Source organism: Salvelinus fontinalis, chromosome 1 (genome assembly GCF_029448725.1).
Source record: "Salvelinus fontinalis isolate EN_2023a chromosome 1, ASM2944872v1, whole genome shotgun sequence".
NCBI classification, from domain to species: domain Eukaryota; kingdom Metazoa; phylum Chordata; class Actinopteri; order Salmoniformes; family Salmonidae; genus Salvelinus; species Salvelinus fontinalis.
Genome location: NC_074665.1, coordinates 19,000,445 through 19,072,533, shown reverse-complemented (window position 1 = coordinate 19,072,533; position 72,089 = coordinate 19,000,445). Strand labels below are relative to the sequence as shown.

Sequence of the window (72,089 nt, the reverse complement as noted above, 5' to 3'; positions counted from 1 at the left end):
CTGTCAAAAAAAGGTGCGATCGCGCACAATGGGTTATGTGCAGTGCACTAACTCACGACCATGGACAATATTTTACTGGATCAGAGTAAGAAAATAACGGAGATTCTTAAACTGAGCCTCTTAAATTGGCCCACGTACTGTTTAATGTAGATATGCTATATATTAAAAAAAACATTAAGCAACTTATGAAATAGCTACCGCATGAGTTCCCAAATCCGCAAGTGGGGTCTCCAAAACGACGTGGAAAGAATAATGTATATAGATAGTGCTGAACGCCAAGTGTAGAAGATGCAAACTTTTATATGTGCAGAAAAGCGGAGAAATTAGTTGTCAATGGAGAAATCTGACAACCAAACCGCAGGTGCTGAAACGGACAGCTCCGGGCGCAGCGTCCGTGCGCTCATCGGCTGCGTCCTGTTCATCCTGATCGTTTCAACGCTTCTTGGGAATACACTCGTTTGCGCCGCGGTGATCAAATTTAGACACCTTCGATCTAAAGTTACCAACTTTTTTGTCATCTCGTTGGCGGTATCAGATCTATTCGTGGCCGTTCTTGTGATGCCGTGGAAGGCTATGTCTGAGGTGGCCGGCTGCTGGATCTTCGGCAGCTTCTGTGATACCTGGATAGCTTTTGACATCATGTGCTCCACCGCGTCAATTCTCAATCTCTGTATAATAAGTATGGACAGATACTGGGCAATTTCGAGCCCTTTTCGATATGAGCGTAAAATGACCCATCGGTTTGCCTTCGTTATGATCGGAGTGGCATGGACCCTCTCTATTCTTATCTCCTTCATTCCAGTTCAGCTCAATTGGCACAAAGCAGAGGAGGAAAATGCAACAGGGAACGACATTAATGAAATCGAGTACTGCAACGCAAGCTTGAATAGCACATATGCCATATCTTCCTCACTGATAAGTTTTTACATTCCAGTTGTTATTATGGTTGGCACTTACACCCGGATCTACCGGATTGCGCAAACCCAGATCCGGAGAATATCATCGCTGGAGAGAGCCGTGGAACACGCGCAGAACAATCAACAAGCAACCGAGCAAACAAACTCCTTAAAAAGAACTTTTAAAAAAGAAACGAAAGTTTTAAAAACACTTTCTATCATTATGGGAGTTTTTGTATTTTGCTGGTTACCTTTTTTTGTGGTCAACTGCATAGTACCTTTTTGTGACATCAATAATGTTGGTGATCACCTGTGCGTAAGTAACACCACTTTTAACATGTTTGTGTGGTTTGGATGGGCCAACTCCTCGTTAAACCCAGTTATATACGCATTTAATGCTGATTTCAGGAAAGCATTCTCCACCATTCTGGGCTGCAATAGATACTGTTCCAGTTCTACTGTAGAAGCTGTCAATTTCAGCAACGAGTTGGTGTCTTACCACCACGACACTACGCTCCAGAGAGACACAAATATCAATGCCTCTGCGCACTGTGCTCAACGCCAGCCCGTGGTCTCACACGGTGAAGACTTGGACGTACCGTTTGACAAAGTCTCCATTATCTCGGATGTTTCACGTAACCCAAGAAACCTTATCCTGCCTGCAACACTGCAGTTTGAATGTGAAGCAGAAATATCCTTAGATATGATGCCTTTCCCCTCAACTGGGCCCAGTGAGTGCTGTGTGATTCCAGGTCAAATTGAGGATATGTGAAACTAGTCTACTTTGTGTCTTTTTTATGTTTGATATACAGTATACTATTATACCTATTTTCTGATCTTCACATGGTGTTATAGTGTACAATATTATGTCTAGCATTGTATATAAAAACATTGGTACAAACCTCAGGTAATTGAGTTGAATATGAAAAAAGAAATAAATAGCATTTTTTTTTTTTTTTTTTTACAATTTATAACAACATATAATTATGTCAGTACCATAAATTGTCTATGTAAAATACCATGCCATTCAAAGGAAATAAAATAGACATCATCTCTGGGTGAGTGAGTCTTTGATATGGTAAGATACAGGAACCAAGTAGTATAATTACAGATCATTGCCTGTTTAATTGCAGTGGCAATTCTGTGGTAGTTATCTTGGGAATGTAGCAGCAGGTTTAACTATGAAAGCATACCCGCCCCGGGTAAGAGGTAGAGAGTAAAGAGCATAGGTTGCAAAACATATGTTGATTAAAAACAATCAGGCTTGAGTAGGTTACTTTCTAAATGTAATCTGAAACAGTTACTAGTTACCTGCTTAAAATGTTTTATCAGCAACATTGCTTTACTGAGTTTGGGTAATCCAAAAGTTATCTGATTACTTTCAGTTACTTTTGGAGTACTTTCCCCTTAAGAGGCATTAAAAGAAGATTAAAATGATCCATCAAAAACATTTGGTGAGTCATTGTAGTGGTCTTTGACTTGTGGTCAGACACCCTCAGGTGGAACAAACTTAAACTTGCGCCTTTTTTCAATACGGAATTGAATGTCATTGAGAAAACAGAAAGGCGTCAATGTATTTTTTTTTCTCGCAAACATCCTTTCTAAATTTAAAAGTAATACAAGATATAATCATTTCGTTTTTCAAAAGTGTCTGTAATCTGATGACAATATTTTTACAGGTAACATAACTGATTAAAGTTACTGTTTTTTGTAATCAGATTACATGGAAGTGATTACATGGAATCAGTTACTCCCCAACCATGAAAACAAACATACAATGGAGCCAAAGTAAATGGGCCAGTTTCCTGGACAATGGAGAGTGTGCTTTTTAATCCAAGACCAGGCTTAATGAGTGTCAGTGGGAGTACAATTTGGCCTGTACTCACAAACCGTATCAGAGTAGGAGTGTTGATTTAGGAACAGCTCTGCCTTTTAAATCATAATGAATAAGAGAGGGCAGGATGTGATCCTAGATCAGCACTCCTTCTCTGAGATGCTTCAGTGAACAAGGGCCCTGGATCCTAGGCCCTACTGCACAGGTCTCATCCAAACTGTGTGAACAGCAAGCAGCAGATGGAAGGTCATTGCTCCTCTGCCAGTGTGCCACTTTGTAATGCCACACGTTTGTACCTCCTCTGCTTACTCCTTACTCCCATGCGGTTGTAAGGACAGGCAGAGTAATCCAAAAGGCCCTCCACCAATCACTTCGGCTGCTTTTCATTTTGCATTGCCCTCACATACATTACCTTTCCAAACTCATTTCCTGAATCTCCAATCAACTGATCGGTATTCCTCAATCTAAGTTTCCATCCCCCAAACTCTCCACTTGTTTTAAAGATGGCCTTCCTGCAGTATCACCTCTCTGGTCAATGCTTGTCAATTTTTGAAGTGTTGGATTCAGTTCTTAGAATAGAAGCACCTTACTGAACGGTATCTGAAAGATCTCAAAGATATAAGATAGATACAAAGTCATCTAAAGGCATGATGACACCCAAGCTATTTCAAAGTGCCACCAGATTTCCACCTACTGTGTGTTGCGACATCATTAAGCTTTTAAGCACACGCCTGGTCTGAGTGCGGATCAAACAGAACTCTAACTGGTGAGATACTAAACTACACTTCAAAGGCTTTTAATATTATTTGATTCATTTTTTTTTCTGTCACTGTTGCTGTAGTTCAGCAAACCTCTGAAGCCTTTTTGGACGTTCAGAAGCACACTTGATTGACAGGGTGTCAGTTGAAGACATAGAACAAACAAAACTGTCCCTGAAAGCTATTTTACTGCTTTCATCTCTATGGAACAAAGCACACACACAGAAGCTGCTTTATTTTTTCCAGAAATGGGGACTGTCTGAAAGCTTCTCTGTCTGTCAGCTGGCAGGACTGAGCTGGGATGAAGTGAGTGAAATTGAAGGGTTGATGTGATGACGCAGATACATTATCACTCTATACAGGAGCTGTGGTGTCAAAGATATGACAACTGTTTGATTCACAACATGCCTTTTCTCATTGCCACCTGTTGCTCAAAGAATAGATTTCACCCCAATCATATGTTTCTGCTTCTTGCTCAAAAATTCACAGAGAAAATGATCATGTGGAAAAATACATAATCAGTCAAGAGGGTGAAGTCAATATATATACATGGACAGTTCTTTTCAGTGAAGTGACTCTTGTAGTTACCATGGTGACTTAGAGAAAATCTAAAGGATATAATGTTGGCAGTAACCCCGGAAAAGAAATTGAATTCCAGTGAGTTTAATTTTTAAACCTTACATTGCAGACAGAACACACACACACACACATACCCTCAAGTATTCACATTTCCCCTTGTAATGGCATTATAGTACAAGAAGAAACCAGATGTGTGTTCTGGAGAAGCACCTACTTAAGCTGACAAATGTTGTAAAGATCTGCTAATATTCACAAGAGAAGTCTATCCGAAGTAATATTCCATTTTCCCATGTCAGCTTGAGTGAACAATTGTGTTAAAAATGGTCACCTAGTTATTCAAGCAAGGGGAATGAAAATTCATAAAACATTGAAATAGTAGCATCTTCAAACACCGGAGTGTTACAGGATTATATTATAAGAAGTATTAAAAGTCCAGTGTGATTCTGGATCCAACACACAGTCCTAAATACTTTGCATCTGCATGTACAGTTCCTTCAGTAAGTATTCATACCTCTTGACTTACTCCACATTTTGTTGTGTTACAGCCTGACTTCAAAATCAATTAATTCAATTTTCTTCCCTCACCCATCTACACACAATACCCCATAATGACAAAGTGAAAACGTGTTTTAAGAAATTTGTGCAAATGTATTGAAAGTTAAATACAGAAATATCTCATTTACATTAGGTATTCACAGCCCTGAGTCAATACATGTTAGAATTACAGTATCAGTCAAAAGTTGACACCTACTCATTCAAGGGTTTTTCTTTATTTTTTAAAAACTATTTTCTACATTTTAGAATAATAGTGAAGACATCAAAACTATGAAATAACACATGGAATCATGTAGTAACCAAAACATTTTACAATCTTCAAAGTAGCCACCCTTTGCTTTGATGACAGCTTTGCACATTCTTGGCATTCTCTCAACCAGCTTCACCTGGAATGCTTTTCCAACAGTCTTGAAGGAGTTTCCACATATGCTGAGGACTTGTTGCCTGCTTTTCCTTCCAACCCATCCCAAACCATCTCAATTGGGTTGAGGTCGGGTGATTGTGGAGGCCAGGTTATCTGATGCAGCACTTCATCACTCTCCTTCTTGGTCAAATAGCCCTTACACAGCCTGGAGATTTTTGGGATCATTGTCCAGTTGAAAAACAAATTATTGTCCCACTAAGGGCAAATCAGATGGGATGGCGTATCGCTGCAGAATGCTGTGGTAGCCATGCTGGTTAAGTGTGCCTTGAATTCTAAATAAATCACAGACACTGTCACCAACAAAGCGCCCCCACACCATCACACCTCATCCTCCATGCTTCACAGTAGGAACCACACACGCAGAGATAATCCGTTCACCTACTCTGCATCTCACAAAGACACGGCGGTTGGAACCAAAAGATCTCAAATTTGGACTCATTAGACCAGGCCTGAGCAATTATTTTCCATGGAGGGGCACATTAGAATATATTTTTGCCATCGCGGGCCAGAATCATATTACAGGATTATACATCATGTGTATGACTGTGTTGACAGATATATCTACTGTAAATCACGTCCAGATCTGCTAATTATTTGACTGTTTTAACATGCACAGAAATAAACCACATCCATGTTCTCCTTTTGGCAGGTATTTTCATGATCAAACATGCAATTAACTACACGGAGGGAAAGTACACTGTGCATTCAGCACAGAACTCTTGTTAACGGGTATGCACAAAAACACAAGAAAGAGAGAGAGCTCAAGAGAGAGCGCTTCCATTTAAACTACTCAATCAGTGTGAGGAGTGAAGTCTCTGATGGGCATTGACTAGAACAGTGAAGTCAGGTATAGTTTCTGACGTCGCTATGCGCAGACTTGCTGAGAGGTGAGAGTCAGTAAGAGATGATCTGTGCCTTGACTTGTTATATTTCATCACTGAAAATGTCTGTTCACATACATAGGTTGACCAAAACAGTACAAACATATTCTGAGCATGACTCCTAATCTTTGGAAAGTTTTGTTCATCGAGAGATGCTTAGAATCTCGTCGGTGACATTGTTTTGAATAGTTCTCCAATCAAAAACTGAAGCTAGCTCCTCTCCTCTCCTCAAAGTCTGGGGTTATGCCACGTAAGAATATCAACAACTGCGCCGTGTCACGTGCATCACTGCTCTCATCCAGGGCCAAGGAGAAATAGGTGAAATCCTTTTGTTACGCCCTGGCCTTAGTATTCTTTGTTTTCTTTATGTTTTTTAGTTAGGTCAGGGTGTGACATGGGGAATGTATGTGTTTTGTAGTGTCTAGGGGTGTTGTATGTGTATGGGGCAGAGAAGAGTGTAGTTGTCTAGTTATGTCTATGGCTGCCTAGATTGGTTCTCAATCAGAGACAGCTGTCATTCATTGTCTCTGATTGGGAGCCATATTTAAGTGGCCTGCTGGAGGTCATTTTGCAGGGCGCTGGCAGTGCACCTCCTTGCACAAAGGCGGAGGTAGCGGTCCTGCTGCTGGGTTGTTGCCCTCCTACGGCCTCCTCCACGTCTCCTGATGTACTGGCCTGTCTCCTGGTAGCGCCTGCATGCTCTGGACACTACGCTGACAGACACAGCAAACCTTTTTGCCACAGTTCGCATTGATGTGCCATCCTGGATGAACTGCACTACCTGAGCCATTTGTGTGGGTTGTAGACTCCGTCTCATGCTACCACTAGAGTGAGAGCACCGCCAGCATTCAAAAGTGACCAAAACATCAGCCAGGAAGCATAGGAACTGAGAAGTGGTCTGTGGTCACCACCTGCAGAATCACTCCTGTTTTGGGGGGTGTCTTGCTAATTGCCTATAATTTCCACCTTTTGTCTATTCCATTTGCACAACAGCATGTGAAATGTATTGTCAATCAGTGTTGCTTCCTAAGTGGACAGTTTGATTTCACAGAAGTGTGATTGACTTGGAGTTACATTGTGTTGTTTAAGTGTTCCCTTTATTTTTTTGAGCAGTGTATATAGATTGCTACATGATTCCATTTATGATAATTCATAGTGTTGATGTCTTCACTATTATTCTACTCTGTTGTTATGGCAATCCTAAATAAGTTCAGGAGTAAAAATGTGCTTATCAAGTCACATAATAAGTTCCATGGACTCATTCTGTGTGAAAACGATTGTGTTTAGTAAAAATAAAGAAAAACCCTGGAATGGGTAGGTGTGTTCAATCTTTTGACTGGTACTGTACCTTTGGCAGTGATTACAGCTGTAAGTCTTTCTGGGTAAGTCTCTAAGAGCTTTCCACACCTGGATTGTACAATATTTGCACATTATTCTTAGAAAGATTCTGTCAAGTTGGTTTTTGATCATTGCAGTTTCAAGTCTTGTCATAGATTTTCAAGACAAGTTTAGTCAAACCTGTTAGGCCACACAGGAACATTCAGTGTCATCTTGGTAAGCAAGTCCAGTGTATATTTGGCCTTGTATGTCTGTTGGAAAGCAGACTGAACCAGATTTTCCTCTATGATTTTGCCTGTGCTTAGCTCTATTCCATTTATTTTTGTCCTAAAACTTCCTAGTCCTTGCCGATGACAAGCATACCCATAACACAATGCAGCCTCCACTATGCTTGAAAATATGAAGAGTACTACTCAGTGATGTGTTGTGTTTGATTTGCACCAAACATAACGCTTTGTATTCAGGACATAAAGTTAATCTAGTTGCCACATTTTCAGTTTAACTTTAGTGCCTTATTGCAAACAAGATGCATGTTTTGGAATATTTTTATTCTGTACATGCTTCCTTCTTTTCACTCTGTCATTTACGTTAGTATTATGGTCGAGTAACTACAATGTTGTTGATCCATCCTCAGTTTTCTCCTATCACAGCCATTCAATTCTGTAATTGTTTTGAAGTCACCATTGGCCTCATAGTGAAATTTCCTTCCTCTCCTGCAACTGTGTTAGAAAGGAAGCCTGTATCTTTGTAGTGACTGGGTGTATTGATACACCATCCAAAGTGTAGTTAATAACTTAACCATGCTCAAATGGATATACAATGTCTGCTTTTTAAATTTACCCATGTACCAATAGTTGCCCTTCTTTGCGAGCCATTGGACAGCCTCCCTGGTCTGTGTGGTTGAATCTGTGTTTCAAACTCCCTGCTCGACTGAGAGAACTTATAGATAATTGTATGTGTGGGGTAGAGATGAGGTAGTCATAAAAAAATCATGGTTAACACAATCATTTTCACACAGAGTGAGTCCATGCAACTTATTATGTGACTTGTTAAGCACATTTTTACTCCTGATCTTATTTAGACTTGCCATAACAAAGGAGTTGAATACTTATTGACTCAAGACATTTCAGCTTTTCATTTTTAATAAAATGTAACAATTTCTAAAAACATAATTCCACTTTGACATTATGGGGTATTGTGTGTAAGCCAGTGACATAAAATCTCATTTGAATCCGTTTAAAATGTAAGCTGTAACACAACAAAATGTAGAAAAAGTAAAGAGGTGTGCATTCCTTCTGAAGGCCCTGTGTTCAGTTTACGACATACTGATCCACTCAAAAATGCATACCAATGGGCAAATTATTTTTCTTCCTATTTTGTCTGATCCGATAAAACGTCTTTAAGGATAAAGTGACTTATTCTATCCATGGTCTAAAATAATTGTATGGCAGAAGTTTACAACTGCCCACACACAGCTAAGGCGACAGTGTCTGCACATTGCTGTTCTAAAGCTTTGAGTCACTCTACGTGACTATGAAAAAGGGACACAAAGCCTAATGATCAATAACTGTGGTGAAATGTATTTTTCTAACCACAGGAATCCAATTACATACAGTATGAAACTCAGTTATTAATCTCAGATATCAAGCATCATTTTTAATTGAAGTATAGACTGCCATAATAGTCAGACTGCCAACCAATAGTTTATTCCTCTCTAAAGGTGGCCATGACATTTTCTCCAGAGGTATTACTGGAACTGAATGGAACCTATTTCAACTGAGTGTTGCTCTTCACACGCAGCTTGTCAGAAAACATTTCTGTTCATGGCTGTGTTGAAAGATATGTTTGAGACCTCTAAAGGGCCCATTTTTGACAATTGCCACATCTGGGATTTTTGTTGTTGTTGTTGTTACAGTATTATAATTTTGATTCTTTCCTTCCTCTCCTCCTTCCATAGTTGGCCTCGTTTGGACTTGATCCGGGCATCAGTTTTACTGGAGCACAGTGTGAACATCATGTCCTGAGTGTCTATTAAATCTGATGTGCATGACAACCCCCCCAGAGTAACTTAGACATGTCTATGTTTAATTTATTCAGCCAGAGGCAATGTACCACAAGTTGAGCTTTAATAGTTTTAAGGGAAAGGTTCAATGGTAAAACAAAGTAGTATTGGGCTCCACAGTGTGCCTACAGTTGAACTATCTTATTCTGGTTGCATGAAAGGGGGAAGTTTCCATGGAAATACGTCACAAATGTGTACTTGAGTGCCTCTTTCTAATAGCCACCAATCAACAGCTTAAATCAGCTGTAAAGTTTGATTGAATGACAGGCCCCCCAGTGTATCACCTCCCGGCTGGCATCACAATCATTTCATCCACTGTAACTACAGTAGCCTTGCATTATCAGAGGGGTTAATCTCTTGGCAGGGGGGAGGAGAGGAGGGAGGGATGGAGGGAGGGAGGGAGGGAGATGAGAGAGAGGAGGAGATGTGATGAGAGGAAAGGAGAGATGGGAGAGGAGAGGAGAGAGACGTGAGAGTGAAAAGGAGAAGGGAAATAAGGAGAGAGACGAGAGAAGAGGAGAGAGACGAGAGAGGGAAGAGCCTTCTCCACAGTAGCAGAGGTCGGAGGAGGAATAGTGATGAAGTTGCTGATGACTGACAGCTCTCCCCCTGTGGGCTCCACCAGTATCTCTATCTCTGAACCTGCTGCTACACTTGCCAATTATATCCCACAGACATACTGCAGAGAAGATAACAATGAGGCACCCTACCCTGAAAAACAAATTACACCATGAATATATAAATAATAAGGAAATATTACAAAATCCTAGATGGAAGAATTTGGGGAAACTGAAACACAGACAGAATGCAAGAGAATATATGAAGATGAAATTTGATTTGGGGCCATTTTTACATACATTTTTTTTTTACTTGGGGTAGGGCTTAATACAATAAACTCAGGTACATAGACTATAAACAAGCCTGGGGCAACAACATCAAGCCAGAATTTTTTATATTATTTTAAAGTTTTCATTTATTAATAAAAGTAGAGGCAAAACAACGTATTTTGTGAAATACTTTGTACAGTTGCACGGTAATATATTTGCGCCATTGCAGGTTTAAAAAAGAATTAACAATTTTTCCAAAAAGAAGTTCAAATTGAAAAAAAATGTGGTCTTCACATGTGAATTTGTGTGATTTACAACTGCACAGGACCAAGAAAAATGATCATGTATATTCTGCTAATGACCATACAAAACAGAGAACATGTACAATATGGCAAATTTAGCAAAAAGAAGAATTTGTTGTAAGTGCACAGGGCCGCCATTTTTATATACCTCCTTTATTGCTTAATCGTTGAGGATTGCATAAAAAGGTTACCATGCCAATACACAATATAAATGGGTTGAAAATGTAATTTAGTTGTTGGAGACTTTACCTGTAATATTTCACATTCGGATGAGAGATTTCAAAGTTAGCTATTCTGATCTCACAGACAGATTGTCTGTGAGATCAGAATAGCTAACTTTGAAATCTCTCTCAATAATGTATGGTAACAGAGTAGAGGACTTCGACTAGAGACTAGAGACATTTTGATTGACAGCAATTACACAGGGCTAAAACAATAAGCTGCTCAAAACATTTAACCGAGAGAGAGAGAGCGAGCGAGGAGAGAGACAGAGAGAGACAGAAAGAGAGGAGAGAGAGAGAGAGAGAGAGACAGAGAGAAACGTGAGACGATGAAAAACTAAAGATGAAATACGAGAGAGGGAAGACAATAAGATGCTCAAAACATTTAACTGAGAGAGAGAGCGAGGAGAGAGACAGACAGACACAGACAGTTGTGTAGGTCTGAGGAGGAATTTAAGAGAGGTATGAAACAGACACCTCTTTTTAATCCAGCATCTAAACAAGGTCACTCAATAACAAACGTTAGAGTAAAAGAAACCACAATAACAACCGGGGTTTGAACAAATATTGCATTTGGGTATTCAAAAGACCTTGGGAAGTTTCTCAAAAGACATCAAGAGAAAAAGCACAGATACGTTTTTGTTCAAAGCTGCGCCATTGCCAGTCTCCGACAAGACTTATGACGAGAGCGATGAATCCAGGAGTTGAAAGTAGCGGAGAACGGGATGTGAGAGGAGACATCTGTGTTTCCATCAGATGAATGGGACGAGAGACACTGATTAGATGAGAAATTGTTGCTATGAAACTAGACCAGCTAAAGTAACACCTGCATTGGACGAATGCCACATTTTTAAAATCAAAATCTTATCTTCGTTACACACAGTAAAGCTTGCAGAGTACGCAAACACACACACACACACACACACACACACACACACACACACACACACACACACACACACACACACACACACACACACACACACACACACACACACACACACACACACACACACACACTTCTTTAAGGTCAGAACTGAAAAGGGCAGGCGTCTTTCTGGGGAAAGTACCAGTGCTCCATCTCTGTCTAATCATGATGAATGGGGCCTGATGGAGCTCGTTGATTGCAGAAGCACCAAGCGCTCTGTGGTTATTCCTCTTCAAGGTTTGATGGTTCAGAAAGACTCCAACAGTCACGTTCATTCATATCAGCACCCTGCTGCCTGCATAAACACTCCCCTCCCATAGTTTTTAGACGGTCAAGCTATTTTTGTTGTTTTTATTTGGCTTTATACTCCAGCATTTTGGATTTGAGGTCAAATGTTTCATATGAGGCGACAGTACGGAATGTCACCTTTTATTTGAGGGTGTCACGCCCTGGCCATAGAGAGGGTTTTAGTCTCTATTTTGGTTAGGCCAGGGTGTGATTAGGGTGGGCATTCTATGTGTTATATTTCTTTGTTTTTGGCCGAGTGTGGTTCTCAATCAGAGGCAGCTGTCTATCATTGTCTCTGATTGGGAATCATACTTAGGCAGCCTTTTCCCACCTGTGTTTTGTGGGTAGTTATTTTCTGTTTTAGTGTCTGCACCAGACAGAACTGTTTCGTTTCTCACTTTGTTATTTTGCTTGAGTGTTTTTGGTGAATAAATTATCATGAACACGTACAACGCTGCGCTTTGGTCCACTTCTTCAGACGAGCGTTACAGAACTACCAACCACCAAAGGACCAAGCAGCGTGGCCAGGAGGAGCAGGGATCCTGGGCCCGGGAGAGGAGAGAGTGGAGAACCCCGAAGCACAGTCACACTGAAGAGACGTGAGGAGTAGGTGAACACCCCAACACTGTGACTAAGAGAAATGCTACAATACACAGTCTGACTTCACCTCCTCTTCCAGTACTGAAAAGCAACATTTGGATGGCAGACAGTCGCACAGCCACTTTCTGGAGCAAGCTGTGTGTGATTAGCTGCAGTACACCTCTGTGTTGTATGGGATGTTTTATTCTTATGATGTCCTCTTTTTTTAATCTTGTTTTTAAGGGGTGGATCAGCTTTAATATTGTGAATAGATTGTTGCTTCCATCAATGTAATTGTCTGCATCATTTCCAATCCCCCATATATTTTGGGGGTAAATACACTGCTCAAAAAAATAAAGGGAACACTTAAACAACACAATGTAACTCCAAGTCAATCACAGGCCACAAATGTGCATGTGTCTGCTCAAACGGTCAGAAACAGACTCCATGAGGGTGGTATGAGGGCCCGACGTCCACAGGTGGGGGTTGTGCTTACAGCCCAACACCGTGCAGGACGTTTGGCATTTGCCAGAGAACACCAAGATTGGCAAATTCGCCACTGGTGCCCTGTGCTCTTCACAGATGAAAGCAGGTTCACACTGAGCACATGAGCACATGTGACAGACGTGACAGAGTCTGGAGACGCCGTGGAGAACGTTCTGCTGCCTGCAACATCCTCCAGCATGACCGGTTTGGCGATGGGTCAGTCATGGTGTGGGGTGGCATTTCTTTGTGGGGCCGCACAGCCCTCCATGTGCTCGCCAGAGGTAGCCTGACTGCCATTAGGTACCGAGATGAGATCCTCAGACCCCTTGTGAGACCATATGCTGACACATGCACATTTGTGGCCTGCTGGAGGTCATTTTGCAGGGCTCTGGCAGTGCACCTCCTTGCACTAAAGCGGAGGACCCGGTCCTGCTGCTGGGTTGTTGCCCTCCTACGGCCTCCTCCACGTCTCCTGATGTACTGGCCTGTCTCCTGGTAGGGCCTCCATGCTCTGGACAATACGCTGACAGACACAGCAAACCTTTTTGCCACAGTTCGCATTGATGTGCCATGCTGGATGAACTGCAGTACCTGAGCCACTTGTGTGGGTTGTAGACTCCGTCTCATGCTACCACTAGAGTGAGAGCACCGCCAGCATTCAAAAGTGACCAAAACATCAGCCAGGAAGCATAGGAACTGAGAAGTGGTCTGTGGTCACCACCTGCAGAATCACTCCTTTTTTGGGGGTGTCTCGCTAATTGCCTATAATTTCCACCTTATGTCTATTCCATTTGCATAACAGCATGTGAAATGTATTGTCAATCAGTGTTGCTTCCTAAGTGGACAGTTTGATTTCACAGAAGTGTGATTGACTTGGAGTTACATTGTGTTGTTTAAGTGTTCCCTTTATTTTTTTGAGCAGTGTATATACATACATATATACATACATACAGTATACACACTTTTTTTTAGAATATACCTTTATTATTTCCCGCAAACCCTACCACCCTTCCCCCAATTGGAGTAAACTAATAAACAATAACACTTAGGCTTCTACATTCAGTTTACACATATTATAGACATTTTACATACACAATCTATTTTACCATAGTTGTATTTTGTTTGTTTTTAGTTCTTTCTCTATTTCTAATGTCCATACATTTTGATTTCTATTTGTAACTGTGCTATTTCACCAAATTTCTGAACCTATATACATTTTTACAGACCCCGTATGTTTTACATTGGTTATCTTGTTACTAGTCCCAACCTTCAGCTCCATTCAACCCCTCCCATCTATCTCTTAACACCATTCATTTTCGATTTCTATTTGCCATATATTTTTCAACTGTGCTGTGATTCTTCACAAAAGTACTGAACCTTTCTATTCTCATAGCTTCTACAGATTGTAAATTAAAGATTAATATTTTTGCTAAAATATTTATTATATTATTGATGGATTGACTATGACTTTTCAAATCACCCAGTATTGCTATCTGCAGCTTTAATTCTAGACAAATGTTGCAATTCTTCAGCCATTCCTGAACCTGTGACCAAAAATGAGCTACATATGGACAGTACCAAAATAAATGATCGAATGACTCTGCCTCCTCGCAGAAAAATCTGCAGAGCTGGGAAGATTGTATCCCCCATTATTAAACATTAAATTGCTTGCAAGAATTCTGTCTAATAATTTAAATTGAAAAATTCAAAGTTTTGAATCCGGTGTTGTTTTGCATGTCAATTCATAAACCATGTGCCATGGAATCGGTACATCGAAGATCTCTTCCCAACTATTTTGCAATTTATATGGCACAGTTGTCAATTTTTTGGTCCTTAATTAAAATTGTTATATGCTTATCACAATTTTCTTTAATCATTTACGGTCTTTAATGCAGGGCCGACAGACAAGTCGCTTACCCTTCTACTTGCCTCTTCCATTTTGTGGTAATGCTGCAATTAGTTGGTTGTAATTTTGGGTAGAGCAGACATTTCCATATGTCTGTGTTAGCTACATGTGTGACACAACTCCACCAGTCTTATTTATGATATAATTCACAAAAATTATACATTTTTTTAACATTTTATTGAAAATCTGTTTTTTAAATCAATAGTATATTTGAGTTTAACCTCGGTATTTGTTGTATCATTTGTTCTGTCTTTTCAGGTGGATTAAACTGAAATTGCAACTAACTTTCCAAGGCTTGTTTAAAAAATAAAGATATTTTGGAGATGATTTCATTTTCAAATAACCGAAAGTGAGCAGGTGTAATTTGAATAAAGGGAAAAGGGCCCTTCTTGAACATAGGATGAGACATTCTTACTAATTTACTAGAGAAGCATTTTGGATTTAAGTATAACTTAAGATGTCCTCTTTGTGCAGGAGGTGTAATTGTTCATTGTAAACAAGGTGGAATAGTTAGAGGGAGATGTTGGCATTTTATCATATACCTGTATCACATATGTCACCAACGCAACATCTTCCTCCAACACACAACATACGTTCTTTATCATTGGACAATACGTCTATCTTCAGGGTCCAGCCAGTGATGGATACTCTGTAAAGTATGCATCATATAATGAATACAGGACCTACACCAGAATCAGGGCCCAGATAAGCAAAGCTGACATACAATCAATTCCAATAGGACAATAGGTTCTACTACATAAAACTTCAACAAGCCCATCCCTATGCCTCAAATGTATTTTCTTGCATGTCAAAACGTCTTGAACGGAAGAGTGATACAGTGCAATCTATTGGATACTCAACAACTTTAAAAGAAAACACTGGAAGGTAAGCATTAGGTATGATGGAAGTAACGCCCTTTGGAAGCATCACACTGACCAGCGAAAAGTTATTAGTCAATAATGACAGTTATTCCACCACCTACAAAAACCTTTGGATATCAGACAGAGCATAGTTTGGTGCAGAATTTATTACATGTAACTAAACAACAAATTATTTACAGTACATCAAACAACTTACATCCAAGGATTCACAAGTAGCTCATTTATTTTTGACGAGGCTGTTTGAGTTGAAATGATACCCCACCCAGATCCAAGAAGCACTAAGCCAACTGTTCAGACCTGAGATCTCTGTAATGAACATTAACCTGACAGGAATACAATGCAGAATGAACAACTTGCTGCCAGAACATTTCACAACCACAGCATATAAGTGTCAATTAACTTCACATTATTTCAAATAACTGACAGGGCTCAAACAAAAAAATCTAACGACAGGGAAACAGTTAAATAAACTCCATGTGTTGTTTTCGTCTCGTGTCATCCGTGTGTCGTATAAAACAAACAGCATTCAAAGCAACAAACTTTGATTATCCTTCACTGTAGAGAGGCTTGAGATGATGACAATTTGAATGAAGTCCTTTGTAGGCAGTGACAAAGAGAAATTGAGAATCGCTGCGGCCACCATTACTGAATGAAAGGACACTGATCCTAATGTTTTAACTGTCTCTATGGAGACCAAACAACTCAACCTCTAACTGGATAATAATCTAAACTGTGTCCAGCTGCTGATTACAATACTGAATAAATAAGCCAGGGTTGTGTTCATTAGGAATAGTCACCAAAAGGAAGAAAAACTGACTGAAACCACCTAGGCTTGTCCACTAAGAAACATTCATTTTTAACTGCACAACTTTACGATGTGCCCTAAAGAATACGATCCAGACATTCCCACAAGGCAGACCTTGAGATCACAGATTTTGACAGGAATACATATTCTATAGGTCATTCATTTATAATAACTCAGACCTAGGACACTTTGGCATAGACATGTTAATAAATGAACAAGCTAGTACAAGAAAAATAAATACTTCAACTTTTTGCAATGTGCTCTATTGTAACACATACTTTTCTTTAATTACAGTGATAGACTTGAACTAGTTGTATTTGACCTACATAGTCTTTGTTAGCATGGATACAGTCTTTGTTAGCATGGATACAGTCTTTGTTAGAACGGATACAGTCTTTGTTAGCACGGATACAGTCTTTGTTAGAACGGACATAGTCTTTGTTAGCACGGACACAGTCTTTGTTAGCACGGATACAGTCTTTGTTAGAATGGATACAGTCTTTGTTAGCATGGATACAGTCTTTGTTAGCACGGATACAGTCTTTGTTAGCACGGATACAGTCTTTGTTAGAATGGATACAGTCTTTGTTAGAACGGATGCAGTCTTTGTTAGAACGGATACAGTCTTTGTTAGCACGGATACAGTCTTTGTTAGAACGGATACAGTCTTTGTTAGCACGGATACAGTCTTTGTTAGCACGGATACAGTCTTTGTTAGAACGGATACCGTCTTTGTTAGCACGGATACCGTCTTTGTTAGCACGGATACATTCTTTGTAAGAATGGATACAGTCTTTGTTAGAACGGACACAGTCTTTGTTAGCACGGATACAGTCTTTGTTAGAACGGATACAGTCTTTGTTAGCACGGATACATTCTTTGTTAGAACGGATACAGTTTTGTTAGAACGGATACAGTCTTCGTTAGAACGGATACAATCTTTGTTAGAACGGATACAGTCTTTGTTAGCATGGATACAGTCTTTGTTAGAACGGATACAGTCTTTGTTAGCACGGATACAGTCTTTGTTAGAACGGATACAGTCTTTGTTAGCACGGATACAGTCTTTGTTAGCACGGATATAGACTTTGTTAGAACGGATACAGTCTTTGTAAGAATGGATACAGTCTTTGTTAGAACGGATACAGTCTTTGTTAGAACGGATACAGTCTTATTTTTTTTTTTATTTTTTTTTTTTTATCCCATTTTCTCCCCAATTTTTCGTGGTATCCAATCGCTAGTAATTACTACCTTGTCTCATCGCTACAACTCCCGTACGGGCTCGGGAGAGACGAAGGTCGAAAGCCATGCGTCCTCCGAAGCACAACCCAACCAGCCGTACTGCTTCTTAACACAGCGCGCCTCCAACCCGGAAGCCAGCCGCACCAATGTGTCGGAGGAAACACCGTGTACCTGGCCCCCCTTGGTTGGCGCGCACTGCGCCCGGCCCGCCACAGGAGTCGCTGGAGCGCGATGAGACAAGGATATCCCTACCGGCCAAACCCTCCCTACCCCGGACGACGCTATGCCAATTGTGCGTCGCCCCACGGACCTCCCGGTCGCGGCCGGCTGCGACAGAGCCTGGGCGCGAACCCAGAGACTCTGGTGGCGCAGTTAGCACTGTGATGCAGTGCCCTAGACCACTGCGCCACCCGGGAGGCCCTGATACAGTCTTTGTTAGCACGGATAAAGTCTTTGTTAGCACGGATACAGTCTTTGTTAGAATGGATACAGTCTTTGTTAGCACGGATACTTTCTTTGTTAGAACGGATACAGTCTTTGTTACCACGGATACAGTCTTTGTTAGAACGGATACAGTCTTTGTTAGAACGGATACAGTCTTTGTTAGCACGGATACTTTCTTTGTTAGAACGGATACAGTCTTTGTTACCACGGATACAGTCTTTGTTAGAACGGATACAGTCTTTGTTAGAACGGATACAGTCTTTGTTAGCACGGATACAGTCTTTGTTAGCATGGATACAGTCTTTGTTAGAACGGATACAATCTTTGTTAGCATGGATACAGTCTTTGTTAGCACGGATACAGTCTTTGTTAGCACGGATACAGTCTTTGTTAGCACGGATACATTCTTTGTTATCACGGATACATTCTTTGTTAGAATGGATACAGTACCATTGTTTGTGCATGCATTTAGTAAAACCGTTGCTGCACCAAACATAACAGAAACAGGCTGATAGGTTCTACTTTACAATTGACCTGCTGTGCTTCCCTCCTCCGTACCACTGTTATCCAGCCGCAGAGGCATCTGATAGGTGATCAAAAACTCTGGACAGGCCTAGAGAGGAGCAAATGACAGAGGTGTCAGATCAACCCAATTTTAACTGCTTGGTAGTCCTAAGGGCATGCTACCAATTCAATTCAATTCAAGGGGCTTTATTGGCATGGGAAATATACTGTATGTAAACATTGCCAAAGCAAGTGAAGTAGATAATAAACAAAAGAGAAATAAACAATTAAAAAATGGACAGTAAACATTCCACTTACAGAAGTTCCAAAAGAATAAAGACATTTCAAATGTCATATTATGTATATATACAGTGTTGTAATGATGTGCAAATGGTTAAAGTACAAAAGGGAAAATAAATAAACATACAGTAAATATGGGTTGTATTTACAATGGTGTTTGTTCTTCACTGGTTGCCCTTTTCTTGTGGCAACGTGTCACAAATGTTGCTGCTGTGATGGCACACTGTGGTATTTCACCCAGTAGATATGGGAGTTTATCAAAATTGGATTTGTTTTCTAATTCTTTGTGAATCTGTGTAATCTGAGGGAAATATGTGTCTCTAATATGGTCATACATTTGGCAGGAGGTTAGGAAGCGCAGCTCAGTTTCCACCTCATTTTATTGGCAGTGTGCACATAGCCTGTCTTCTCTTGAGAGCCAGGTATGCCTACGGCGGCCTTTTTCAATAGCAAGGCTATGCTCACTGAGTCTGTATATTGTCAAAGCTTTCCTGAAGTTTGGGTCAGTCATAGTGGTCAGGTATTCTGCCACTGTGTACTCTCTGTTTAGGGCCAAATAGCATTCTAGTTTGCTGTATTTTTTTGTTAATTCTTTATAATGTGTCAAGTAATTATCTTTTTGTTTTCTTATGATTTGGTTGGGTCTAATTGTGTTGCTGTCCTGGGGCTCTGTTTGTGAACAGAGCCCCAGGACCAGCTTGCTTAGGGGACTCTTCTCCAGGTTCATCTCTCTGTAGGTGATGGCTTTGTTATGGAAGGTTTGGGAATCACTTCCTTTTAGGTGGTTCTAGAATTAGAAATCCCAAAAGCTCTGACGAAGGCCGTGTGGCCGATACGTAAGCTTATTTAATATCGGTGATACTATCAAGAGCAGTGTGCGGTTTCCTTTTCCTTCATCTTGTTCAATTGATGCCATGCACCTGCAAATAAGATTGCTCAGATGTGCGAGTGCCTTTTTGTATTTGTATAACTATTTTTCACTCCGCACTCTTAAATCTTGTAAGTATACACACTAGTTAAAGACGTACCAAGTATACAATGGATCCACTACGAGAGATCAACTCACTTACCACGCATTGTGCGAGTACCCTTTCATTCACACAAGAAGACGCAAACAAGATTCTTTTTCCTACCTCCAACATGGACAACCCAGTTCCACGCTCGACTGTCGAACTCAAAATCCAACTCCAGAGACTTCGAGAGAAAGAAACACGTTTATTCCTGCATGGCACCACTCTTAGTGAGTATTGGCGCAACAAGCGCATTCCAAGAGGACTGAGAATACAGAAGGAGCCTACTATAGGTAATAACGACAAAACTTTCGTTCAGCAATGGGGTGAAATACTCAACAAATGCTCATTAGATTTAATGCTACTTATCGTGGAACATGTGTCAAAGGAAGTGAAAGAAGTTGAAGTTAAGATTAGCGAACATGAGGCTATAATGAAGGAGATTCTAGGCCCTAATTTTACAACCATATACGACACGATCAAGCAGTCCATTGGGAAATACAGAGACTCTCTACAAGCAACAAAAATCAGGAAATACCAGCGAGACACAGAGGATTACCAGCTAAACCAGGTGTACGCATGGGAAGGCCCAAGGACAGGAGCACGCAGAGGCCGACGGAGGGACGCACCGCTGATCGGGGGACGCAGATACGCAGCAGCGGGAGGTCATGGAAACTTGGACACAGAGGCATCCACCGAGAGCGAATTCCCTACAGACAGTGACTCCAGCTTCCATGGCACACAGTCCGTTTTTAGCCCGGAAGCAACAGAGGGCTCCACGAAAGAAAAGAAACGATGCAGGAGAGGTAAGCGGTCGAAGAGTAGACCAGGAACACAGGCCGTGGACACGGAGCTACAGCGGGATGCGGTAATTAACCTCTCCAAAAAAGACCTTACTGACGCTCAAGTCTCAGTCTTATCTAAGGGCCTCTCTTTTGTACCTACATGTACAGATAAACCATTCGATACGAAAGTAGATCTGTTTAAATTCTTTCGCAAGATCAAACTTAAGCATGTGTTTTCACACAACACTGATTCGGGCCTAGTAACACATCAAGGAACTGGCACCCATTTTAAGCCCAAAAGCAAATTCTGTCCAATGGTTAACAACTCCTCGATTAATACCTATTGTAGGTTAGTCGAACAAGAAGCCATGTCAGTATATACAAGACAAACAAAACATATTCAGAAGAATCTCACGAGAACAGAAGAACTGGCACTCAAAGAATTAATGAAAGATTCATCTTTGGTTATAAAACCTGCAGACAAGGGTGGTGCTGTGGTTGTTTTAGACTATGACAAATATAAAGAAGAAATTCAGAGACAACTCAGCAATGAACGTTTCTATAGAAAACTGAGTGTTGATCCCACACAGGTGTTCCAAAGGGATATTTGCTCTAATTTGGAGCAAGCCCTATTAAACAACCTTATCTCAAAACCTGAATATGAATATCTTTGTTGCAAATGTGCCATACGTCCATGCTTATACATTTTACCGAAATTACACAAATCTAAAACACAACAAGGCAACTATCCAGGCAGACCAGTGGTTGCAGGAATAGGCTCAATGCTAGAGCCATTGTCAAACTTTGTAGACTCTTTTATTAAATCTCATGTGCAATCATTGCCATCATATGTAAAGGACTCTATAGACTTCATAAACAAGATCTCACCAATAACGGGTTTAAAAGAAGACTGTATTTTGGTCACATTAGACGTCGAGAGTCTTTATACCAGCATTCCCCATGTGGGGGGGCTGGCAGCACTAGCACACTATTTGGGAGACAGAGATATTAATGAATATCCACCAACAAACTTCATTCTAGAGTTGGCTGAATATGTTTTGACGTACAACTATTTCAGGTTTGATGATGAATACTACCTCCAAACGAATGGAACATCGATGGGCTCTACATTTGCTCCGAGCTATGCCAACCTCTATATGGGTCTTTTTGAAGAACGTTTTGTTAATAATGAAAACGAGAATCCATTTTTGAATAAAGTCCTGAAGTGGTATCGATATATTGATGACATTTTTTGTATATGGGTAGGAACCGAAGAAGAACTGTCAGAGTTTATGGCACTACTCAATGACATTGACCCTAATCTCAAATTCACTATTGAACGTGACACTAAACGTGTTCATTATCTCGATATGTGGATTGAGAAATCAAATGGAACCTTGTTTACAAGTCTATATAGAAAAGAAACGGACAGAAATACTCTATTACAGGGTGACAGCTTCCACCCTGAGCCATTAAAAAGAGGACTTCCAAGAAGCCAATTTTTTAGACTGCGCCGTATATGCCACTCCACAGATGATTATCTAGAAAAAGCAGCGGAGATGCGCATGAGGTTTCTAAAAAGAGGCTATTCGTCACAATGTGTGGATGAAGCTCATAACTTGGCATTGGAAAAAACACGAGATGAACTGCTACAAAAAAGACCCGCTAAAGCTACAGAACACTCCGTAATGTTCACAACTACATATACTTTGAATTCGCGAAAAGTGGGAGAGGTGGTCAAGAAACACTGGCATATTTTATCATCGGACCCAGCTTTGCCGGCTGAATTTAAATATCCACCACGTATTGTGTATAGGAGAGGTCGCAATTTACGCGATAAATTGGTTCATGCCAACTGCCAGCCACTTAAGAAAATTAGCCAAGCACTTTTACGCCCTCTACCAAATGGTAGCTATAAATGCAGAGGATGCGCACAGTGCAACAACATGATGAAGTGTCAATATTTCTGTCACCCACACACAGGAAAAAGGTTCCAAATAAATGACATTATTACGTGTTCCACCACCCATGTTATTTACATTATTAAATGTCCATGTGGGCTCTGTTATGTCGGTAAAACCACCCGCTCTCTTAAACAGAGAATTAGTGAACATAAAAGTTCAATCAGGAGAAACGACAGGGATTATCCAGTCGCTGTACATTTCAATGACATGAAGCATGACATTTCCACCTTTAGATTTTGTGGCATAGAGAAAGTTAAGATATCAGACAGGGGAGGTGATATTAATAATACTCTGAGTAAAAGAGAATGTTTTTGGATTTTCACCCTCCAGACATTGTTTCCAAAAGGACTTAATGATGAAATGCCTTTGTATGTTATGCTGTGAATTGGAACATGAAATGTGTGTCTCTTGTAGATTATTCTGACGTTTTTCATATGATGTACCCAATGACTAATGAACTTGCTATGTCCTCATTGAGATTATACAGAAGTGTTCAATACGCCTTATTTATACACTTTTGTAAGATTTATGAAATGCACATTGTTATATTTGGTAGCACTTATTTATTTTCCTTTGCTTCCAACCCCCTTCGATGTGTAGAACGGATGTGGGTGGAGCCAGGTCTACATAAGGGTGCAACTTTCAAAAAATCCCAAAAGCTCTGACGAAGGCCGTGTGGCCGATACGTAAGCTTATTAAATATCGGTGATACTATCAAGAGCAGTGTGCGGTTTCCTTTTCCTTCATCAGGTGGTTCTAGAATTGAACATCTTTTTTCTGGATTTTGATAATTAGCGGGAATCGGCCTAATTCTGCTCTGCATGCATTATTTGGTGTTTTACGCTGTACACAGAGGAGATTTTGCAGAATTCTGCATGCAGAGTCTCAATTTGGTGTTTGTCCCATTTTGTGAATTCTTGATTGGTGAGCGGAACCCAGACCTCACAACCGTAAAGGACAATGGGTTCTATAATTCATTCAAGTACTTTTAGCCAGAACCTAATTGGTATGTCGTATTTTATGTTCGTTTTGATGGCATAGAAGGCCCTTCTTGCCTCGTCTCTCAGATTGTTAACAGCTTTGTGGAAGTTACCTGTGGAGCTGATGTTTAGGCCAAGGTATGTATAGTTTGTGTGCTCTTGGGAAACGGTGTCTAGATGGAATTTGTATTTGTGGTCCTGGCGACTTGATCGTTTTTGGAACACCATTATTTTGGTCTTACTGAGATTTACTGTCAGGGACCAGGTCTGGCAGAATCTGTGCAAAATGTCTAGGTGCTGCTGTAGGCCATCCTTGGTTGGTGACAGAAGCACCAGATCATCAGCAAAGAGTAGACATTTGACTTCAGATTCTAGTACATTTACATTTACATTTAAGTCATTTAGCAGACGCTCTTATCCAGAGCGACTTACAAATTGTAGTAGGGTGAGGCCGGGTGCTGCAGACTATTCTAGTGCCCTGGCCAATTCATTGATATATCTGTGACAGGTACGGCAACTGCTCGGCCTCTGACCGCAAGGCACTACAGAGGGTAGTGCGTACGGCCCAGTGCATCACTGGAGCTAAGCTGCCTGCCATCCAGGACCTCTACACCAGGCGGTGTCAGAGGAAGGACCAAAAAATTGTCAAAGACCCCAGCCACCCCAGTTATAGACTGTTCTCTCTACTACCGCATGGCAAGCAGTACCGGAGTGCCAAGTCTAGGACAAAAAGGCATCTCAACAGTTTTTAACCCCAAGCCATAAGATTCCTGAACAGGTAATCAAATGGCTACCCGGACTATTTACATTGTGTGCCCCCCAACCCCTCTTTTACGCTGCTGCTACTCTGTTCATCATATATGCAGCATAGTCACTTTAACCATATCTACATGTACATGTAACCTCAATCAGCCCAACTAACCGGTGTCTGTATGTAGCCTCGCTACTTTTATAGCCTCGCTACTGTTATTTTTCACTGTCTTTTTAATGTTTTTTTTATTTCTTTATTTGCCTATTGTTCACCTAATACGTTTTTTGCACTATTGTTTAGAGCCTGTAAATAAGCACTTCACTGTAAGGTTGTAACTTTGATTTGATTTTATATATGTTGAAGAGGGTGGGGTTTAAGCCTTTGTTTTGGTTTGTTTGTCAATTGGGGTGTGCAGAGTTAACATGTGGTCTGTTGTTTGATAATTTGGTAGAAAGCCAATTTGACACTTGCTCAGTACATTGTTTTCACTAGAAATGTACGAGTCTTCTGTTGATGATAATGCAGAGGATTTTCCCCAAGATTGCTGTTGATGCATATCCCACGGTAGTTATTGGGGTCAAATTTGTCTCCACTTTTGTGGATTGGGGTGATCAGTCCTTGGTTCCAAATACTGGGGAAGATGCCAGAGCTAAGGTTTATGTTAAAATTAGAGTCTATGGATTCTTCAATTACATTGAGCTGATTTCTGACGTGCTGTTCCTTCTTTTTCCGTAGTGTATTTTTGTATTGTTTTAGTGATTCACACCTGCTTTTCAGTGCCATGAAGTTGGCCCACTCCCCTCCAGGACATCACTCTGTCACGGGGAGGCCCCGTGTCAACGGACTGGCACTGGCAGAGTATGTCATCTACAGAGGAGAGCAGGTACGGTAACTAGTGGCTGAAGGTGTAGACTCAGGTTTTCTGGGTCTCTATGTTTTTGTTTGGACAGGTTTCTCAATTTCTTTCTTAGGTTTTTGTTCTTCATCAAACCGTTTGTCAATGTTGTTAATTTTCTTCAGTTTTCTGTTTGAATTTTTTGATTTGATAGCGAAGCTGAGAGGTAAAATACTCTTTAGTTTTTCTACTGCCAAGTTTACACCATCACTGTTACAGTGGAACGTTTTGTCCAGGAAGTCGTCTAAAACGGATTGAATTTGTTGTTATCTAATTGTTTTTTGGTAGGTTTCCACACTACATTCCTTCCATCTATAGCATTTCTTAATATTACTCAGTTAATTTGGCTTTGATGCCTCATGATTGAGTATTGCTCTGTTCAAGTAGTCTGTGGTTTTGCTGTAATCTAATAGGGGTGTCATTGGGCTGACTGTGAACACTCTGAGAGACTCTGGGTTGAGGTCAGTGATAAAGTAGTCTACAGTACTACTGCCAAGAGATGAGCAATAGGTGTACCTACCGTAGGAGTCCCTTAGAAGCCTACCATTGACTATGTACATACCCAGCGTGCGACAGAGCTGCTGGAGTTGTGACCCGTTTTTGTTGGTTATGTTGTCATAGTTGTGCCTAGGGGGGCATATGGGGGAGGGAATGCTGTCACCTCCAGGCAGGTGTTTGTCCCCCTGTGTGCTGAGGATGTCAGGTTCTTCCATCCAACTAACACATTAGGTCTAAGAGGAGAAGTAGTACAACTCTAATTTAAGTCTGATGACAAAAATGTATAATCCAGTGACACTTGCGACTTCAGTAGTTGACTCAAAGTGTCAAAATTAAGGTAGCACACTAAATCAGTTGCCAAAGCCACTAGTTACCGTACCTGCTCTCCTCTGTAGATGACATACTCTGCCAGTGCCAGTCCGTTGACACTGGGCCTCCCCGTGACAGAGTGATGTCCTGGAGGGGAGTGGGCCAACTTCATGGCACTGAAAAGCAGGTGTCTGGGGACATATAGAAGCCATAGAACCCATCACAGACAATCAGACATCATGTGACACCAGGAATGAACCGCCATTCTTTTCACTTGATACATTTGAGAAATTCTTTCTTGATGAAAGTCTCATTGGTTTATTATGTTGACAAGCCACGGCTTGGTTTAGTTGAACTGTGGTGACTACGAGCTAAGCTGTGATATTGTTCACTGTAGTAGAGAAATATCAAAAGGACTGGACGGCTGGTTTATCTTCGTCACACGTAGCAGGACCAATCTTTGTGCAGAGGTCAGCCTGTGCCTCCTCCTATTCCGTAGACGTACTGGTTCACTCTTCGACGAGTTCTCCGTAAGGTAGATTGCCTGCTCCAAACATGCCTCCTATGTAAGTGTGCCTCTCATCGAAACCCTTCTGGATGATGGCTCTTACAAACGGCAAACCTGTTTGGCCAAGAGCGGATGAGTCATCCAATGAATGCTGGAATGAGTACTACTGTAAATTGGATTTCTGAGTGTTCAAAACACAAAATAAAAGGGGACGCACACAAGAAAACATCAACCTTGAACACAAGAACACAATATTACCTGAGGGGGCTTTTGAAGTGTCATGGGTTGATGGGTGCTCAGTGGAACGTGGGCTGTGCTATTGCCTGTGTTATTCTCTTACCGTGAAACACCATCCATTCATCCTTCGATGGTTGACCTTTCTGGATCTGCAGTTCAAGAGGGGGAAATAGTGAATGAACAAGAATCTACTCTCTAAAAGAGAATGCATTCCAATGGTGGTCAATAAAGTTGTAATAACTTGAACCGAATTGAAAGTACGGTTGAATATCAACTTCCATTAACTGGTCGGAATTGGTTTAAAGTTGACAGGATAAAGGCAGAGCTGGCCTTCCTAATGTGGATGAAACCAGCCAACTGTACCGTAAGAATGTTGTATCTGTTGAAAACCCCTCCGGCATGGCCTCCATCTCTGTGTTCTCTGATCATACAACTGTTCACAAAAACAGAACAAGACTCAACGTCGTGTCAACTTTAACTAATTTACAACAAGATAAGTTCAATAAGATACAAGGTTTTGGTAGTGATTCATCTTGTTTGTCGTACCTCCTCCTCCTCCACCGAAACACCTTGTCGTCCGATGTCAGATCTTTCAGTAAGATTCAAATGTTCGCCGTTTTCAACGTGAGGTACGGGTTCAAACCTACATCACATGAATGTGAACTTATACATATATATTGAAGTAGAACAGAATTTCATTCATTATGTGAACTTCAAACCACTCAACGAAACACGTTGTCTTTTCATACATGAAGATCAAGTAAAAATCAAAAACCATGAGGGTTGCATTCACTACTAAACAAATGATCCTAGGAGAGCAGATAGCTCAGGGAAGGCAGTGCATGTTGTTGGCCTGGTTGTCCAGACTGCTGCTGGAGGCCGGGGTGGACAGGGGCGTCGAGCTGGTTGAGAGGCTGGGTGGGACCAACAGGGGCCGTCATAATGATGACGTGGGGTTTATAGCAACCGGGCAGGGCTGAAGGTGGCCTAGCCGATGTCAACAAGGCACAAACATCGTCTTCCTGGTGAAAGTTGACTCCAGGAAGAGTAGCTGCTGCTTTCACAACATTTAATGGGTATCCTAATAAAATGGCAAATACGAAAGTTGAAAAAAGAAAGAGAAATGGAGCAAAAAATTGTGTTTTTGTCACTTTTTGACCAAGCCAAGAGGAGAAATTAAGAATGACACAAAATAATGAAGACAATCACAGTACAACCGTACAGAGGAACACGAATAGACTGCATTAGCGATTGATGCCAACATGTCAATGGCCCATGAGTATGAATAAGGTTACATGCCTCTATATGAGCTAACCCATAACATGCATACAGTCCATTCAAGTCATTTAGCAATGTGTGATGAAATTGAGAGTGCTTTCCTGGAATTTCTTTTCCAGGCACAGAGACAGGTCCTCTCGTCTTTTCAGAAAGAGGGCATGATTAGGGTTGCAAAGCTTACCTTTAATTGAATAAAGTTATCGGATTCTTTAGTAATTTTGGTAATTAACAGAACATATATGGCATCTATTGTAACTTTGGAAAAGTATACTTGATTGACTTTTGTTTAATTCATACAGTATATAGTATTCATTTTTGTATATATGCGTCCATATTGTCCATGAGTTTCTAGTAGATAGGCCATATGGTTAAAGAGAAAATAGCCTAATTCATGAAGAAATGCTCTAATCAACAATGTCATTATTTTCAATGAGTTTCCAGTGGGTGCTGGTGAAAGCATGACCATGTAGGTGTGTCGAAACAGACATTGCGATAATATTGAATCACCTCAACAGCAAAACTCTGGGAAGAATTTCAAAGACACTATAGGCAATGTTCAACATGCTGTTACCATGAATCACAAACACAATATATTATAGGTCAATATGGAGTTGAGGGATTTAATGTATCCAAGAACAATATACATGACAAGCAGGTGAGTGTGGTGGCTATCTGTCAGGGTGACAGGCAACGTAACCCAGGAGTGTCAAACATACAGCTCGCAGGACTGATCTGGTCCGCGAAGCGGGGGAAGAAACAAACTCAATAACCTTTAAAATGACTAAAACCAAATTGAAACTGTAGAAATGATAATAGATCTACATTCATATAGTTTCTTCACTGTTTCCAGCTCGCTAATAATCACCGAAATGAAAGCTAGACAGTTAGGGAGCATAGAAAATTCCCCAAACTATGGATAGAGGACTATTTTTAGCAAATTTCAACGGCAAAGAAATATATATATTTTTAATCAGTCCGGCCCTCTGGACCTCGTTGAAGACCGATTGCAGCAACCAGGACAAAATGAGTATAACACCCCTGATGAAACGCTCCCGTGTTCAGGAGGGGTTGCAAGTTCAGAATAGCAAGCGTGTGAGGGTGGCTACCTTGACGAGGTCCAGTGGTGACTGGCCTTCCTGCTTGTGGAGGGCGGGGTCGGCCCCATGAGCCAATAGCAGGGCACACAGCTGGGTCCGTCCCTTTCTGTGCCACCTCGTGCAGTGGAGGTGAATGCCCACTTATCTGTGGCGTTCACGCATACGTCGTACTTGATGAGTAAAGCAGACACATTTATGTGCTACAAATGAGAACACATTGGGCATTGGACTCTTTCTAGTAACTTCCTCTTGTTCTTTATGTCAACTTGTATCTCAGACCAGGATATACAATAGGTCTTGTACGGGGCCTCTACAAGTCAATTCACTCTTTCTGTTTTTCTCTCTGGGTTGAGATCGAAACCCAACCAACAGGCTGAGGAAACAAAGCAAAGAAAAAGGGGGAAACATCTCTTGGGAGAGAAAGGGTAACTAACATTCGTTCATAGAACTCTCTCAACTGCCTTGCTTTTCCCAAGTGTAGCACTTATCTGTATTGCAATCCTACTTTGCACTCTCTACCACAGTGAATTGAATGTAATGCATGACATTGTCCAGACGAAACCCCTTTATTTGACAGAGTTAGAGCGGGCACCAGGCAGCGGGGGAGGATAGCGGTGTGATGAGCTCAGTTCTCAAGGGTCTTTGGAGAGGACCCACGCTGATCAAAGCAATCTAGTAACCTTTTGTGTCCAACAGTCTTTTGTGTTTGAGAGAGACATGAGTGCTAATCATTTGGCCAATACACATACTTCACCCCTCGCCTCATCACTGAAACCAATTCACAATTACATTCTTTTTAAAAGGAGACAGGGATTTTTCTGCCATTGAAATAAGGGTTTTGAGTTTATTTTTACATGGACAGTGCACATTAATCGGCTAATTTTTCAACCGCAGTCCCTGGGCAGGTTATTAAAAACGATTACAATAACAATACAGAGAAACAACGAGCACATGCAGGACAACATTGTCACGTTCGTTGTAATGAGGAGACCAAGGCGCAGCGTGACATGCATACATTCTTCTTTTAATGAAGAAAGACCACAAAACAAACCGACCGTCAAACTATATAAAACGAGTGCTGACAGGCAATTACACATAGACAAGAACCCACGAAACCAAAAGGGAAAATGGCAACTTAAATAGGATCCCCAATCAGAGACAACGATAAACAGCTGCCTCTGATTGGGGACCAATTCAGGCCACCGTAGACCTACAATATGCCTAGACATACAAATACCTCTAGACATACAAAACCCCTAGACATACAAAAACCCTAGACATACAAAAACCATAGACAATACAACAACCCTAGACATACAAAAACACACATACCCACCCTCGTCACACCCTGACCTGACCAAAATAATACAGAAAACATAGATAACTAAGGTCAGGGCGTGACAAACATAGGACAAGCAACACTTAGCATGCAGACAGAGAAACATACCACAAGCAACACTTAGCATGCAGACAGAGAAACATAGGACAAGCAACACTTAGCATGCAGACAGAGAAACATACCACAAGCAACACGTAGCATGCAGACAGAAAAACATAGGACAAGCAACACGTAGCATGCAGACAGAGAAACATACCACAAGAAACACTTAGCATGCAGAGAGAGAAACATAGGACAAGCAACATGTAGCATGCAGACAGAGAAACATACCACAAGCAACACGTAGCATGCAGACAGAGAAACATAGGACAAGCAACATGTAGCATGCAGACAGAGAAACATACCACAAGCAACACGTAGCACGCAGACAGAAAAACATACCACAAGAAACAATTAGCATTCAGACAGATAAACATAGGACAAGCAACACGTAGCACGCAGACAGAGAAACATACCATAAGTAATACTTAGCATGCAGACAGAGAAACATAGGACAAGCAACACGTAGCATGCAGACAGAGAAACATACCACAAGAAACACTTAGCATGCAGACAGAGAAACATAGGACAAGCAACATGTAGCATGCAGACAGAGAAACATACCACAAGCAACACGTAGCATGCAGACAGAGAAACATAGGACAAGCAACATGTAGCATGCAGACAGAGAAACATACCACAAGCAACACATAGCATGCAGACAGAAAAACATACCACAAGAAACAATTAGCATTCAGACAGAGAAACATAGGACAAGCAACACGTAGCACGCAGACAGAGAAACATACCATAAGTAATACTTAGCATGCAGACAGAGAAACATAGGACAAGCAACACGTAGCATGCAGACAGAGAAACATACCACAAGCAATACCTAGCATGCAGACAGAGCAATAGCAACAAAAGAAACAAAACCAAATGCATAAAAGCAACATTGCTTCAACACCTCACAAACTACATACAACATGGAAAGTGGCAATACACAGCTAGGGATTATGTTCACAAGTCTGATTGGCCTTTAGCCATGTCTTCATGTTTTTTGTGAAGGTGTGATATGTGGAGCAGTTGTGTGTCTGATGGCAGTGTGTTCCAGACATGGGAAGCTCTCACAGAGAAAGCAGATTGACTAAAGGTGCTTTTCCTTAAGGGAACTATACAGTCATCTCTCATGGCAGACCTTGTGGATCTGCTACCAATGGTTTGGATTTTCTGTTTAACACAAGTACTAAGTGGAGGCGGAGTCAGGCCATTTAGGATCTTGAATATTGTATTGCACAAAATTTTCCCAACTCAGAAGCTCATGCTTTCGGAGGATGTAACAGTGATGATGGCTATTGGGCTTCCTATCAAGCACTTTGAGAGCCTGTTTGTAGACAGACTGAATAGGTTTTACTGTTGTACAGCAAGCTTGGGCCCAACTAGTCAAGCAGTATGTTAAGTGGGGGAGTATCATAGAATTGAAGTACAGTTTTGCTACCTCTGTAGTCAAACACTTTCAATGTGAATCGGAAATTAACTAGATTGAACTTGGTGATTTTAGTTACGTTTTTCACCTGCTTTTTAAAAGAAAGATTGGAATCAAGTATGATGCCATGGTACTTAAAATGGGATACCACCTGGAGCTTCTCCCCTGACACATAGACATCTGGCTCAGTAGCATCAGTTGCCCTCTTTGGGAAGAACATGCAGACTTGTTTTTCACATTGAGATGCAAACATGAATCACTGAGCCACTTTGTAACCTGGACCATTACAGTAGTGAGTTCTTGTGCAGCTTGTTGTTTGCTCTTTCCATGCACATATATCACTGTATCATCTGCATATATTTGAACTTCAGACCCAGTACAGACAGAAGGCAGATCATTAATGTACAGGCTGAACAGGAGGGACCCCAGTATTGACCCTTGGGACACGCCCACATCATCGCTGAGAGTCATAGCTGTCACTCTGACACACTGGTTTCTGCCTTCAGGGTATGATTTCAATAATCTCAAGGCATCGGGGGAAGAGTTGAATTTTTGTGATGGGAACCTTATGGTTAACAGTATCAAAAGCTTTCCTTAGGTCTAGAAATACAGCCCTAACCGCACCCCCTTTGTCCATCTTGGACTGCACATTTTCCAGAAGAAAGCAGTTGGCTGTTTCTGTGGAGTGGTTTGCTCTGAAGCCAAACTGCATGGAGTGTAATGTGAAGGGGCTGTTGTTGAGGTGGGCAATCAGTTGCTCTGCTACACACTTTTCAACAACCTTCGACACCACAGGTAGTATACTAATGGGCCTGTAGTTACTCACGTCAGCAGGGTCACCTGATTTAAAGACGGCCATTATTGTGGCCGACTTCCAGACTCTTGGAAACACCCCCTGACCAATAGATGGCGACCTTAGTAATGGGGCTAATGAGTGAATCTGTAGTTTTTAAGAAAGGCAAAGTCCAGCCCAAACAGCTTCAGCTTTCGAGTTCTGTAGTGAGATAATCACTTTGTTCACCTCTGACTCAGAAACCTCCCTTAGGTTGAGTGTCATTCAATAGCGCTGTGCCCAAGACACCAGTGGAGGGGTTCTGTGTCAGTACCTTGACCGAGTCAACAAAGTAGGAATTGAAGGCTGTTGCTATTTCGACTGCATCCTGTGTTAGACTGTCATATGGTCTTTCCCTGTTAACTTTTTTAGATTCTTCCAGATCAATTTAGAATTTTTCATTTGCTTCACCAATTATGTTGATAAAGTTTGCCTTGGCCTGTCTGATTTATTTCTCAACATAGTAAACCTACGTCTGTCATGCTCTAATTTCAACTTCAGGGCTGTTTTTAGAGCATGATCTCATTATTTCATCAGTTTCCAGATTTCTACATTTAGCCAAGGAAGATTATTCTTTTGGCCAGGTTTGGATTTGATTTAGGACGCCATTTATTGTAGTCTGGATAGTGGCTAGAAAAACCTGACTATGAGCTTCCACATCTGTATAGGACAAGAGATCATTCCAGTTAATTCCCCTAATTGCGTTTTCAAAATAATTAAATTCACTCGTAGGTATTCTGAGCTGATCAGGCTTTCTAACAGTAGAGAGGTTAAACCTGTTCATGGAAAGCCTTCTGGCTACAAGTGTCAGATTATGATCAGACAGCCCAGTAACCATATTGAATGATTTAGTGACTCTCTCTGGTTTATTACGGAACACCAGATCCATCTGTGTTTCTTGGGTCACCTAGTCCAAACAGTAAAGAAATAATGTTTTCAGTGTAAACTTAAATGATTAAAACCAGATATAAAGTATGTAGGAAAGATAATGGACCTATAACTTTTTTGGACCTTGAACTTTTTAAAATAATATAATCTTTGAGAACTAACAATCCCCAAAATAAAAGCTAGACGATCAGGGAGAATAGAAAATTCCAAAAACAATGAATTTAGCAATATTGATTTTGTTATGTTTGAGCAAAGGAACACACTAGCCATTGCAAAATGCGTAGAATTGCAGGAAATTTGCTTTAAAACATTTGCTTTAAAACGACCCAATACCAGACCCCCTGCCATGCCCACCACCTAAGCCCTTATGTTTTAGAGGCCACAGAAGACGCCTTCTTCAAACAAAGCACAGAGGGATGCATCATCTCTGAAACCTATTCATGGTTCCATTTTTAGAGAAGCCTCTTGACCAGAACCTCAGTAAGTGTTTGGTATGCCAAGCATGAGGCACCGACTCTTTCAGAGAAAAACACGGCACGTCAATCAGGTCTCTATGCATCCCTTCAACTGTTGTGTCTCAGAGAGATCATACTGTACAGACAGTAGGAAAACTCAACGGACACCTGTAGAGTGTGATTGTACTGTGAGCGTAGTGTACAGTAGGTGAGGGCAACTGGGATTTACCCCGTCTGAGGCAGCATTGTGCAGCGGGATGAGCCCTCCCTTGTCCTTGTCCTGGTACCGCCAAGTTGTTGTAACCAGCTGACACAATAGACAAAGAATTTGTTTATGATCAGAAACTGCAATTACCATAACCTGCAATTCTCCTAAATCAGTTAGTCCAATCCTAATCCTGAAGGGCTGCTGGGTATTCAGGCGTTTTTGTCCCAGCATACACTAAAAGCCTGATTCAACTGATCAAGGTCATAATGATAAATTCGTTGAATCAAGTGTTTTCTTTAAGACGGGGGCAACTAACTTCTGACCTGCATCGGCAGTTTGCAGAACTCGTATTTGCCCTTGGCGACGGGGGGATGAACTTCCAGAGCGGTGGATTATCAGCAGCTGTAACGGATTTCCTCCTCCTCTTCATCCGAAGAGGAAGAGCAAGGATTTGACCAAAATGCAGCGTTGGAATATGACATAATGAATTTATTTAACAAGACAAAAAACGAACTAACTTGAATAACTAACAAAACGGAGTAGACAGACCTGGACATGCGAACTACATAAAACGAAGAACTCACGAACAGGAAAAATGACTACACAAAAGAACGAACTGACAAACAAACCGAAACAGTCCCGTATGGGGCGACAAACACAGACACAGGAGACAACCACCCACAACAATCAATGTGAAAACCCCTACCTTAATATGGCTCTCAATCAGAGGAAATGAAAACCACCTGCCTCTAATTGAGAGCCATATCAGGTCACCCTTTAACAAACATAGAAACACATAACATAGACTACCCACCCAAACTCACGCCCTGACCGTCAAACACATACAAAATAACAGAAAACGGTCAGGAACGTGACAGCAGTTCAGCCACCTCAGTGACCGTAGGAGCAGGCGTTGTAAAGGGGACAAGGCCACAGTGAGAGAGAGAGAGACATTACCCTTCTGAGTGATGACGTCCTCAGGCCCATTGGAGAATAGGTATAGCCTTGTGTTTTTCTGACCAGTGCTCACCCTTTGTCTTTGGCATGGAGGTCAGCCCTATGCAGTAGAAGGTACTCCACCACAGACAACAGTTATACCCCACCTCAAAGTGGAGCAGGGTGGATTGCACAGCTTCAGCGAACCCAGAGACGACAGGAAACTGTTACCATTTGAAACAAATCATTTTTAATATGAGTGTTATAACAATATGCCATTGATTGGTCAGATTTGCCAATGTATTGGAAATAGTTACCTTAACAATCTCCAAATCTCCAGACTTGGAGGCTTCTAGCAACTGCCAGTCAACATTGGAGTTTCCGATAAAGTTCCATCTGAAAGAGATAAATATTACATTCAATGACATTTGAAATGGGACCAAATTTCAACCCCAAAATGATAAATGACAAACCAACCACATCTCCTTGTGTTACTATGGCTGTGTTAACACATGCAGCCCAATACTGATTTTTTTCTTTTTTGGTGTTTCGAACAATCACATCAGATCTTTTCAGATCAGATCTTCTTCAGAGAAAAATACTAATTAGTGAAAGAAATATCAGAATTGGGTTGCCTGTGTAAACACAGCCAGTGAGGTTTCTATCTGTTTGTGTAACATGTACCATACTCATAGCTGTTCCCAGCTGTCTCTACCTGCCATGCAATATCTCCTGCATGCTCTCATTGCCCATTTGGGTTGAAGAGAGGCATTTGGGATGAAGAGAAGCCCTGAGACATGATGAGGGGTCGCAGCCTGAGTTCAGCAGCAGGCTGAAGGTCTGGAGGTGGCCACAGTGGGCTACACGGTGAGGGTTGTCTGGCCCAGGTTGTACAGGGCATTGGACTATATAGAGGTAATAGTACAGATACAATTAAAATATTTACACTTTGTATTATCAAGAATCACATGCATTGCACCATTATCACACACACACACACACACACACACACACACACACACACACACACACACACACACACACACACACACACTGAATTACACTCACTAAATCTGTTTTAACTCACTTGTACCACCATGTCACCTGTGCAACTAAATGTGAAAAAACCTCTAGATCTCCTTTACTCCACATACAGAGACGCGTAACAAAGCTCTCCCTTGCCTTCCATTTGGCAAATCTGACAATAACTCTATCCTCCTGATTCCCGCTTACAAGCAAAAACTCAAACAGGAAATACCAGTGATGCGCTCAATACGGAAGTGGACCGTTGAAGCGGATGCTAAGCTGCAGGACTGTTTCGCTGGCACATTCTGGAAAATGTTCACGGGACTCATCCAATGGCATTGAGGAGTTTACCACATCTGTCACCGGCTTCAATAATAAGTGGTTTGACGACGTCATCCCCACAATGACCGTAGGTACATATCCCAACTAGAAGCCATGGATTACAGGCAACATCCGCATTGAGCTAAAGGCTAGAGCTCTGGCTTTCAAGGAGCGGGACGCTACGCCCTCCGCCGAACCATCAAATGGGCAAAGTGTCAGTACACACAGACAGCGTCATTGCATTTTGGTACACCAGAATTACAATCATTTCCAATGAAAGCTGCGTTTGCCTTGCAGCATTGCGTTTCAGAGGAAGTTGCTGTGCGTTTGGTGCATACGTTGGATTTATCGAACGTATGCATCAAACTGTATGCGTAGACGACTTTCAATCAATCAATCAATCAATCAAGTTTATTTTATATAGCCCTTCGTACATCAGCTAATATCTCGAAGTGCTGTACAGAAACCCAGCCTAAAACCCCAAACAGCTAGTAATGCAGGTGTAGAAGAACGGTGGCTAGGAAAAACTCCCTAGAAAGGCCAAAACCTAGGAAGAAACCTAGAGAGGAACCAGGCTATGAGGGGTGACCAGTCCTCTTCTGGCTGTGCCGGGTGGAGATTATAACAGAACTATGCCAAGATGTTCAAAAATGTTCATAAGTGAAAAGCATGGTCAAATAATAATCATGAATAATTTTCAGTTGGCTTTTCATAGCCGATCATTAAGAGTTGAAAAACAACAGGTCTGGGACAGGTGGCGGTTCCAAAACCTCAGGCAGAACAGTTGAAACTGGAATAGCAGCAAGGCCAGGCGGACTGGGGACAGCAAGGAGTCACCACGCCCGGTAGTCCCGACGTATGGTCCTAGGGCTCAGGTCCTCCGAGAGAAAGAAAGAGAGAAGGAGAAAATTAGAGAGAGCCAAGATTTTCAAAATGTTCATAAATGACAAGCATGGTCAAATAATAATCAGTAATAAATCTCAGTTTGCTTTTCATAGCCGATCATTAAGAGTTGAAAACAGCAGGTCTGGGACAGGTAGGGGTTCCGTAACCGCAGGCAGAACAGTTGAAACTGGAATAGCAGCAAGGCCAGGCGGACTGGGGACAGCAAGGAGTCATCATGCCCGGTAGTCCTGACGTATGGTCCTAGGGCTCAGGTTCTCAGAGAGAGAGAAAGAAAGAGAGAACGAGAGAATTAGAGAGAGCATACTTAAATTCACACAGGACACTGGATAAGACAGGAGAAGTACTCCAGGTATAACCAACTGACCCTAGCCCCCCGACACAAACTACTGCAGCATAAATACTGGAGGCTGAGACAGGAGCGGTCAGGAGACACTGTGGCCCCATCCGAAGATACCCCCGGACAGGGCCAAACAGGAAGGATATAACCCCACCCACTTTGCCAAAGCACAGCCCCCGCACCACTAGAGGGATATCTTCAACCCCCAACTTACAATCCTGAGACAAGGCCGAGTATAGCCAACAAAGATCTCCACCACAGCACAAACCAAGGGGGGGGCGCCAACCCAGACAGGAAGATCACGTCAGTAACTCAACCCACTCAAGTGACGCACCCCTCCTAGGGACGGCATGAAAGAGCACCAGTAAGCCAGTGACTCAGCCCCTGTAATAGGGTTAGAGGCAGAGAATCCCAGTGGAGAGAGGGGAACCGGCCAGGCAGAGACAGCTAGGGCGGTTCGTTGCTCCAGAGCCTTTCCGTTCACCTTCACACTCCTGGGCCAGACTACACTCAATCATATGACCTACTGAAGAGATAAGTCTTCAGTAAAGACTTATAAGTTGAGACTGAGTCTGCGTCTCTCACATGGGTAGGCAGACTGTTCCATAAAAATGGAGATCTATAGGACAAAGCCCTGCCTCCCGCTGTTTGCTTAGAAATTCTAGGGACAATTAGGAGGCCTGCGTCTTGTGACCGTAGCGTACGTATTGGTATGTACGGCAGGACCAACTCGGAAAGATAGGTAGGAGCAAGCCCATGTAACGCTTTAAAGGTTAACAGTAAAACCTTGAAATCAGCCCTTGCCTTAACAGGAAGCCAGTGTAGGGAAGCTATGCGTCCTCCGAAACACAACCCAACCAAGCCACACTGCTTCTTGACACAGCGCACATCCAACCCGGAAGCCAGCCGCACCAATGTGTCGGAGGAAACACCGTACACCGTACACCTAGCGACCACAGGTGTCACTAGTGCGCGATGAGACAAGGATATCCCTGCCGGTCAAACCCGGACGACACAAGGCCAATTGTGCGCCGCCCCATGGGCCTCCCGGTCGCGGCCGGCTGCGATAAAGCCTGGGCTCGAACCCAGAGTCTCTGGTGGCACAGAGACTCTGCGATGCAGTGCCTTAGACCACTGTGCCACCCGGGAGGCCCTCAAATGTGATTTTTATACTCCTAAGTGTACAGTCGTGGCCAAAAGTTTTGAGAATGACACAAATATTAATTTTTTACAAAGTCTGCTGCCTCAGTGACTTTAGATATTTTTGTCAGATGTTACTATGGAATACTGAAGTATAATTACAAGCATTTCATAAGTGTCAAAGGCTTTTATTGACAATTACATGAAGTTGATGCAAAGAGTAAATAATTGCAGTGTTGACCCTTCTTTTTCAAGACCTCTGCAATCCGCCCTGGCATGCTGTCAATTAACTTCTGGGCCACATCCTGACTGATGGCAGCCCATTCTTGCATAATCAATGCTTGGAGTTTGTCAGAATTTGTGGGTTTTTGTTTGTCCACCTGCCTCTTGAAGATTGACCACAAGTTCTCAATGGGATTAAAGTCTGGGGAGTTTCCTGGCCATGGACCCAAAATATCGATGTTTTGTTCCCCGAGCCACTTAGATATCACTTTTGCCCTATGGCAAGGTGCTCCATCATGCTGAAAAAGGCATTGTTCGTCACCAAACTGTTCCTGGATGGTTGGGAGAAATGTTCTCACGGAGGAAGTGTTGGTACCACTCTTCATTCATGGCTGTGTTCTTAGGCAAAATTGTGAGTGAGCCCACTCCCTTGGCTGAGAAGCAACCCCACACATGAATGGTCTCAGGATGCTTTACTGTTGGCATGACACAAGACTGATGGTAGCGCTCACCTTGTCTTCTCCGGACAAGCTTTTTTCCGGATGCCCCAAACAATCGGAAAGGGGATTCATCAGAGAAAATTACTTTACCCCAGTCCTCAGCAGTCCAATCCCTGTACCTTTTGCAGAATATCAGTCTGTCCCTGATGTTTTTCCTGGAGAGAAGTGGCTTCTTTGCTGCCCTTCTTGACACCAGGCCATCCTCCAAAAGTCTTTGCCTCACTGTGCGTGCAGATGCACTCACACCTGCCTGCTGCCATTCCTGAGCAAGCTCTGTACTGGTGGTGCCCCGATCCCGCAGCTGAATGAACTTTAGGAGACGGACCTGGCGCTCCTGGACTTTCTTGGGCGCCCTGAAGCCTTCTTCACAACAATTGAACCGCTCTCCTTGAAGTTCTTGATGATCCGATAAATGGTTGATTTAGGTGCAATCTTACTGGCAGCAATATCCCTGACTGTGAAGCACTTTTTGTGCAAAGCAATGTTGACAGCACGTGTTTCCTTGCAGGTAACCATGGTTGACAGAGGAAGAACAATGATTCCAAGCACCACCCTCCTTTTGAATCTTCCAGTCTGTTTTTCGAACTCAATCAGCATGACAGAGTGATCTCCAGCCTTGTCCTCGTCAACACTCACACCTGTGTTAACGAGAGAATCACTGACATGATGTCAGCTGGTCATTTTGTGGCAGGGCTGAAATGCAGTGGAAATGTTTTTGGGGATTCAGTTCATTTGCATGGCAAAGAGGGACTTTGCAATTATTTGCAATTCATCTGATCACTCTTCATAACATTCTGGAGTATATGCAAATTGTCATCATACAAACTGAGGCAGCAGACTTTGTGAAAATTAATATTTGTGTCATTCTCAAAACTTTTGGCCAAGACTGTACATCGGAAGGTACAAGTTATATACATTTGTTAGTAAACATTGCTGGAATATTGTACATGAGATGTGGTGTTTCCTTTGTGAATAATTGTGGTGCATTTGTCAAATATAATTTCAGTTAATGCTAGCTGTTTATTCACTGTGTCTGGGTTTTGTTTCATGTATTTTGTACAGTGCGTACAATGTACATTTGTGAAATTATTAGTATTTTGTGAATTGTTATTTTCATGTATTCCTGCTGTGGTAAACTTGTATTATTTTTGGTAACTATGGTTACCCCAGTCAACAAGCATCCGTGCAGAGAGTAGAATGATCTATGGTGGCTGCATTGCATGACGTGCTATCAGATAATAAATCCGTGACTGGTGCCACATGCTGGAGTCCATATCGATGATTGTTCATAACACAGTGCAAGAAGAGTATTGTTACACTTGCTTCGAGGCAAGTAACACTGAACCATGTGTGAGACCACCAGCTGTTCTGGATGACTGTATGATCATGCTCTTTAAACAGGTTAACATAAGAACTTTAAACAGGTTAACATTCACGAGACCGCGAGGTCAGATGGATTACCAGGACTCAGAGCATGCGCCGACCAGCTGGCAAGTGTCTACACTGACATTTTCAACCTCTCCTGACCCAGTCTGTAGTACCTACACTCTTAGGAAAAAAAGGGGCCATCTAGAACCAACATGTTTTTTTTCATCTGTCACCATAGGAGAACCCTTTTGAAGAACCCCTTTTCAGTTCGATATAGAAACCTCTGTGGAAAGGGTTCTACATGGAACCAAAAAGGGAATAAGAGGACAGCCGCCTAGGAGGACAGCCACAGAAACCTTTTTCCTAAGGGTGTACATGTTTCAGACAGACCACCTTAGTGCCCAAGAACAGCAAGGTAACCTGTCTAAATGACTATCGCCCCATAGCACTCACATCTGAAATGCTTTGAAAGGCTGGTCACTTCACGATGGTGGTAGGCCTGATCATCGACAATGATGACATCATCATCTCAGATACCCTGCAATCTCTATTGCACTACACACTGCCCTTTCCCACTTGGACAAAAGGAACACCTGCGTGAGAATGCTGTTCATTGACTACAGCTCAGCATTCAATACTATGGTGCCATCCAAGCTCATCACTTAGCTAAGGACCCTGGGACTGAACACCTTCCTCTGCAACTGCATCCTGGACTTCCTGACGGGATGGCCTCAGGTGGGGAGTGTAGGCAACAACACATCCACCATGCTGACCCTCAACACATGGGCCCCTCAGCGGTGCGTGCTTAGTCTTCTCCTGTACTCGCTGTTCACCCACGACTCGTGGCCGCGCAAGACTCCAAAACCATCATTAAGTTTGCAGACGTCACAATGGTGATCATCGACAATGATGACACAGCCTATAGGGAGGAGGTCAGGGACCTGGCTGTGTGATGCCAGGACAACAACCTTTCCCTCAAAACCAGCAAGACAAAGGAGCTGATCGTCGACTACAGAAAACGGTGGGCCGAGAACGCCCCCATTCACATCGACGGGACTGTAGTGGAGCAGGTCGAGAGCTGCATGTTCCTCGGTGCCCACATCACTAACAATCTATCATGGTCCAAACTCACCAACACAGCCGTGAAGAGGACACTTCAAAACCTCATACCCTCAGGAGGCTGAAAAGATTTGGCACAGAACCTCAGATCCTCAAAAAGTTCTACAGCTGCACCATTGACAACATCTTGACTAGCTGCATCACCGCTTGGTATGGCAACTGCTTGGCATCCGACCGCAAGGCGCTACAGAGGGTAGTGGGGACTCCCTGCAATCCAGGACCTCTATACCAGGCGGTAGCAGTGTAATGCCCTAGAAATTGTCAAAGAGTCCAATCACCCAAGTCATAGACTGTTCTCTCTGCTCTTCCGCTACTGTCACTTTATTCCTAGTTATAAGTCACAGGAGGTTGGTGGCCCCCTAATTGGGGAGGACGGGCCTGTGGTAATGGCTGGAGTGGATCAAGTGGAATGGTATCAAATACATCAAACACATGGTGTCCATTGTGCATTGTTCCAGGCATTATTATGAGCCGTCCTCCCTTCACCAGCCTCCTGTGTATAAGTACATATCTACCTCGTACCCCTGCACATCGACTCGGTACTGGTACCCCTGGTATGTTGCCAAGTTATCGTTACTCGTTGCGTATCTATCTATAGCATGTGACGAATAACATTTTGTTTTATTTGATTTGAATCCTAGAGCAAACACACACGTTGGCTTGATCTTTATGCTATTGATAACACTATGATAACACCTGAACTTACCCTTCCCTAGTGTTTCACCAACACCTCGATTATGTCGTCGTGGGATTTTTCAGAAGCCAGGTGCAAGGAAGCTTTGACCAAACACATCACAAACAAGTTTAAGTGGTTGTGATTCTACTTCTATGGGTTTCACAATGGAACCAAAAGGAACCTATAGTTCAGAGTCTTATCGGTGCATTCAGACTCACCCAGTTATATCTGTCATAACAACAATGGTAAGTGTAAAGTGACTGATAATTGCTTGTGGGATAAGGGTCACTGACTGACACACTATGCAGTATTCACAACTCTATAGTCTTCTCATTCCAATTGGATCCCCAATTGACAGTGCTGTTAAAAGCACATTTTAGATCTTAAAACTCTGCTTAGTTGAACGCACAGAGTAGCCAAGAGAAATCTATATGATACAAGCGCTGACTTATATGATACAATACATTGACTATATCATTTTTTAAATTTAACCAGGCAATTCTTACTTACAATGACAGCCTAGGAACAGTTCAGGGGCAGAACGATAGATTTTTACCTTGTCAGCTCTGGGATTCAATCCAGCAACCTTTCGGTTGGTTACTAGTCCAACGCTCTAACCACTAGGCTACCTGCCACCCCATAATCAGCAGCAACAGTATGTGTAGTATGATGGTAACTCAGTGGTGAGGTTTCTTACCAGAGCAATTTCATGGTTAAGGGGATTCTTGAAGGTGATGGTCTCCAGTGACAGGTGCTTCTTAAGGTGGGCCAGGTCAGCTTCACGTACTGCCTGGAGCAAAGTACGACGTCTGAACTAATCTTGTAACAGACATAAGAGGTCAGATAAGAGAGTGTTTCAACAATTACATAGGGAGAACAGGGCTGCTCATCTAGCAGTTACCCCCTGCCTAAAATCATTTGGACTCAATTAGTTTCAAGTATTGTAGGTGACCTCCAAGCAAGAAAAATACGGTTAAAAAAGAATAGGAACAATAAAAAAATAAACATGGCTATACGGGCCAGGTGTTCTTTGAGCTGCTAAGTGGGCATTGGTCCAGAAACCAATGGGTTGGGCCAGAGCCAGAACACACGTAGGTAAAGCGCCGGTTTGAAAATGTGTCTTTGGATTTGATACTCTAATTGGTTAGAGACGATCCAATCGCTGATTACTTTTTGTACAGCGCCCCTCGTCACCATAAACAACTTAAATAATGTCCGTCTCAGACTAAAGTACGTGGGGAACGACAGAGCAGCGGAATAATTTAGTTCTGAGTCGCAAGCTAGTCCGTCCAATGATGTACCAGCAGCTACGCTGACGTCATGCGGTCGTAGCCAAAAGCCAGATGCTGAAGGACTGAAAGAAACACCATAAATAACCATTTAACATGGAGTTATTTGTTTGTCCAGACTGACACACTCTTTTTAGGTAAATGTTTTGGGCAAAAATATAATTTTACCATCCAGTCGGCCGGAATGTCTTTTACCTCATTGTTGTGCATTTGGAATTTTAGAGATGTGATGAAAAATGTATAGTCTGTTCATTAACAGTTTAGAGGAGCATGTGACTTACCTTCCGACCGTCACTGGCATAACAGTTTACATGAATTACATGGTGTTAGCAGGGCCATCAGCTTGTCTTCATTCCCACTCCTATGAAAGCGCCACATGTATTAGAATGAAGAGCACACGAATGGTCACAGTTGATAACAAGGCATCTGAATGGAGGTCATTAAAGCATCTGAGATATCCTCCACCTTGCACTTTCAAGCAAGTCATCTTTTCTATATTCATCTGTGTTGAAGAAAGTGTGAAAACATATTCTAAATTAACTTTTGTGTTTCATTGTTTTGATTCATTCAACTACATGTTCTGCAATTCTTGTATCCCAATGAAACAGTGCTATTCTATTCCCATGCCCAAAATAGATGCAATTAGTGAGTATAAAATGCTTGTGATGAAAATGGTCCTCCCACTCACTGTTCAGCACTGCTTTAGTGGACGCTTCAGCCTGGTCCAGCGCTGTCCTCCCATCTGCGTTACGAATCATTGTCTCTGCTCCATGTTGCAGCAGAAATACAACACCAAATCACCCATATCACCATTTACAAGATATCAAGAAATAGCCTATGTTATACAGAAACAATATAGAGAGGACACACCAGTTGCCACACTTGGCTCTTACAAAAGTGGGCCTTAAAGCATATTACAGATTGGTGTATCAATCTGAGTCTTCTGGAGATAAGACCATTATACTTGAAGCCACAAGAGGACAGTCACTGCTTAAACAATGCATATTTTCCAAGGGGACAGCCTCCAACAGTACCTATGTAGACATCGATCGTGTAGTTCCAGTTGTCCCTGGGGTTGGAATCAGTCTTGCACTCAGCCCAGCTGAGGTTGATCACCTCAGCATAGCCAAAGGAGCAGGCGTTGTGTAGGGATACGAGGCCTCCGCCATCCTGGGAGTGCACATTGGCTCCATTCTGTAGTAGGTAGTCCACTACATCCCTGCGTGCAATTTCCTGATGCCAAATCCTGAGGATGAAAGATGGTATTTATTTGTAGGTGCACTTGGCCCATATTGAGGCTTAAGTAGATCCATTCAAGGATTATGCTTGGATTCATATTCGAAATTAGAAAATGACTGTTGCTGCTTATAAATAAATACATTGATGAATAAAATATCAGTTGTAATATAAGATATTAAAATAATAACAATACATCTTTTATGAATCAAGAGGATCAAGGATCAGCTAACTTGATATTTTCAGGCAATGTATTGTGGGTGTTGTTCACTGCGGTCTTCTTCCTCATTTATCACTAGATGGTGCTATTACTCACATTTTAGCAGCAGCAGACCCATCCATACCTACTACATTGATACCACCCATTCAACACTTCAGAAAATAGTGACAAATTGTTTATATTTCAGGTGGAAAAAATATTATCAAGTTATTAACACAATATTATCAAGTTATTAACACATCCTCTCTAATTCATCTAAGATAAGTCTGTGCTAGTTTCATGGTACTGTAGACTGAGCCTACTCATAGATCTCAACTCTTAACGATACATCTGTCAAATGGCTTAGCACCACTTTTCCCAAGTCTATTTTTAAAAGTGAACTTGACCTTGAATTTGCTGTGTAAATGCCGGAGTATCATTGACATTGGCTCCATTTCAAATGGTTTGGACAACTGAGCAGTGTCAGGTCTATCATAGGTCATTGGTAGCCAGCTGTGCCATCCCAAAACCTGCACATTAAATGAGTCATGAATGGCTATTCAATGTCTCATCTGTAGTGTTCTCTTTGATAAATATTTAAGGAGGATAACTGAACCCTTCAACCAAATAACCACATAGATATGCAGGTTTTTATTTTCAGATTATTACAGATTTTGTATCTTATTACAAATTCACCGACATGGAAATGTACTGTACATGTTGTATATTTATAGTATGTATGCAATATCAAGACTCTGAATTATTCATATTGACTATACTACTAGAAATATACCATACCACCAACATTTTCCAAAACTGAAATATACCAACTAGAAATATACCTTCGGTTGAAGGGTTACACACACCAAAAGAAATCTAAAGAAATTTATAATATGAAGTAACTTCTATTGCCAATGACCTATGTGGTGAGGACATGGCAAAGGCATCTGAACTTGATGTGTTAAAACTACTTCTCTCAGTTGCTGCCAGGCCCCTGTATTTGCCCTCCATTCATATCACTGACTGAGGAGGATCATTTTTCAGCACCTCCTATAGCAGGGTTTCCCAAACTTGGTCCCGGGGCCACACCCTGGGTTCACGTTTTGGTTTTTACCGTAGCACTACACAGCTGATTCAAATAACCAATGAATCATCAAGCTTTTGAAAAGTATAGTACACTGAGCTATATGTGGGTATGTTTTTGAATGTGGCCTGGTTGGTTGATATACAGTAAATAAATATGCTGCAGCTTCACACTACCGTCTGAAAGGACATCTGACCATGGAGTCCTTCCCACGTTCATATCGTCCCACATCAAAGTACTCTCCTAACAGCTTATAGGTACTAGGGTAGGGTTTTCCAACGACAGAGTTTGGAGTCACTTCGAAGTCACTTTTATTGTAAGTAAGAATATAATATGTTTCTAAACAGTTCTACATTCATGTGGATGCTGCAATGATTATGGATAATCCTGAATGAATTGTGAATAAGGATGAGAATTGTGAATAATCATCTCACCATTACAATAACAGGGAAGGTTAGCATTTTTGGGGGTTATGATATTTGTGCGTAATTATTATATTATTCATAATCATGGCAGCATCCACATTAATGTACAAGTGTTTAGAAACATTCTATTCTTTACAATAAAAGTGACTCCAAAATGACAAGACATTATTACCAGTTCATTTCTATTGGACACAAAATAATCTGAAACAAAACCGAAACAAACAGCAAATGCATCCAACACATTTGTAGTCACTAGCTTGATGTAGTCATTGTGTGCTATGAATATGGGACCAAATACTTAACTTTTTGCTTCTTTAATACACATATAACTGAATTTGACCCAATACTTTTGGTCCCGTAAAATGGTGGGACTATGTCCAAAAAGGGGTGTAATTCCTAAACGGTTCACCCCATATGGATGAAAACACTCTCAAATTAAAGCTGACAATCTGCACTTTAACCTCATAGTCATTGTATCATTTCAAATTCAAAGTAGTGGAGTACAGAGCCAAAACAACAATAAAATGTGTCACTGTCCCAATACTTATGGAGTTTACTGTATGTATATGATTGTGTGTACGGTCTATAGACAGTATAGACAGTATATGAATAGGAAAGATGTGTACAGCAGTAAATGTGCCTTCACTAGAACACAATATATACTAATGAAGTGGATAAAACAGTATGTAATAATTTTTAAAGTGACTAGTGTTCAATTACTATGTACATACGGCAGGGTAGAATACCGGGTGGTAAGCCGACTAGTAACAGTGACTAACGTTCAGGGCTGAGGCCGGCTAGTGGTGACTATTTAATAGATAGAAGCTGTTTTCAGTCTCTCGGTCCCAGCTTTGAGGCACCTGTACTGTCTCCGCCTTCTATATAGATGGTAGTGGAGTAAACAGGCCATGGCTCGGGTGGCTGAGGTCCTTGATGATCTTTTTGGTCTTCCTGTGACACCGGGTGCTATAGATGTCCTGGAGGGCAGGCAGTGTGCCACCGGTGATGCATTGAGGTAGCCGCACCACCCTCTGGAGAGCCCTGCAGTTGCGGAAGGTGCAATTACAGTATCAGGCGGTGATACAGCCCGGTATGATGCTCTCAATGGTGCATCTGTAGAAGTTTGTGATGGTCTAAGGGGCCAAATTTCTTCAGCCTCCTGAGCTTGAAGAGGTGCTGTTGCACCTTCTCCACCACACTATCTGTGTGGATGGACCATTGCAGGTTTTAGTTATATGCACGCTGAGGAATTTGAAGATTTTCACCTTCTCCACATCGATGTGGATGGGGGCTTCTCCTGAAATCCACAATCGGCTCTTTTTTTTAAATATATATTGAGGGAGAGGTTTTTTTCCTGACACCACACTGCCAGGGCCCTCAACTCCTCCCTGTTGGCTGTCTCGTCGTTGTTGGTAATCAGGCCTTCCACTGTTGTGTCGTCAGCAAACTTGATGATTGAGTTGGAGATGTGCGTGGCCGCGCAGTCATGGGTGAACAGGGAGAACAGGAGGGGGCTGAGCACGCACAATTGTGGGTTCCCTGTGTTGAGAATCAGTGTGGCGGAGGTGTTGCTGCCTACTTTCACCACCTGGGGTTGGCCCATCAGGAAGTCCAGGACCCAGTTGCACGGAGCAAGGTTCAGACCCAGGGCCCATGCTTAGTGATGAGCTTTGAGGGCACCATGGCATGGAATGCTGAGCAGGAGTTGATGAACAGCATTCTTACATAGATATACACTTGTCCAGATGGGATAGGAAGTTGTGCAGTGCGATAGTGATTGCGTCATACGTGGATCTGTTGAGGTGGTATGCAAATTGTATTGGGTCTAAGGTGTCGGGTAAGGTGGAGGTGATATGATCCATAACTAGCCTCTGAATGCACTTCATGATGACAGATATGAGTGCTATGAGGCCATAGCCATTACGTTCAGTTACCTTTGTTTTCTTGGGTACATGAACAATGGTGGACATCTTGAAGCAAGTGGGGACAACAGACTGGGATAGGGTGAGATTCAATATGTCCGTAAACACTCCAGCCAGCTGGTCTGGACATGCTCTGAGGACGCGTCTTGGGATGCGAGGAACAAAAGCTCACAGTCCTCGTAACTGTTTTCCTCGAAGCGGACAAGGGTATTTTGCTTGTTCCGGAGCAAGGAGTCGTTGTCAGCGACTTGAATGGCTTTCCCTTTATAATCTGTGATTGTCTGGAGTCCCTGCCACATACCTCTTGTGTATGAGCCGTTGAATTGCGACTCCACTTTGTCCCTGTACTGTCGTTTTGCCTCTTTGTTTGCCTTATGAAGGGCTGGAAACTGGAACTGTCACCTTGACCTGGTCAAATATGATGGTTTGCGCTTTCAGTTTCCGTGAATGATGCCATCTATCCATGTTTTTGGTTCTGATATGGTTTAATCATCACAGTGGGAACAACATCCTCTATGCACTTCCTGATGAACTCCATCACTGAGTCAGTGTATACGTCAATATTATTCTCAGAGGCAAACCGGAACATTTCCCAATTCGCATAATCAAACAAGCATAGATTCCAATTGGTCAGACCAAAGTTGAACAGTCCTGTCCATGGGTACTTCCTGTTTAAGTTTCTGCCTACAGAGCAAAATGGAGGCGTGATCTGATTTGCCAATGGGAGGGCGGAGGAGGGCCTTGTAGACGTCCCGGAAGGGGGAGTAGCAATGGTTCAGAGTTTTCGATGAGCGAGTAGCAATTGAGATGTGCTGATAGAATTTCACTAGTTTTCCTCAGATTTCCTTTATTAAAGTCCCTAGCTACAATAAATGCCGCCTCAGTATATGTGGTTTCCAGTTTGCACAAAGTGTAGTTCCAGTGTAGTTCCATGAGAGCCGTCGTGATGTTGACTTGGGGGGAGATATACACCGCCGTGACGATGCCCAAAGAAAATTACCTCGGGAGGTAATGCGGTCGGCATTTGATGGTGAGGTATTCCAGATCGGAAGAACAAAAGGACGTGAGTTCCTGTACGTTACCACAGTCACACAATGACTAGTTAATCATGAAACATACACCTCCACCTTTCTTGTTCCCTGAGATTAATGGAAGGGGACAGTATTTCCAGAGCGAGCCATGATTAACTCTATTTCTTGAACTGCATTGTTGGTTAAGGGCTTTGTAAGTAAGCAATTCATGGTAAGGTCTACACTTGTTGTATTTGGCGCATGTGACAAAGAAATTTGATTTGATTCCGTAAAACAGAGTATGTTACAGTCTCTGATGTTTCTCTGGAAGGAGATCCTCGCCCTGAGATCGTCTACTTTAGTGTCCAGGGACTGGATGTTAGCAAGTAATATACTTGGAAGTGGTGGATGGTATGCACGCCTCCTGAGTCTGAACCCACTCCTTATTCCTCTTCTTATTCCTCAAAGGATCCAATTCAGGAAAGTTGAATTTCGTGTCGAAAATGCAGGCGAGTGATCGCCGACTTACTTAAGTAGTAATGGAAGAAACGTTTTGAGCAAATTATTATTATTTTTTTAATTGGAATTGGCTAGGAGCTAGAAACAGGGCGACCATGTCTGTCAGTGCCATTTTGTGTCTCATGTTGAATCATGTGAAAACCAAACCTCAACCCGGTCCTATCAAGACCGCAACGGCACACTATGATGGCTAATTTAGCCTGCTGCTGCTGCTGCTGCAATTTCAACTTTACTTAGATACTGTAATTAGAGAGTCACTTACACAATGTACAGTGCTTTCAGAAAGTACTTTTTCCAAATTGTGTTGTGTTAGAGCCTAAATTAAAAATTGATTTAACTTTAGAGTTTGTGTCACTGGTGTACACATAATACAGCATAATGTCAAAGTGGATTTTTTTATTAATAAAAAAATTAAAAGCTGAAATGTCTTGAATCAATAGTATTCAACCTCTTTGTTACGGCAAGCCTAAATTGGTTCAGGAGTAAAAATGTGCTTAACAAATCACATAATAAGTTGCATGGACTCATTTTGTGTTCAATAATAGGATTTAAAATACTTTTTGAATGACTACCCCATCTCTGTACCCCACACATACAATTATAGGTAAGGTCCCTCAATCGAGTAGTGAATTTCGATCACAGATTCAACCACAAAGACCAGGGAGGTTTTTAAATACCTTGCAAAGAAGCGCACCAGTTGGTAGATGTGAAAAAAATAACGAGATGCTGAATATCCCTTTGAGCATTTTGAAGTTATTAATTAGGCTTTGAGTGATGTATTAAAACACCCAGTCACTACAAAGATACAGGCATCCTTCCTAACTCAGTTGCTGGAGAGGAAGGAAACTGCTCAGGCATTTCACCATGAGGCTAATGGTGATTCAAAAAATGTACAGAGTTTAGTGGTTGTGATTTGAGAAAACTGAGGATGAATCAACAACATTGTAGTTACTCCACAATACTAACCTAAATGACAGAGTGATAAGAAGGAAGATTGTACAGAGTAAAAATATTCCAAAACATGCATCCTGCTTGCAACTTAAGTAATAATGCAAAAAAATGTGGCAAAGAAATTAACTTCTTGTCCTGGATACAAAGTGCTATGTTTGGGACAAATCCAACACAACACATCACTGTGTACCACTATTCATATTTTCAAACATGGTGGCATCATGTTATGGATATGCTTGCCGTCGGCAAGGACTAGGGAGTTTTTTTAGGAAAAAAATTACCGGAATACAGCTAAGCACAGGCAAAATCCTAGAGGAAAACCTGGTTCAGTCTTCTTTCCAACCGACACAGGGAGACAAATTCAACTTTCAGCAGGACAATAACCTAAAACACAAGGCCAAATCTACAATGGAATTGCTTACCAAGACGACATTGAATGTTCCTGAGAGGCCTAGTTACCATTTTGACTTAAATCGACTTGAAAATCTATGGCAAGACTTGAAAATGGCTTTCTAGCGATGATCAAAATCCAACTTGATAGAGCTTGAAGAATTCAAAAAATAATAAACGGAGAGTTCAATCTAGGTATGCAAAACCCTTAGAGACTTACCCAAAAAGACTCACAGCTGTAATCCCTGCCAAAGGTAATTCTAACATGTATTTTCTCAGGGGGGTAAATACTTATCTAATGAAGATATTTTTGTCTTTTATTTTTCATAAATTATGTATATATATGTTTGAATTTTTCTTCCACTTTGACGTTACATAGTATTTTGTGTAGATCGTTGACCAAAAATGAAAATTAATTCAATTTAAATCGCACTTTGTAACACAACAAAATGTGTAAAAAGTGAAGGGGTGTGAATACTTTCTGAAGGCACTGTGTGTTGCTACTGTAAAGCAGTGAACATGCATTCTGCGGACGTGCAGACTAGCATTAAGGTAACTTCCTGTTATGCATGAACCAATGAATATGCAGGAACTCCTGACCCTGACCGTGAACGCTAGACATATTACTTTACCGAACCAGGGAAGCACATACTTTAAGCCAAATGGTTGCTATGAGGAAATATTTTGCAATAAGAAAAAATGTTTTTAGAGAGAAACAGTGGTGGAAAAAGTACCCAATTGTCATACTTGAGTAAAAGTAAAGATACGGTAAAAGAAAATGACTCAAGTAAAAGTGAAAGTCACCCAGTAAAATACTACTTGAGTAAAAGTCTAAAAGTATTTGGTTTTAAATAAACGTAAGTATAAAAAGTAAATGTAATTGATCAAATGTACCTAAGTATCAAAAGTTAAAGTATAAATCATTTCAAATTCCTTATATTAAGCAAACCAGACGGCAACATTTTCTTGTTTTTTAAATTTACGGATAGCCAGGGGCACACTCCAACACTCAGACATAATTTACAAACAAAGCACTTGAACAATGTTTCCCCGGGACGCTTCCATGTAGAGTCCTCCTTATTAGCTTTAAATGGCATCTTGCAGATGATCATACAATCCCTATGATGAATTTATACACTGCTCAGACAAGTTCAAATAGATTTGCTGTGTCAGGGTGGACGTATTTCAGAGCCTGAAGTTGCCTAAGATCTCCATAGAAATGTCTCCCAGCCCAGGCTTATATTTTGATTGTGGTCCCATACTTTCCCATACAAAAAGAGTCAACTAGACCTGGAATTTCACTAATGGGCTAATGAAATGTTATGAGATGTCTCAGGCCTATCTTCCAAATATTATGAGATATGGTAAGCCTACTTTAAGGAATAATGTATATAATGTCTACAAAGTCTATAATGTATACACACTGAGTGTAAAAAACACTCAGAACACCAGCTCTTTCCATGGCATATACTGACCAGGTGAATCCTTGTGAAAGCTATGATACCTTAATGATGTAACTTGTTAAATCCACTTCAATCAGTGTAGATGAAGGGGAGGAGACAGTTTAAAGGTGGACTTTTAAGCCTTGAGATATGTATTGTGTTGGTGTGCCATTCAGAGGTTGAATGGGCAAGACAAAATACTGAAGTACCTTTGAACAGGATATGGTAGTAGTTGGCAGGCACACCGGTTTGTGTCAAGAACTGCAGCACTGCCGGGTTTGTCACATTAACAGTTTCCTGTGTTTATCAAGAATGGTCCACCACCCAAAGGACATCCAGCCAACTTGACACAACGTGGGAAGCACTGGGGAGGGGAGGGGAGAGGGGGGGGGGGGGGGGGGGGGGGGCGCAACACAATATTATAACTATGTTATTTACATGCATGTAGTTTCTAAACAGAAAATAACCAGTAGAGGTCTATCATGACTCTGTCAAGCCATCTCCGCCCCCACTCCCCATCCCTCAACGTAGCTTGAGCCGACTAGACGTTTCAGCACCTGGGGCGGACTGTAGACAGGCAAAGCTGCTCGCTGATTGCTCGAGCGATCCTCGTTTGGCTTCTCCATTGGCTATCATCCTGTATTCACGTGAGGCAGTATGCAAATCGTCCGATGTAGCCTACGGATTGAAAATGCTGAGGCCATTAACAGTACAGCTGGACTGCAGAGGGGAAGGGGGCGTGCCACGCAGCATTCAGGAACCTCAACCATATTTCATCGGAATGGCTAAATGACATTTTTTTTTCGATTTAGTTCTTAAAAAGTTATTCCGTTTATTCACCAGCTACATTTACAGTTTTTGTCTTTCCAATGAATTGCACAAGGTAAGCTCACAGTGCGTCAAAGATGAAGCGCTTCGATGCACAGTAAATAGATGGGACATTTATTTTGAACTGCGCAATGAAAGAACATGAAACGTTACTTAAATATAAACGTTTTTGAATGCCAGGTGAGATTACCTCTTGCTGAAATATGATTAACTCACTCACTGACCAGTTTTCTTTTACCTTGGAGACTTGTTTCTTAATTGTTTTATTGACTGGCCATTCTATAGTGTAGGGTTTCCCTAACTCTGTCCTCCCCCTTCCCTGGGTACACGTATTGGCGTTTGCCCTAGCACTACACAGCTGATTCAAATAATCAATGCTTGATAATGTTTTGGTTATTTGAATCAGCTGTGTAGTGCTAGGGCAAAAACTAAAATGTGTTCACCCAGGACCGAGTTTGTGAAACCCTGTCCTAGGCTACTGCCCAAATCATTGCTACGAACTTACTGTATGTGTTAAAGCCATTCTAGTGTGAGTAAAAACTTTTTAAAGGTTGATAGCTATTTATTTATTTTCTGGATTTTTGTAGGCCATTGCTTATGATAAACTGGGTGGTTCGAGCCTTGAATGTTGATTGGCTGACAGCTGTGGTATATCAGACCGTATACCACGGATATGACAACATGTATTTTTACTGCTCTAATTACGTTGGTAACCAGTTTATAATAGCAAACCTCAGGGGTTTGTGACTCCGCGTTGCGTAGTGCATAAGGACAGTCCTTATCCATTGTATATTGAGAACTTGTTCTTAACTGACTAGTTATATAAAGGTTAAATAAAATTAAAAATATTGGCCGTATACCACACCTCCTCGTGCATTATTGCTTAATTATTTTTCTTGAAAATAATTAGGCCTGTTAGAATTGTTAAATTATGCAATATAGCTCCCTACAAATAATTATTATAGCCTCCTGTAAACTATTTTGAGCATTATTGTCAGTGTAGATATTAAAACTGTTCCAGGAACAAGTGTATTATATATTTTACAAATCTGTGGCAGATTAATTTGGATGACAGGTCTCTTCAATTAATGACCTACGTCAGCAGGGGTCTGGGAGAAGGTAGCATGTCCAGTGAAATCAGGTCAGGGTTTCACAGCTGCATTCGGAACATCAGAATTCTGACACAAGTTCCATTACTTTACTTTCGACTACATTTGACTATTTTCAGTCTCACCTAAACAGATAACTATTTGGCCTTTAACCTTGTCTGGTGCTTTCTTCTTTTTCAACAGGGTCCTCCACATGTTGAACCCCAGGCCAATGCCAGGTCCTATCATGCCAGTAGATGTAGCCATGAGGATCTGCCTGGCAAGCTCTCCACCCCTGCGCAGCTTCCTCAGCACGTACGAGGACTGCCGATCGCGAAACCTGGTCAACCGCTACAAACCACTGAGGCCATGCATCAGCTCCAAGCAGCAGCTAGAGGACTCCAGCCTGGGATGGAAGAGTGCCAGGGCCAAGGGGAAGAAGCGGGTGATCTTTGCCGATTCAAAAGGCATGTCCCTAACGGCCATCCACGTGTTCAAGGAGTTTGAGGAGGACCCACTGTCTGACCTTCAATTTGACCTGTCTGACCTGGCCAATGCCACCGCTGGCCTCAAGGTCTCCGTGGAGAAAAGTTTTACTCTTGATTTCCCACAGCCCGCTGCAGATTATCTGGACTTCAGGAACCGGCTCAAGAAGAACCAAGTGTGTCTGGAAAACTGCATACTCCAGGAACGGTCGCTCACCGGCACTGTGAAAGTCAGGAACGTAAGCTTTGAGAAATCGGTCTCCATACGGATAACGTTTGACTCGTGGAAAACCCACACGGACATCGCTAGTACGTACCTAAACAATGTGTACGGTTGTTTGGACACTGACACCTTCGCTTTCACTCTCGACCTGCCAAGTTCTGTGCCCTCACAGGAGCGTGTGGAGTTTTGCATATGCTTCACCACCCAGGATCAGACGTACTGGGACAACAACGATGAGAAGAACTACAAGTTGCTCCACAACGACACAGACGCAGACCAGACCAGCAACCCCATCATCCAGACCACCGCACCAGTGGAGTTCAAGAGAGACGGGAAGAGGCCGGAGATGGAGTTTGACCAGTTCGGGAGCCCGAGGACATCCAGTGGATTCTTCCCTGAATGGCAGAGCTGGGGACACATAGAGAATACAACCCCATACTGGTGAAGCAACAACAAGGCTTTTATGAGAAATCCACCATCTTCTCCAACAGAATCAACTCCCAATTGCTTGATGTAAGAGGAGTGACAACAGTAAATTTAACAGTATGTACACATGATAGTGCTGGCTGACCCCCCTCAACAGTGAAGATATAACCACAATCTGAACAGTTAAGATGTTCAAGATCTGTGACTCACAAGTCAACAGTTGAGGTCATTGTGGGGCTTTAGAGTGGGCATTTTTGTATTGTCACTACAATGGAAAGGTTCAGAATGGGTTTCTCTTCATGTTTGGGGGTATATGTGAAGGTACAGAAATCTACAAACATCAGTTTGAGCCAGTAAGCATCTGTTATCATCCAGTTAACCCCCTAATCACTGTGACCAGTACTCAACATAAAGCATTGTGGTAAAATGCTATCATAGCCACAAAAATATAGCTAGAATTAAAGACAAATAGCGAAGGGCATTTTAAGGTTGAGATATCTAGAAATTGGTTTAAACTTTAAAAGTGTACACTTTTTGTAGTGAATTTAAAAAATGTGTTGTAACATAGATGCCTTCCTTTTTATAATGTTAATTTGATTGTCCGTTAAGCTGTTTGTAATCTCGGCCACCAGCCCGCTCACTCTGTCGAGACTACTCTTTGCGACATATGCAACGTTTAGCGTAAATGCAGTCTCCACGAACGTAGGAACATTGCCTTTCAATCGCACTATAACTCAGATCTGCCGCAATACTCCAGCTATACGGATTTAATTCAGCTCTAAGGCTTTTTCAAAAAGAGAAAGATAACTCCAGATTTGGGAGCCTGCACTTTAGTGAATATTTTCAAAGGAGGTTTAGCATTTTGTACATAGATCTTTTTTTGGTGAGTTTTATATCAACAGAAGTATCTTTACTTGCCCTGTAATAGATGGAACTATTCCTTGCTGTGAGACATGGTAAGCCATCAAAATGTCAGTATAACGTAAGTCGCCCGAATGTTGACGGACATGGTTGACAGTTCCAGAGCAGTCTTTGCACTGACCGAAATACAGAATGCCTTTTAAATGTGAGAATGTGAAAGAATGAGACGTTGAAAGTGGAATAATTTGGTACAACATGACGAACTTCATATTGAAGTTGCTTCAGTGTTTCATGGCACCGTTTGAAGACTTTCAGGTAAACAAAACAGAAAAGCAATACAGGTAAATATGCATGACTATACCCCAGCATATTATCAATTAGGTGTAGGACTAAATGGAGCACCTACCTTTTTTTTGCACAAAGGTTTTCATACATACGTCCATTGTATTTTTGAAAAGCCTTTGCATGCAAACACATTTTATATGCTCTTCCTACCCTTCTCTTCTTAATGTTTGCTGCTTCTGTATGTAAGTGCTATTCTATCTTCAATGTGTTTAATGAACCCGTGGTATGTGAACGCTCCTATGGGAAATAGGGGAAAGAGAATGAGGAGAGTGGGGATGTTATTTAAGGAATGTACGACTAAGTAAGGGAAGTGTTTAAAAGGGAAATGAATGGAAAAGAGGTCAGTGTTAGAGGGCTATGCCTTGGGACTGAGGCTTCAGAGTTTACCAGGAAGTGGTGAACATTGTCAGCTGCTTTGTTTGTTTGAAGTGTAAATAAGCATGAGGCGGAATGCAAAGGGCTATGACACGAGCCATGGTGTCTAACCGCCAGCGTCTTTTTCTACTGCAAGGAAGGGTCTCTCTGTGTGTAAAATGGGTTACTGTTCTCTGTTCCTTTCAGAAATAAGAAATAAAATCTAATGTTTATAGTGTAAAAGACTCTTGACTTTTCAATCTGGATTTTAGGTTAACGAATATATTTTCTAAGAGGAATTATCCGGCTGGCATCACCTTCTCGTGCAATACCATTGTCTAAGCTCAAGTAGAACCTCCTTAGACGTAGATTCAATCAGATCAAGCATTAACCGGCGATAGCCAAAACCCTGATGTTTCGGCGATGAAAAAAGCCTGATGTTTCGGCGATGTCGGAGGTGGAACTGCATTGGAGCTGTCAAATTGGTGAGTAGCTGCTCTTGATCATTGTCACGAAGCCACACTTGTCCCACTCCCGTTAGAAGTTTAGAACGAGGAAGTGTAGGCTATATAGAAATAATGATGCTCAAATGTAAACTCATTAAATGAAATAGAGGATTTCTATCAGCCTAATCGAGGTCTAGACTACATCTCCCATTCCAGTGTTCAAACTTGTAAACAAGGCTGCGTGGGAGTTCTCGTAATGCAACTCCGTGCAGCCAATGGCATGGTCTGCTTTAGATATGCCAAAAGCCTCTTGCGGATTTGACAATTCTAATGCAGTTCCACCTCCGACACCGCCAAAACAACTGCTATGTGGATGTCGGCTAAAGCGGATCTGATTGATATAGAGCCCATAATTACATTTTGTGACAAAACGGTGAACAAATTATTAAAGTGGTGTGATTCTTATAACGAAGTTCATATATACAGGTGTGACCCATTCAAACAAGGAGTTAAGAGAATTTAGAACGAACGCAAACATTCCGAAACCTCGGGACTGTCTGAATGGATGCATCCTAAATGTGGTCACCATAGCTAAGAGCAGTAGGTCAGGGTCTGGTCCATGCCTCAATGGTACACTATGTTTCCAGTGTCATGTGACGTGCAGAGAGCCTCACTTGATTTGACGAATAGCTATGCAGGGGAGGTTAATGGACAGCACTGGACAGACCAATGCCTCATTAACCAAGATGTGATGAGCTGCCAGATGTTTGAGCATACACTAGACGGGTCCAGACAGGTCAGTGATATTATTAGAGACAGAGAGAAGCTCAGAAGATGACAGACGGTGTGTGCAAACATTTAGGACTGCCTGTTAGTCGTTTGCCCGCAAAGCTGTTGAGGTATTCTGTTTTCTTCAGGATGCACTGACCTGGAGTAACTTGGCATGTTTGACTTGGCATTAATCAAAGTGTAGAAAAGTGAGCATTCTGCTGAGTCACAGAGATGAAGGGAAAGAAAACTCTTCCGGATAGGTAGGGTGAGTAGGCGTCTGTGTTTGCTGTTTGAAGGTCAGAGGTGAATTGAGCGAGTCAGTGACTCAGGTTTAGATTGATTAAAGCAAGGAGCAACTGTAGATCTCCTGATTTTAAAGTAACTGAGAAGCATTTTCTTGATAGAAATAAGTGGTCTGTCCTGGCTGAGGCTTATCATTTATTTTTGGTCTTGTTCTGATGGTCAGAGATCGAGGGTCAATACACCCAACACATGCATGCATCGATCAGCACGTGAACAGATGTACGAATATCACACACCAAATATTACTATTTCGGTTCAGATCAATAGAGTACAAAAACATTGTTGGATTTGGCAAAGCCTACCCTGCAAATAATGGGATCCTGAAATTAATTTAGGTCATATCATCTGCTTAACATAGGACACTTCAATAATATCATATGGATACCTAGCATTTCACACATACACTTACCAAGGCTATCACAAGTAAGGTGGACAAAGCAAGCCTTTGTGATGAACCATCTCATGGCCTCCTCTCCAGGGGCCCCAATCGGGCCTGAAAATGTTCTAATTACACTGGACATTAACAGCATGGTCCAGTGAGCTCTGTTGACATTTTATTTAGGGCTCTTGGGTAAAGAACAGTGACCCACTGCTGTCTGAGTATGATTCCCATGATGCCTTACAGTCCTAGGGATGGCTGGATAAAACTGACTGACTAACTAAAAATACCTCCTCTGTTCTAGAGCAATCATCCTCATAGGCCGCTGAACACAGAAAAAAACTGGGTTTCCTGGGTATCCCAAAAGCAGTTTTAAAAACAGCATTAAACGTGTTTACCTATCAGAGTAGCCCAAACATGAGTACCACAATCCTACTACTGTGATATTTATGTTTGTTTTTGCTACAGTTCATTAATTATAGTAAATAGATAATAAATTACGATAATACTGCATTTTCTTAGGTAGTCCATCAACTTTCTCATAACTTGCTCATAATAATCTACTATAAGTAGAAATGCAAGATTTGCAGCAACCAATCCAAGAGTCCATGGATCTTGTTACCTTTTTGCAGGTCAAAAGGTCAGGTATGTCAGACAGCAGCTGTGGGCGATACTCCCTGTCCAGTCACTCTACTATTAGATATGTCATATTACTCCTACTCATTCATACCAATAGACCCCATTACACTGCCAACGCCTCACCTTAGCCAGCATCTCAGAATGGCTCCTCTGCTATTCGCTCCATGTGAATGAGCCCAATAACCTGGCAGATGTGTGTTAACTTTGGTTACTCTTCAGAATGAGTTGTTGTGGAGAGTAATGTTTCCAGACTTTATGGTGTTATAATGACACATCAATTTGAATTCCATTACAATTCAAAATAGTTCCAGACACGGTAACAGGTCCCATGCAGCTGGACATAGTGTTTGAATTTGTCAGTGGTTTGTCAGTGGCTATATTTATAGAAAATCCCCCACTCAGTATTGATACTATCAGCTTGAACTTTGAAGCCAAAGCAAGATCTGTGTTTGTTACCAGGTTTTTGAGAAAAAGGATGTTTCATCATTGTTTACTGACAGAGTTGAGTCATTTCCCTTTTGCTCATTGCATTGAAAATTATGTTAATTTGTCAGGGACTATTTCAATCTAATGGTCCGTCTTAATTCTTACTGGAGTCTTTGTCAACTGAAATGATTGCATATTATTTCTGGTAGAGGTCATAGGTCAAATGAAAGAATTCCTCAAGTCTATGGAGCTATGCTGATGAGTCAAATGTCAGTCTTGTGTAGGCATAGCATTTCCTTTCAAAGGTAGGATTTTCTGTTCTTTCACTAGGTCATTTCATTGAACACGTCACAGTGCAATGTGTCAGCCATTTCATCACCTTGGAAAGAAACACTTGCCCTCTCCCACACTCGTTCTTCTTAGTATTAGGATGTACTTCATGTGGTTTTGATACACTCCACTCTGATGTGAAAGCATTGTAGCTGTGATTGTCTAACGAGACATGGCATATTGGCAGACAAACACATGATTAAAATTCCATTCATTATCTCTTCATTATCAAGTTGTCCACAGCAGAACGTTCATTTGATACAGAGTCCTGATTTACAAAACAACGGCTGAGAATGTGTCCTACTAATAAGTCCTACTAATAACGTCAGGTAACCCCAAAATACCAGACACTACCCCATAGGCGAAACATTGCATAGTAACTCCTGATCAATCGTCAAATGTATCTGAGTGACTGTTGTAACGTCCATTACTTAATGGTCCAACCCTGTTACTAGTGATATTGGTGACATGGACTGGTGAATGGGCCACATCTCCAAGATACTCCTTTACTGTACATCGGTAGAGGTGGAAACTGATTGTGTAACACATAATTTGTCTTAATGTCACGTGCTGTGACCAGATCATGTTTACGACCTCGTCTCCTATTTCGTCCTGTCAAGCCCTCATGTAGAATGTAATGACATATTTAAGGGTCAAAAGATGATAATCAAGTTTGGTAGACATCACTAGAGATTCATAGAGCACAGCACACAATAACGAATGTTATCCACTTATAAAATCATTTTCAATGTTCTAAGCTCTGTAACATTTTAAATTGGAGCTTTTCTCTGAGGTTTCTTTGTTACTTACTTGCAAATTATACCTATTCTTGGCGCATGCCTCAGCTGCCTGGCATGGTGGAAGAATCATCTAAATGTCAACCGTCACTCACATTAGTCAGAGTCTTGGGCTACAGTGTCTAAAAGTATTCACACCCCTTGAATTATTACACATTTTGTTGTGTTACAGCCTACATTGATTTATTTTTATCACCCAAAAACCTATTTTTTGCAAATGTATTGAAAATTAAGTTCAGAAATACCAAATTTACATACGGAAGTATTCACACTCCTGAGTCAATACATGTTAGAATCAGTGATTACAGCTGCGAGTCTTTCTGGGTAGTTCTATAAGAGCTTTGCACACCTGGATTGTGCAACATTTGCACATTTTTTTTTTTTTTTTAATTCTTCAGTCTCTGTTATTGATCATTGCTAGAGAGCCATTTTAAAGTTTTGCCATAGATTTTCAAGCTGATTTAAGTCAAAACTGTAACTAGGCCACTGTCACGCCCTGACCATAGAGAGCTGTTTTATTCTTTATTTTGGTTAGGTCGGGGTGTGACTAGGGTGGGTAATCTAGGTTGTTTATTTCTATGTTGGCCTGGTATGGTTCCCAATCAGAGGCAGCTGTTTAGCGTTGTCTCTGATTGGGGATCATATTTAGGCAGCCATTTCCCCACTGTTTTTTTGTGGGATCTTGTTTATGTGTAGTTGCCTGTGAGCACTCCATAGCGTTACGTTTCGTTTGCTCTTTATTTTTATTTTTTGTGCGGTTCACTTCTAATAAAAAATGTTGAACCGATTTCACGCTTCGCTTTGGTCCGAATGTTATTACGACAATCGTGACAGCCACTCAGGAACATTCAATGTTGTCTTGGTAAGCAACCCCAGCGTAGATTTGGCTTTGTGTTTAAAGTTATTGTCCTGCTGAAAGGTGAATTTGTATCCCAGAGTGTGTTGGAAAGCAGACTGAACCAGGGTTTCCTCTAGGATTTTGCCTGTGCTTAGCTCTATTACTCCCTAGTCCTTGCTGACGACAAGCATACCTGTTAAATACTCTCTCAGATGCTACCATCCCCCGGTTTCACACCTCTGGCCCTTGGAAACTTCGTTGCTAACGGCAACTCTCGCCTGACCTGTGTCATGTGACCTTGCCAGCCAATCAGTGGCCTAGCCAGGGGCAGGAGAACCCCCAACATAATCTTTGAACTATTCAGTTGCATTTTGGAGCCCAGGTTTGGAGCCACTATTATTACAACACTTCCAGTAGTCCATCCTTCTTCCTGTTTGCGTGTGCCCGTCTTGTGTGGAAATAAATGTGTGTTCTCTTACTGGTCATTTCAGTCCTCTTACCGGGACGAGGTCAGTTGTACTTATACAGTGAGCCATTGTAATACAAAAGAGAAAGGGTGAAGAAGATACACTGTACATTAAGTTATTGTATGAGTGTTTGATATTATGTTATGCAGTTTACCATGATAAATCATAATAAATCAAATAAAAGTTTATTGGTTGGGTCAACAGATTTGCAGATGTTATTGCAGGTGCAGCGAAATTCTTATGTTCCTAGCTCCAGCAGTGCAGTAATACAATAACAATACACACATAATCCAAAAAGTCAAAAAACAAACAAGAAAGTAAGAAATATCAGAATGAACAATATCAGTCTTGAATATAAATATATCCTCTGAGTATACCAAACATTAGGAACACCGTCCTAATGTTGACTTCCCCCTTCCCTACTCTATCAGAACAAATCCAACCTCTTGAACCCCCACAGGGCTACGTGACATCTGTCTACTCTACTGGGACCTTGGAATGTCGAAATCGCACGAGGAAATAGAAAGTAAACAAACAGTTTGATGTAAACCACGCAGAAAGAGTCACAGAGCTCTTGAGAAAGAATGCAGTTTTATTGCTTAAAAGGAATACAGGAGACAGGAGTACTTGAGACAGTCATCTAATGCCAGCCTGTCATGTCAACAATGAGATTGAGGGTTGATTTCACATCGACATGCCATGAGCATTAATGTCAACCCGCCCTGCGAATATACAGGTGAGAAACATAAAAAGGAGTGAGTGACAAACTGCTTAGTCAACGTTGACTTCTGCTAGAATGAGTTCTCACAATGAGTCAGAAATGTCTACTGTCTACACATACCTGTTGCTTTCAGAGTGGCATGACTGCACTTTCTAAATGGCAAGGCACATGTTCAGTGAACATGGAAGTACTGAGAAAATGTATTTCCTTGAGCAAGGCTGTCACATGAGTTCTCATTTTATATTTACATTTTAGTCATTTAGCAGACGCTCTTATCCAGAGCGACTTACAGGAACAGTTAGGGTTAAGTGCCTTGTTCAAGGGCACATTGACAGATTTTTCACCTAGTCGGCTCGGTTACCAACGCTCCTAACTGCTAAGCTACCTGCCGTCCCAAAAGAGCATTATTAAGTAACATGTGGAGTTCTTCACAGTTGGAGAAAAACAATCCTTTTCTCAAACACTGTTGTATGGCAATGGCATCGCCTCATATCCTTCCTTTCACATGGCCATTTTTTGCTTGTGTTTTGAAACCGATGGACAGGGATTGTGGGGGATAGGCTTCAGAGCATGTGTCGCAAATTCACATCCGAGTGGCCGGTGAGGACCGGAGTGGAGCAAACAGGGGGATTATATCATTCCACAGGGACACTGTTCTTCCCTCTATTTATAGTGTGCTTATCTCACTGACCATAATGATGTCCCAGGCTCAAACATGGAGACTGAAGGGCCACAGGCAGAGGTTAATCCTCATAGCTGGGATTTCTCATGTCTGAAGTGAAATGGACAGAAAAAAACTCTGAGGCATACTTAGTACTTTCTACAACTAGGTTAAGTTACGGTAAGTAACGTACTGTAACTAGGACCCAGTCTTCTGAATTATATACATTTGACTGGATTGTATTCAACTGACATTTCACCCTCTCTTTACAGATTCACAGCCATGTCATTACATTGTAAATCACAAGGCCCCATCTAGCATAAGTACGGCTTAAAATAAGCCATTGGTCTTCATATGTACTGTATATAGGGATATGTTACCCTAGATGAAAGCCTTATACATTTATTTCCCCCCTGTGATATACAGTGTATTCTGAAAGTATTCAGACCCCTTAACTTTCTACATTTTGTTATGTAACAGCCTTATTCTAAAATGGATTAAATTGTTTTTCCCCCCTCGTCAATCTACACACAATACACCATAATGACAAAGAAAAAAACTGAAATATCACATTTACATAAGTATTCAGACCCTTTACTCAGTACTTTGTTGAAGTACAGTGACTACAGCCTGGTTCCAAACTTCTTCTATTTAAGAATGTGGAGGCCACTGTGTTCTTGGAGACCTTCAGTATTGCAGATTTTTGACAGACAATTCCTTCGACCTCATGGCTTGGTTTTTGCTCTGACATGCACTGTCAACTGTGGGACATTATATAGACAGGTGTGTGCCTTTCCAAATGATGTCCAATCAATTGAATTTACCACAGGTGGACTCCAATCCAGTTGTAGAATGGAAACAGGAGGAATCTGAGCTCAATTTCGAGTCTCACAGCAAAGGGTCTGAATACTTATGTGAAGGTATTTTTGTTTTTTATTTTTAATAACTTAGCCCAAAAAAATTTAAACCTGTCATTATGGGGTATTGCGTGTAGATTGATGAGGAACATTTTTTATTTCATACATTTTAGAGTAAGGCTGTAACGTAACAAAATGTGGAAGAAGGGAAGGGGTCTGAATACTTTCCGAAGGCACTGTAACTGCATAGGCCTACTATATTTGCTCCGAATACTACTATCAACATATAGCCTGTTCAAGCAAAGATTACAATCTTCAACTCAAAATGTCTCTAAGCCTGTTTCAATGAAAATGCCTCTTATACCCATTCTAAATTACTATTATGCGAACCCTTAAGACCCTCAACCCCGTATAGTGGATTTGTCTTCTGGACTTTCAAATCCGAGTTTGATATACACTCTAATCTTGACCCAGTTCAAGTGGTCAAACTTTAATTGAGGAATTATCATAAGATAGCTACAGTAATTTCATATCGATAGTAAGGTGTGTCTGAATATTCTCTGGTCAGAGCCTTGAGCTTTGGCACAGAGATAACAGGGATTCCTTTAAAACAGGGGGAAATTGAAAACATATTTTCAAAGACTTCACTTATTTCGCCTCAGCATAACGGCACGCTCCACTCAAGTCTAACCAAATCCTACCAGGATTTTCCGGTAATGAAAACATTGAGGCATAACTATCCTACCCCATGCCCCCATCATGCCTTCCCTGTATACCTCCATCCCCCCATCCCTCTATCCCTCCATCCCTTCCTCCCCTGCATACCTACATCTGTAAACCTATTTCATCAAAGAACACCATTCTTCATTCTCTCATATTCTTTACTTTATAACTTTACATTTACCATAATGGATGGGTGGATGGATGGATGGAGGGAGGGAGGGAGGGAGGGATGGAGGGATGGAGGGATGGTTAAAAAGCTATTCTAAAAGATGAATATACAGTAGAACTGATCATCCAAACCTGTCGTATTCTTTGCTCTGTCTTTCCCTATCTTGAGCCCATGTGCAATGGGGAAAACTGGCCTTAGCGTCTTCCTGAAGGCCAGTAAGCTACTCTGCTGTCCTTGCCGAAGGTAGTGGGGGAGAGGAGAAAGCTGCATGACCTGAAGCGGATTGAACTGTGGGTGTAAAATCCCTCTCAGAAGGGAGGTATTCACACTTTACATGTTGCTAGGCTGTTGATCTTTGATTGGGAATAATTCCAACCATGCAGCTGTGCACCTGACCTGAAGCCTGCTTATAGACCAGAGAATGGAATGTATCAAGACATCCTGAACTGTGGACTGAGTTTACCCAGGCATGGATGGTTCTGGCAGAGCTTAAAGGTCAACAGACAATAAACCTGAAGACAAAGGGAGAGGGGGGATCCCAAACGCCACCCTTATTTAAAGCCGTAATATGTAACTTTTTGGGCGATCCGGCCAAATCCCCATAGAAATGTGAGTTATAGATCTGTCATTCTCATTGAATGCACGTGTAAGAAGAGGTAGATCTATGTGCACTATTTCTATGCTTTCCGCTCTTAAGTTTAGTTTTTGTGTCGTTTACTTTCGGTTTTGTACACCATCTTCAAACAGCTGAAAATACAATATTTTTGGTTATGGAAAGTATATTTAATGTCGGTTTAAATGGTACAATGATACTGTAAACTATACTTAATTTTTTTGTCACATAAACTGAAATTAGGCAAACTATTTTAATTTTAGCAACCAGGAATGATTGCCTTTTTATTACACAGATAACAAAAGGTAGCATAGCGGTTATGTCAGCGTCGTGTGTATAGGTGGCAGGGAAGTCAGACGCAGGAGAGTAAATGAAGTGTAGATGGAGACTTTTAATAAATCACCATGACATGCTCTACACACGAGAATTATATTTACATTAAATAACAATGGGTACGAGGACCCGTCGCGCACCTATACACCAAACAAACAACACTTGACATAAAACAATCTCTGACAAACACATGAAGGGAAACAGAGGGTTAAATACACAACAGGTAATGAATGGGATTGACAACAGGTGTGTGGGAAGACAAGACAAAACCAATGGAAAATGAAAAATGGATCGATGATGGCTAGAAGGCCGGTGAAGTCGACCGCCGAACACCGCCCGGACAAGGAGAGGCAACGACTTCGGTAGAAGTCGTGACAGGTTAGAACATTGGGGGTTGCTGGTTTGAATCCCCGAGCCGACTAGCTGAAAAATCCGTTGATGTAAGAGCATTTGCTAAATTATTAAAATGTAAAAAAAGATAACAAAGATATTGTTTGTTTGAAATAGTCCCCATTTGTTGAATAGAAAGCAAACCAAACAAAGTGTCACACCTACCAGCTGAAAACATGTTTGTGAATCATACTTTACTAATCACACCTACATTACGATAGGTTGTGTTCCAACTCCTTTCTGTGGAGCAGTCAGACACGCAGACCTTCAACACAAAGCCAAAGTAGAATGTTGAACCAGTCATTTTTAAACCACCAAATTGGACGTAATGGGAGGAAATTAAAACACAATGGAGAATGGTTTCCAAAAGGGAAGTTTTGTCAGCTTATCAAGCCCATAGAAGCACTACATGGCTTTGACACCAAAAGCCAAAGACATAGCCTGTTTAATTCAATAGGCTCTCATTTGCATCCAGAGGGAGTTCTTCTGCATTCCGCCAAGGTTTTTAAGAGCACTTCCAAGCCCCAATTAGGTCAAGCATGAAGACAAGGTTATGTATGGAAATAGTGTTTTATCCATGTGCCTAGAAAGGTGTATCTGTTTTGACTTTTACTTGTATTAACATAATTTTATATTCCACAAACAGTGCACATACACTGAGTGCTAAATTCCCTAACGTAGCTGCCTGTTGCAGGACATATCGTACATCAGCTCTATTCTGACATGACCTTTAACGATAAACAGTTTACTGTAACGTGTCCTGGGTAGTAACAGTAGCCCACAGAGACTATGAAATGTAGACCAATGTTTTCATCATATCACAAGCTAACCCTTAGCTGACCTATAACCGATATACATTGCATACCATAAGAGCTATCCAATGAAAAGGCGCCAATGGGCAATAACTGGGTGAATCAACATTGTTTCCACGTCACCACAGTGTTGTTCATATGTCTATCAGTGGCGTGCAGAACAGGAGCTTCCTGGTTAAGCAAACACACAGCGACTGAGTATATGGCAAGGTCAGGCAGGATAACAGCTTCTAAAACTGGGCCAGATCGAGAATCAGGGGGAGGAGGGAGGGGAGGAGAGCACTGGATGTGGGATAAACAGGATATATCACCAATATGTGACGCAGCAGAGATTGTCTACATGGAGATGACAGCACAGTACAGTATTCACCTTCTTTTTGCCTGAGTTAAAGGTACTTTCCGGGATATTAAGCACAAGAAATGTGTAACATATTGCATGAATTGGATTCGTAACATATCGCAGGAACTGAAAAATTCTGTTATGAATATCACAGGAAGTGATAACGTAGTACACAACTGGATGACGTAATATACCAACAACGGGACCCGTTTTTGCTCGTGAGCACCACTTTCAAAACGACTGGCTGAAATTACACAAAAGTTTGAGTGCATCATTAAGGGTGTGAATATGTCTATTTTTTCATTCCCTCTTTTCTGCAGACGTTTTGTAGCTTGTGGGCATAAAGGCTGAGGTGCAAAGCAAGCCTCCTTTGTTGTTTTGCCATGACCTAATTCTCTGCACTCTTAAACCCATAACAAGAGAGAGAGAGAGAAAGAGACAGAGAGAGAGAGAGAGTGCATGGACCATGGGCTCCTGAGTTGTTCTGCAAAAAAATTGAATTATAGTTGGATGAATGTAGATAAACTTAGATTTTTTTCACAACGACTTATACAAGATACAACCCTCTATATTAAAATCTTCAAACCAATCAAAATTCCATACCTAAAATCTTGATTTTGGACAAAATTACCTGAAAGGATTCTTACTACCAATGACTATCAAGAAAAAAATTCTAAAAAACCAAAACATGCAGAAGAAACACAGCGTAAACCTATAAATACCATCCAACACAAAACTGAATGAGTAATATTCAGTCTGAACCTACTTCTGAAGCCAAAAAGTAAAAGACAATAATCTCTAGGTAATTTTGTTATATGGAGCTTAATAAATACTCGGCTCCTGAGTGGTGCAGCGGTCTAAGGCATTGCATATCAGTGCAAGAGGTGCCACTATAGTACTTGGTTAAAATCCAGGCTGTATCACATCCGGCCGTGATTAGGAGTCCCATAGGGCGGCGCACAATAGGCTCAGCACTGTCCGGAGTAGGCCGTCATTGTAAATAAGTATTTGTTCTTAACTGACTTTCCTAGTTAAATGAAGGTCAAATTTAAAAATAAGTTTACTAAGCTACCAAGTGTAACAGTTTAACTTTACGTCTGTCCCCTCGCACGAACCAGGGACCCTCTGCACACATCAACAACAGTCACCCACGAAGCATCGTTACCCATCGCTCCACAAAAGCCGCGGCCCTTGCAGAGCAAGGGGAACCACTACTTTAAGGTCTCAGAGCAAGTGACGTCACCGATTGAAAGGCTATTAGCGTGCACCACCGCTAACTAGCTAGGCTTTTCATATCCGTTACACAAGCTGCTAGGACAGAACAGACCTGGCTGCAACTTCAATTAGCACTGAAGTGTAAAGTGAGATGTGTGAAAACTCTTGAGCCCAACAATGGCAGCAGAGTTTCAAAGCCTCCCCCATCCAAATGCAGAGGCCTTTGAAGCCTCCTGTGCCATGCCGTATCCTTGTACAGATGTCATCACCGTACAGTACTCCTTGGACATTAAAAATAACACTACACAGAATAAGTACAAAAATAAGCTACTATTTGCTGACTGCTACAAAGAGGGCACATAAGCAACTTAATTTTCCACACAGAACATCCTCTGGCATGGTGCAGTGCTATAAGAGCACACTACCCCTATGTTAAGAGATAGGGTATTGTCCCAGTGTGGAAACTCAGAATACTAGACATTAAGGAAATTGAAACAACCTCTGTCAACGTGTACAAATCTGGGACAGTAATGGAGCAGGGCATCCTCATGCAGTTCCAGCAGGACTTTTACGCGATCAAAGAGAGAGCACAGCAGGAAAAGATCTCTCTCGGTGACGACTCCCCCATCCTGAGTGAGTCTGATCACACCTCTTCAAACTGTGCTGCAGACGAGGATAGTCACCCCCCCAGCACTGAACACACCCAGGTCCCACAACTGCACTGCTCCTCCATCATTGAGAGGGATAAATTCACAGAGCTGGAGAGAGACATGGAGGAGCTCAGAGAGCTAGTCCACACAATCCAGACAGAAAAGACCCCCAAAAAAAAGACTAGCACAACAACATCCCCAACAAGTCCTGGAGGGCGGTAGGTGGAGATGGACGGCTGTCTGAGAGAGCTAGCTGCACTCCGGAATGTGAAAGAATTTAAGGTGGAGAGAGAGGAACACATGGCACCGCTAAATGCAGTGAAGGAGGAGGGAGAGAAACACATTGCACAGATAACAGGACTGAAGGAGGAGGTGAGGAAGCTGAGGTGTGACAGGGAGCAGGGCACTCCCTCAGAGAAACCAGCAGAACAGAACAGAACAGAACAGACCCAGACCACAACCTCAGCACCACAATGGGACAGACAACACAGGACCCCACCCCTTCCTAACAGCCTCCCTGTCAGCTACCCCGATAGCTCTCCTGACAACCCCCGCCCATCCACCGAGGACACCCAAAACCAGAAAGTGTGCTCTTCATTGACTCAAATAGCAAATAGATTAAAGAGAATAAACGTTTTCCCAAACACAAAGGGACTAAACTCTGGTGCCCAAGCACTAGGCATGCCCTGGAGCTGTTGTCAGGGGACAGATTAGGTTCCCCCACCCACATTATAATTCATGATCTGAGGGCCAAGCAGGAACGGGTGGCCACAGCACTCAAGGGTGTCACGCCCTGGCCTTATTATTCTTTGTTTTCTTTATTATTTTAGTTAGGTCAGGGTGTGACATGGGGAATGTTTATGTTTTGTTGGCTTTGGGTGTTTATTTGGTAAAGGGGTTATGGGGTGTAGTAGATGGTTTTGTGTTGAGTGTATATGTCTAGCGTTGTCTATGTTGGTTAGTTATCTAGGAGAGTCTATGG

General features: G+C 41.8%; 2 protein-coding genes and 1 pseudogene across 4 annotated transcripts in view; 2 read left to right on the top strand and 1 right to left on the bottom strand.

The window, feature by feature from the left end:
- The window catches only part of LOC129831601 (D(5)-like dopamine receptor), a 2,214-nt gene extending 291 nt beyond the window's left edge, over positions 1–1,923 (top strand). Inside the window, exon 1 of the mRNA XM_055894969.1 lies at positions 1–1,923. This exon is cut by the window's left edge and continues 291 nt beyond it. Coding sequence (XP_055750944.1) covers positions 334–1,668 — 1,335 coding nt within the window. The 5' untranslated portion in view covers positions 1–333 and the 3' untranslated portion in view covers positions 1,669–1,923.
- Positions 1,924–16,834: 14,911 nt separating this feature from the next.
- Positions 16,835–46,017, bottom strand: LOC129856366 (poly [ADP-ribose] polymerase tankyrase-2-like; annotated as a pseudogene).
- Positions 46,018–54,236: 8,219 nt separating this feature from the next.
- LOC129830894 (protein phosphatase 1 regulatory subunit 3C-B-like) lies at positions 54,237–58,470 on the top strand. 3 transcript variants are annotated; one of them, XM_055893755.1, is made up of 2 exons: positions 54,237–54,500; positions 55,738–58,470. In XM_055893755.1, the coding sequence occupies exons 1-2, from the start codon at positions 54,487–54,489 to the stop codon at positions 56,684–56,686; spliced, it is 963 nt and encodes a 320-aa protein (XP_055749730.1). In that variant the 5' UTR covers positions 54,237–54,486; the 3' UTR covers positions 56,687–58,470. The 3 variants fall into 3 exon arrangements, with proteins under 3 accessions (XP_055749730.1, XP_055749819.1, XP_055749909.1); XM_055893844.1 differs by lacking the exon at positions 54,237–54,500 and adding an exon at positions 54,511–54,625; XM_055893934.1 differs by lacking the exon at positions 54,237–54,500 and adding an exon at positions 54,874–54,974.
- The last annotated feature ends 13,619 nt before the right edge of the window (positions 58,471–72,089 follow it).